Below are 71,543 nucleotides of genomic sequence, written 5' to 3' on the forward strand. Positions count from 1 at the left end.
ATGGTGGGATGGTAAGGCTGCTTCACGCAAGGAGGTAGGTTATGGGTTTGATTCTCAATAACTGCACGTGTGCGTATTTTGCATGAAAAATCGTGTGACTTATGATAGCGCAGCCGCGAGGCTTATCGGGTGCAAATTTTTGCTTTTTTAGGCAAAAAAACATCGATTCGGGGACTGACTACAACATACAGTCTGCTTAAGGAACCATATAGTAATCAATTTGCACAGGCGGCCTGCTTAAGGAATCACCTGTAGTAATCGATTTCCGCAGATGATCCATTTAAGGAACCATTTGTAGTAATCGGTTTCCATATGAGGTCTCTTTGCATCTATGGAAATCGTTCATTTTCATATGCCTTCAACTAGAGGCGGGTGGCTAAACGCCTCTGTAAATGGGTTACTATCCACCTCTGTAAACTGTTTTTGTAGTAGTGTCATGTGCAGGTGTCATCCTGTCATCCTCAGTATTGATGTGGTCAGTGACAAGATCAGGACTAGGTTCAAAGAAGAACTAAGGTTAAGATGGTCAGGAGTTCACGCGGGATGTTCAGACTAGAGAATGGTGCACGTAAAGATATTCACATCATAAGATATGCTTGAGAGATGTACTGGTTATAGTGTGGTGGAGATTAATTGCAATCGGAGTATACGGTGTATGGTACAAAGTGTCACGTGGCGTATGGCGTGGAAGATTTATTTTGTAGGCATAAGTAGATGTGTGCTATGGAATAAAGGGTTAAAAAACTAAATGTGTTTGCATGCATGTTGGTGGTTACATGCGTGTGCACATTGATTAGGTAATAAACAAATGTGGCTGGATGAATGTCTACAGGAGCTATATTGTATGGGCAAATAAAAACGATGCTCATGCATGTGAGGGTCACATGGTGGGCATGTACGACGACTGATGAGCATGAGGGCATCTCTCATCTTCACCTGAGTCAGAAGGACTAGCTTATGTGGGATTGGCACTTAGTATATTAAAGGTGTGTTTCTTATAAGTGTGTCATATTCTATTGTACTTGTTGTACTATTTCACACGACGATCAATTTTGGCTCCTGCTTCGTCCATGCCATTACAAAGCCTTGTCGTCCTATGCCGTCCCTTCTTCTACTTCATCTTCTTGAGATTAGGGATGAACAAACAATCGGGTCTAGAATACTTCGTGAAAGAACCATAAATCCTGAAACCATATGTCTCATGGTTCCAGATGTTAAACAGAGCTTACTTCTTGAAGTAGTCGGAGACGTACCTCCGAGTCCTCATGCATGTCATAGCATATGCAGTAATCACATGTGAGCATGGAATGTGCAGTAGCATTGGCTTTTAGCAGATGCAAACACACCTATCATCGAAGAGGGTGCGCTCTTGGATAACTCTCTCACGCTTGCCTCCCTCCCTGCTTTGTCCTTGCAAAGAACTTTGTATCTGTGATGTTCAGTTTTCATAGTCTTACACTCAATGCATCTTTGCCTTCTCCATCTTGTATTTCCATATACTTAGTCATCTTCGTCTCATAAATCAAACGAGCATCATTTAACGTCAGGTGTGCTAATGCATAATGGTCCCTGAAATACTTGCAAGTTACTCAAAGTATGAACTCTACAATCCTCACCAGCGGCAAGCCCCTCACACCTTTCATCACCCAGTTGTACATCTCAGCTAAATTTGTATTCAAAATGTCATACCTTGCCCCATTTGTGTCATAGAGCATATGCCACTTCTCATTTGGCTTATTCTCAATCCACTCGCTAAATGACCCGGTAGATGACTCGAAAAAACATTATTCCAGCTTCATTGTCTGTTGTCTAGGACCCAAGAGATACTGGTTCATCCTCCAGTCCCTGCACAGGTCTCTATGCATGCTCCTGTGTTTGCTTCTTCATCAACTCATCCAGTGTCTTCCAAAGAACATCAAACTTCTGCTGCTAGTTCTGACTGCACAACCTCTTGAACATGTTCATGAGTTTCTTGTTCTTGAATTGATGGAAGAAGTTTGTAACCGAACGCCTAATGCACCACCTACTCTGCAGACCTGGCCACACATGACCCATCACGTCATCCTCCACTTTTCTACAGATCTTGAATAGCCTTTAGTATCCCTACATGTCAATCATGTATAAGACACATGTCCAGCCTAGCACCTACAATTATCATCTTGACACGGTACATGAATCAATACCAATTGCTGATGTTCTCACTCTCCACAAATGAAAAGCCCAACGGTAGCACTTGGTTGTTCCCATCAACCCCATAGCAGTCAGGATTTGTCCCTTGTACATGCCGGTAAAAAAAATGTCGTTGATGCAGAGGCTAGGTCGACAATGCTCGAAAGCTTTGATACATGCTCCTAATACGAAAAAGCATCGCTTTGGGACATACTTGACAGGTTGGAATAACAATGAGTACTTATCAATATCATAATACATCACTAAGTTCCTTTGAGCAATGTTCTGTAGCAAACGTGGAAGATTGTCTTATGACGCTTTGTAGGTCCCAAAACTCATCTTAATTGTCTTACTCTTTGTCCTGTATGCCTTGTTGTAGCTAATAGTGCACTTATACTTCTCCTCATTTGCCCTGATTATGAACTCTAGTTCGTAGTTCAGGTTGTTGATAATTTGAGCGTACATCACATTGGCAACAAAGGCTGAGGGGATGTTCTTGTGGCTGGACTCAAGTTCGTCTAACATGCAAGTGTGGTCTACCACAATCGACACCTCTTAATACTCAACCCGCCATGAGCAACCCTCCTTCACACACTTGACATCATATTCCTTTTTGCTTGACTTGACAACATAAAACTATCGTCGAAATGATGTCGCCCATTGAGTCACATCATTCTTCATGGTTTGACTGGTACCTAGCCCCCTCGGTCACCTTATTATGTGTATACTCCTATGACACCTGATTTCTCTCATTCACCACAATATTGTTAAAGTTGGGATTATTTCAGTCTGTGGGAATAGAAACATCTTCCTCATTATTAGACACGTCATATTCAGGAGCTTTGTCAGCCTCAAGATCATCCCATTCCATCTATTCAATTAGAGAAGAGATTCGCTCGCCCTCGTCTGTCTCACCAATCGGCTCAGTAAAATCATCTGATGAACATGCAACATTCAAATTGCTATCCTCATTACCCTTCTCCTCATCATACTCTTCTTCATCACCCTCCTTCTCCATGTATCCCCATCCTGGATCTCCCTAACTTCCTCCCTATTCTTCCATTGCACAAGCAATATAGGTGGCCTACCTCATTCCACTACATCCTGCATGTACATCCTCCATAGTTTATTTTCTCTAAGCATGTACACTTCCAAGCATACATCATCTATCATACGGTTATCCACAATATTAATTGTCATCTCTTGAACCTCGGGGTCTATTTTGAAACCCTACATCAACCAATCGTACAAGTATCCGATACTATTCTACATAGGTCTCGAAATATCCCTATCCATTGACTCAAAGACTATCAGTATTACCCCTTCCATACCATATAATATTTACCTATCCCCATAAATAATCCTAAATTGTCACTTATCCAACATACTTGCCAACCATCAACATAAAACTATAACATTATTCTGACATAACATAAAAAATACATAAAACTACATCTACAATAATACAACATTCATTAAAAATATGGCCCAATAATTAATCTATATTGCAATAAAATATCTCCAAGTCGCTATATCAAACACCTATAAATCCTATATATATTTCCTAAGTTATGTCTACACTACGTCTAAATCCTACATCTAATACCAACATATATCTAAATACTATATCTAATTGCTAAAATATGCGTACAAACTACATCTAATTATTAAACTATGTCTAACCCTAATTCTAAACATAGACCTATATTTTAACTTATGTTTAAATACTAGATCTAACTTCTAACCTATATCAAAATCTAGTACTAGTGGCTACCTACTAGATTTATAAAAAAATAAAGTAACTAAAAAAATTACCTTTTCACCCCGGCAAGGCTTTGCCTCCTATTCTTCCTCCCTCCCCTCTCCTTCTCTTCTCCCTTTCTCAGCTCTCTTCCTCTCTCTCAGCACTGCAGGAAGCAAATAGCTACTAACGTCGGCCGAGGCAGTGAGACCACATTATATACCAAAAGGTCTTGCCCGTATATGAGGCGACACTTTTTGAGTGAACCCATGGAGACACGCTGGGAGCAAGACTCTTGCTCCGTCATCGGGCAAGAACAATGTATCGCTTGATGAACGTGCGATACATTGACGTGGGCCCCTAGGTTACCCACATTACCAGTCTGATCATGGGACCTGTTTATGGGCAAGATCTTGCTCTCACTCGATGAACGGACGACGGTAGTCTATTCTTATTAAATTTTAAATCAGACATGTAATTTTAATATATATATATATATATATATATATATATATATATATATATATAATTCGACTGTCCACCCGTGCGATCGTTCTGGAGCCGGACCAGGATTGTTCGCCATCGACGATAAATAGAGGCTGCCGGTTGGTGAACAGGGTGCCCAGAACAGTAGATCGGTTTGAGATAGACCGAGAGAGAACCATCTATTTTGTAGAAAGAAAAATAAATAAAAATTAGTGTTTCACGAGAAAACTTTTGGAATGCTTGGAGACTTGTAACCTATTCATACAATAAAGTGTAAATTTTGTAAGTTTCTCTCCGTGTTTTTTTGCGTTCGTCGTTTTGCGGTGATTTTTTATGGATCCTTTGATCATTGTGATTTGTATTAGTTTCATCTATCCAAAATCATCATAAGACACCAAGGTAACTCCTCGGACTGGCTCCAAAACCCCTTTATGGGCTGACCGTAAAGGTTTTTTCAGTTGTGGGTTTGCCTTCAAATTTGTGCATTTCTATGCCCTCATATTTATACCAAATTTACTCTTTGACCCATAATGTTATGAACACAAATCTATATCAATTTGCTTTTCAAAATACACTTGTGTTCTCTAAATTTGTATTGCATGCCTCTGGAACTGCAAACATGTTTTGCTTTTGAGAATTTGCGATACAATGTTTCCTTCCAAATTTGCATGTATTTTCCTTTAAACCTTTAATGAGGACCAATTTGCTTTTAATGTGTTCTAATTTGCTCACTAAATTATTTGAATTTGCATTTACATCAATGATGATTTGCTTATCATATTGCATATTGGACTTTTCAAGTCTCCCTGAAAGAATGGTTGCAACCCAGATCGGTTGGTTTGTGAGCGAAAGAGCTGATGTGCGCTTGCCCCTTGTGGTCTTACTCACTTCACGAACGTGGAAGCGCGAGTCAAAAATGGAAAGATGGACATGTAGAGTTTTGTCGGTTAGCCATAATAGGGGTGTGCGGGCTAGAAAACTAATGGATGCACCATCGGAATTTAGACGTGTCCGTTTTTTTTTCTATGCCCGTGATTGATTATGACCAAGAATTGGTAACGCATAATGTCCCAATGATTGGGATATGACCAAGAATTGGGCACAATCTAAACATGGCAAGCGCTTACTAGAGTGGGGCAAAATCGGCTATTTTGGAATGGTCCATTTTATCAACATGTTTTTATCTCTTTTTAAAAGGGTGTTTGTCACTTATAGGAATGAGTGATTGCATAGGTTTTTTGTCATGGTGAAAGATGACAATTATATGAAAAGCGAGGGAGTAAGAGGCATTTGGACTAGGAGTGGGGTCCGCCAAGTAGACTCTGGACTTGGACGTGGACCAGCTGTGTCAGTGGCGACACTCGTTTCCGAAGGGGGAAGAAGACAACGAATTTCCTACGGCCTCCCCGCGAGCGAGGTTCCCCTCCGAGATGGCGGCGGCCGACGATGTGTGGTGCCGTGAGACGGTGCCGCGAGTGATGGAGCTGGTGAGCCCGCGGCTGCCGCAGCGGGACGCCTGCGCGCTGCTCGCTGTCAGCCCCTGGTGCTACCGCGTCCTCGTCGCCAACCCCAAGCTCTGGGAGGTGCGCATTGTTTTCAGCTCCTGTGCATCCCGTTCCTGGCTTGCCGCTGCGGATTGTTGCTCTGAACTTTTAGCCCCTCGTTCCGGGCGATAGCTAATGGGACCAAATTTTGTTTTATTTCTATTTTCATTCTTGGGTTGACGCAATTAGGGGATTGTGCTTTTTTTCACCGCCTTGCGTTCTAATTTGTCTGATTGATGTATAATATGAGCATAATTGCTCCCTTTTGTCGGACAATTATGCTTGTAGGTATTTTTCTTTGATGCTATGCGTATGGGTTCTTGATATTGGCCTCTAATTTGTGGGACTAATTTGTTTTTGATCAGGAAATGATGTTATTGTGTTTTGATTCAGTCAGTTTTGTTACCTTTCTCCATATTCGTGCACTTGTTCCCTAAAAGAAGACATATCAAGGAGACCTCTTCATGATTTGTTTGACCGCCTGGAGCCAAAATTCAACTTACATCTTCGCCCAAAAAAAAAAATCAACTTACAGGACCCTTACTAACCACTAACCAGGTTCAGTACTTTTCAATAACAAGTAGTTGCTACTCGCTAGTCATCGAACTGGTTTGATGCATTGCTATGGCCACACGTAATTACTGTCATGCCTGCTGGCTAATATTGATTATGTTCTTTCTATGCATCTAGACGTGTCCTATGTTCTGTTTGGGTCCCTTAGCTTAATGCTTATTTTTGTTGATAATATTAATGCTTTGAGTATATTATCAATATATACCCACCTTGTTAAATGTAGGTACTTGATCTGCGTGAGATGAAGAATCCCGGCGACCGACTTATTTCAGCGCTGTCACTGGTAATTATAATCGTCTTTTTTTTGGCAGAAATCATAATCCTACTTTTTTTTTGGTCTTCTGAACGGTAGTTCATGCTACTTTAACAGTCATACCATGTATCTTTATTTGGTGCAGAAGTCAGCACCAAGTTTTGTTGTACAGACATTATGCTCTCATATATTTGTCCTGTTTGATTAGCTCTGATGATACGCTGTTCTATTCTTATTTAGGTAAGGTATCGCCATCTCAAAGTACTAAACCTTGAGTTTGCGCAAGATATTGAAGACCGACATTTTATTCATCTAAAAGAAATGGTAAGATTTGCTCTTATTTTTGTCCTTTAGGTAACCTTTTTTTTTACATAATTCTGCAGCTTTAACTGTTCATCATGCAATGATTTACAGAGTGGTATCTCACTGGAAGATTTAGAATTCCTGAACCTAAACGCATGTCAGAAAATCTCTGATAAAGGAATTGAAGCTGTTACCAGTCTTTGTCCTAATCTTCGAGGCCTTTCTATCTATTGGATTGTTGGGTATGTCTTTTGCTGATTTTTGCGTTGGTGTACATAACTTGTGTTTCTAATTGTTGGACATTTTTCTGGCTCAGACTGTCAGACTCAAGCATTGGGCACATCACGAAGAATTGCAAGCAGATACTGGACCTGAACTTGAGTGGTTGTAAGGTAATATTATTATCACATGCATTTTTCACTTTATTATATTTCCTTCTTCCACTGTTTTATTATTTTAATAATGAAGCTGGCAGTTGTGGAGATACTGAGTAAGAAATTGATTTTAAATGCACGAAAACATCATTTGCAATCTCCATATCCTAAGAACACTGTATGATAGTTGCCTTCTCTTGTTTAATACTCAATACTATAGACGTTCCATTTGAGACATCTACATACTATATATGTAATTTTTTAAAATTGTTTTATCTTTAAAACATATGAAATAGGAATTTATTTTTACTTGGTTCAGGAGGATATGCAAATTATATTCCTTTTTTATGGTGTGTTATTATTTCGAACTATACAATCTGTCTTGGACCAGTAAGCGCTTATTGTGCTGAAAAAGAATCCTGGTACAGAGCAATAAAGAATACAATTTGTTTGTTATGCACAGGCTTGCATGATTAACTAACTAATTGCAGCTAAGAATAGAATACCATAGCATTGATGCTCTCATATTCATTTAGACAGAACATGGTTATAATGAAACATTAGTTATATATTTCATTCTGTAACTTACATGTCAATCTCTCATTCCAATTTTCATGTCATTTTGCTCCATCAACTGCATATATTTCACTTATTCTTATATCTGTTATGATAGCACAATGAGTCATTATAAGGTTTGTCTTTGCAAATGCAGAATATCTCAGATAAAGGTATGCGGCTAATTGCTAATAATTATCAAGGACTAAAGAAGTTGAACATAACCAGGTACGGTTAGATTTTCGGAATACATCCGTTACTAAATGAATCATTCTTAACATATTCTAAGTGTTTACCCATCTTTTATTCGCATAAATTTGGTGGGTTTGGGTAGAAACAAAAATTGACACCTAAATATCCTGTGATAAAATTTTTAGGTGTGTTAAGTTGACAGACGATGGGTTTCAAGAAGTGCTTCGGAAATGTTCTTCTCTTGAGAGCTTGAACCTTTATGCCCTTTCGAGGTAATATTGAAAAAACAAATATAATAGCAGACTGTCTAGCAGTGAGATAGAGTATCTAATAGCTTACCCCACATCATGCAGTTTTACCGACAAGGTTTACAAGGAGATTGGATCTTTAGCTAATCTTACATTTCTAGACTTATGTGGTTCCCAGGTAATTGTTTTCATATTTGCTTTGAACTATGAAGCCATTTTGTTATAATTTGCTAATATGGTTTTTCCAGAATCTAACCGATGATGGTCTTGCTTGTATATCAAGATGTGGAGGTTTGACATATCTCAATTTGACTTGGTAAATCTAGAGCAAACTTTTCTTTTCCTGTCAGTCAAATGAAATTATGTTGATCTGCAATCACTACCTGACAGGTGTATATGTGTTACTGATGTTGGGGTCGTAGCTATTGCTCAGGGTTGCCGGTCGCTTGAACTGCTAAGGTAACGTGGTAGTATTGTCCTAAAGATAGTGCATTCATTGTGTCTTATTCGTATATGGGTGCTCTGTTTTGTATTTATGCAGTTTATTTGGAATAGTTGGGGTAACTGATGCCTGCCTGGAGGCTTTGTCAAAATCTTGCTCGCACAGTCTCACAACTCTTGATGTAAATGGCTGTATTGGTATTAAGGTGAGGGCTTGAGATCGATCTCTAACACTTTTGGTTTGCAAACATGGATTTGCTACGCCTGTGCATAAGCTACTCCCTCCATGTGTGTGTTTGCTTTAGTAACTTCCGCGGATTCCTTGCAATTTTGTTAATCAACGGATGCATCTTTTAAGTTTGTTTCAGACATTCAATCAAAGGCCCCTTCTTCCCACAATCCCATTCCATGTTTCTGGTTGTAGTTTTAATTCTGATGTTCTTTTTTTTTTTTTGTCATTTCGGTGATTTGATTGTTTATCAGAGGAGGAGCCGGGATGACCTGATTAAGCTGTTCCCGCTGTTGAGTTGCTTCAAAGTGCACAGCTAGCGAGGGCTCAAGAGTTTCTATCCGCACTTTGGCATTGAAAGTGTCACCGAAGGGTCTTGCTCACGAGTCATGCTAAACTTCTTTCTGAACAAAGTTATGTCTGTAATGATCCCATATGTAACACACTATCTTCCATTACTGCCTTATTTGGACAAATAATTGAAGCCAATCATCAGTCATCAGAGTTGCGAGTTGCGTGCTTTATTTAGTGAAGGATAGCTCTTGATAGATGATTATGCAAAGCATGCTTATGTTGGAAAATAACACCGGCCAGTAACAAGGGTGAAAGAAAGAATCAACGTTCCCTTCCAGAAATGCAAAACTACTTGTAGAAATTCCAACACTGAAGAAACAATCACTTACGTCGAGGCCAATAAGATACAAGTTGCTTGCAGTTGCGGGGAAACCCACTGAAGAAAAAATCATAAATATCCCACGAAAATTATACCTTTAGCATTTATATGACCACATCATTGGAGTCATTGGTGGTATTAATGAGTGTTAATTTGTTCCAATGGGTTGGATCTGTCATCTCATCTATTTGTCCACAACGCAGTAGGTGATGTACTGCAGTTGCAGAGTGACCTGCGATCAGGTAAACTCTACCAGCAACGTGCGACCTCATTGATCAAGCATAGTGGAGAAGCCATGAACGCCCTGTCGCAGAGCTCCTTCCGAAACTCAAGGATGCGCGAACCTTCTGGGTGAGATCAGACGAAGCAAAGTTAACTTGAAATACTAGGACGACTTATATTTAGGAAATAGTCGAACAGTGTTTGGCTGATTGAGTGTTCTAACCCACCAATTAGTGCCAAACCAATCTGCTCCATCTTGACAGGCTCCTCAGCAAGCAAGTCAATCTGCTCCAGCTGATCGAGCCAGTCTCCGCTGACAGCCCAAACAAATCACAGATGATCCTTTACCAATCGTGCCACGCCGTCTTAGCAATAGCTTTTCTACCGATCGAGATGTTGTGGATGTGCGGACGACGGGAAGGCTGGGAGCACCTCACATCACTAAACCTCAACTCTTACTTCCCTTCGCGTATGTCTCTGTCTGTTGCTTATTTTTTATTCGATTTCTGTCAGTTGTTTATTTATTTGACATGTCTTTGAGACAGAACAAGCTGGTTGAATTTTCGCATAGTTTTTTTTTTTTTACATTTTTAACTTTGTTTTCCATTTCGGTATAAAAGCTTTTCTCAAAGTAAAATCTCTATCTTAACAATCACTGACATGTTTAAACTTCATTCGCCGTGTTATTATCCTCTCTCTTACCTTGGCGACGAACTATCAAATTAAACTAGGCTTTTTCTCTAGGAAACAATATGTGAAGAAAATAATTGCTGCTGCAGCTGGCTTGTCGTATCTATACCTTCAGCATTAATCTGACCAGACGATATAATTCTCTAATGCTCCATATGTCCACTATTTGTCCAGGAGTCATTAGTGGCACCAATGAGTTTGGTAATTTGTTCCAGTTGGTTAGATCTACTGCCTTATATCTGCTCTCCCAATGGAACGGAACGCAGGAGCAACAAATTCAAGAAGATGGTGTACTTAGAGTACGGACTTGGTGCCTTGGCCGGCCGGCACAGTCTGGCCTCCCTCGGGCCATGCCACGATGGCATGAGGAGCCATTTGTGCCGTGCCAAGCTGGCATGAGTCGCCTCCAGCTAGGCCCGGGCACGGCACGACGAGCCTCATCGTGCCGGGCTGGCACGGGCAGTGTAGGGGGACAGGAGAGCGTATGAGATGATGAAATCGAGGGTGTCTATAGCGGTGACACGAGCTCGTCCTGTATAGCTCATGCAGGTAGCACTTCGCTGGTGGTGACCATGGTAGCGTAGTCGGTAGCAGCAATGGTGGCTTGGTGGTGAGGGGCTCGCGGTGAGGACCATGCTGGCAACGGGTCAACCTTGATTTGCTGCGCGCACATGCATGCATGGTTGGAGTAGAGGCTCACCATGGCGCATCTGGAAGTGGAGAGGCTTGGGATGGGCTAGTCGACAGAGAAGCTCACGGCGATGGCAATGGAGACTAGCGGCTTAGGAAGTTCAAAATCTGGCCCTGTCCACGGTGGATTTACATGGAGGAGAGGTCAAAGAGGTGTGCAAGATACAGAAGGAGTCGCGTCTGCGAGGAATCAACTAGGGCTCACCGGAGGAGGATGAATCGGTGGTCGCGGCTGTACTTGGTGCTTCAGCTAGAGTTTGGAGACAACTGTACGCGAATGGTTGATTCGGTCTGGAACAAGATGGATTTACACGCGAAACTTAGGGGAAATCTCCGCACGACATCCCACAACACAAGTTGAGGCTTGGCTAGGGTGGATCTAGGCTCGGGGGTGTCGGATTCGTGCATGGGTGGTGCTGCAATGGTGGTGTGCTGCTCTTTCGTGCGGGTGAGAGAGAGAGAGAGAGAGAGAGAGAGCTGCGACAGGGAAAGAGGAAGAAACCCAACAGGCCATGGCTACCGTGCCTTGGGCCATTTTCGTGCCGGGCCGGCCCAGGCATGACCCATTTTTTGTGCTGGGCTGGACTGCCCATCGTGCCTCATATCAAGGCCCGGTCGACCCATGAATCATGTTAGGCCAGTCCAACCTGGCTGTGCTCACGCCGTGCTTGGGTTGGGCCGTGTCGTATTGTGCTTGGGTCAGCCCAAAAAAATACGGTCCAAATCCTAGCTCTAGATGTACTGCAGTTGCAAAGTGACCTTCAATGCCACATTCCAAAGCTTTCATTGACTATGGGATACAGAAGAATCGACAGGTAATGTCCGCCCCTCATTCTCCTCTGCTTTCAATCAGATGTAAGATTTGCTACAATTTGATTGGATTCACTTGGATTGTCGCTCATGAGTTCAAAAATACAATGCATGTTTTCTACTAGGGTTTGGTTAAGCGGACAATCCATCAGAGGACGACATGGAGAAGAGGTGGCAATACCAGGTGCTATTTGACTCAAGCTGCTTAACTTCGTCTTCGGCTGATGGCCTCAACATGGTCTTTTACAGGATGTACATGCTCGTCGAGTGGGTGAGGATCTCTGGGCTACATGCTCATTGTCAACTACCTGATGTTCGTTGTGGTGATTGTGCCAACTTTCTCGACAGGCTCCCCAAAGCATGATGAGAGGATTACATATGCATGACACTTTTTATTTGTTGAAGTCTAATGATTTGATGTTATTGTTTGTTTTATCCCTTCATACATATGATTCAGAATGAGATGGCAGAGGGAGATTTAGGATTGGGATTAGTGTCGCCTAAACTGGAACCATGAACTTGTTGTCTGAAGTTCTGCATCTAATTAATGTGTTTATTTCTACTACTAAGATTTATTTGACATCGAATTATCTCTGTTCCTACATGATCATTTATGTTATAAATGGCGTTAGCACTATCATATAATCATATTTGTGCTTGGGCCGGCCCAAAAAAAACATGGCCCAAGTCCTAGCTCTAGATGTACTGTAGTTGCAAAGTGACCTTCAATGCCACCTTCCAAAGCTTTCGTTGACTTCTTTTGCAGTATCATTTAAGGCAGCTTCAATAAAGTGGCTGATATCTATACTACTTAAGAAGTCTCTAATTAGTCCCACGCCTCTGTGAATCCTGCATCCCCATGAATCCCACGTCCACCTCCCCCCTCACCATTTCATCCCATGATTCATCCCCCTCACCTTTTTCATCATACGGTCCTCATCATTCCGAATCCACGCCTCCTCCCCTCGTCCCCGCGTAACCGCATCGTTGCCATCCTACCCCCACACAACTGCACTCCACGCACACCTTCTACCCCTGCTCTGATTCCCCACCCCTACCCCCTCCTGCTGCTCCTCTCCAAGCACCCCAAAATCCCCTTGCCACTGCCTAGACAAGGCCGCCATCTCTCAGTCCCTCCGTCCCCCATGGCCTCATGGCGGCGCACCGCTACAATCCCTGACCCTTCACGTGGCTTCTCTCCAACCTCCCCCCAAATTGACCAAGATCGACAGCAAGCAATGGCACGCCATGACATCCAACGGTGACTCAGTCCAAACCTGGTGGAGATAGACTCTGTCACGTGCCTCAGTGGCCGACACACCTCCATCACACCCTCGTTGTCTAGGAGTGACAGTCGCACAACCCTCCACAAGTGGCCTCCTGCCGTTGGTAACCCGAGGTTCGATGCCACCCTCCCCTACTATTGCCTCTGCTTCTCTTTAGAAGTCATCGCGTTGGAGGTAGGCTAGCGTCGCGATAGGGTGCGGTGCATGTGATAGTGTGCTGACGAACTTGTGGAGCTGTAGGGTGAGGCAGTTGTAGGTACGCTTCTGCCACAGCGAGCCCATGCGGTTGTTGTGCCTCAGCACTAAACTCCGCACCCTGCGCAACGATAGGCACGTTGAGGCCGCGAGCCCCAACAGCCCTACCCCCACTATGATAGCGAGGACAAGACTGGTGCCAATGGGATACGGAAGAATCAACAAGTAATGCCTGCTCCTCATTCTCCTCTGCTTCCGATCAGACGTAAGATTTGCTACAATTTGATTGGATTCATTTGAGTTGTCGCTCAGGAGTTCAAAAATACAATGAATGTTTTCTGCTAGGGTTTGGTTAAGCGGACAATCCATCAGAGGACAACACGGAGGAGAGATGGCAATACCGGGTGCTATTCGACTGCCTGCTCATGCTGCTTAACTTTCTCTTCAGCCGATGGCCTCAACATGGTCGTCTACAGGATGTGCATGCTCATCGAGCGGGTGAGGATCTCTGGGGTACATGCCCGTTTTCAACCACTTGATGATCATTGTGGTGATTGTGCCAACTTTCTCGACAAGCTCCCCAAAGCATGGTGAGAGGATTACATATGGATGCCACTTTTTATTTGTTAAAGTCTGATGATTTGATGTTATTGTTGGTTTTATCCCTTCATACATATGATTCAGAATGAGGTGGCAGGGGAGATTTAGGATTGGGATTAGAGTCGCCCAAACTGGAACCATGAACTTGTTGTCTGAAGTTTTGCATCTAATTAATGTGTTTATTTCTACTACTAAGATTTATTTGACATCAAATTATGTCTGTTCCTACATGATCATTTACATTATAAATGGCGTTAGTGATATCGTATAATCATATTTGTTTGGCCTCATTCAACTACTATGATATTATTTGAGGCATTGCAACAGAGTATGGGGGTTCACTTCGACGAGGCAAGTTATTTTTCTGGTTCAGCCATTTGTATTTTTCTTTACTATTGACCTCAGTGAGCAAATGGATTGTGTTTTAATGATTCTAGGATTGAGAGGCAGTAGTTAAACTTTAGTTATGTTGACAGATATTCAAGGTTATCACATCTTGAATGGTAATGATGATTTAATCCAGCCAAATGTGATATTGGAGTCTAACAAAATTGAGGTCAGTACTAATGCTAACAATGTAACAAATCGTTTTAAGTTCAGTACTTCTTTTTTCTTTCTTTCTTTGGAACAGAGACAATTCAAACCTCAATTTTCTTTCAAGCAAAATAACACAGTTCAACCATAAGGCAATCAGATGTCGCAGTAGGTTATCAAATCTAGGGTGAGATACATCAACAAGTTTGTTATGTGGTCATGCCATGTGATATCAATAGTTTGTTATCTAGTTCCATGTTCTATTATGCATTATACTTAGAGACATATCAATGTTCCCTTTTTATCGTATGGTCCTTGAATTTGTACTATATAATAATGTTTCTCATAACAACAAGTTTGTTATGTGGTCATGCCATGTGATATCAATAGTTTGTTATCTAGTTCCATGTTCTCTTATGCATTATACTTAGAGACGTATCAATGTTCCCTTTTTATCGTATGGTCCTTGAATTTGCACTATATAATAATGTTTCTCGTAACACATGTAGCTATTTTTTAGCTATGTGTTTGATCATATAAATTTTTTGTCTATATATATATATATATATGGGTGGTTATAAAACTTAAGGGAGTAAATAAGATTTGCTATCCACCTTGGCCTCTTCTTTTCTTTTGTTGCACGAATTTGGGACATGATTACTGATCTAATATTTGTCTAGTGCAGTAGTGGTGCTTGTCTAGTCATACAAGAAAACCTAGAAAACTAATACTACGTCATATTGATGTAGTGCATTGAGATGGTTGAGTTATCGATGCCTTTTTGTCCATGGATCATGAGGTGTATTTGGCTATAAGGGTATAGTTTATTTTGAGATCCATTGCAACACACGTGTATTTGGCTATATGGGTATGCATTGCTTCTTGATCCTAATAGGAAATATATTTTACACCATGTCCTAATTCACGATGGCTTACTTTCTTATCAAGTTATTGAATATGTAGTTTTTCGTTTACTTTGTCTTCCTATATATTGAGGTTTTTCAGCTTGTAACTTAAAAATGGCTTATTTGAAGATAACAACATATAGCTTGATGCCATCATTAGTGGAGTTTACCTTTTAACAATATATTGTAGTAACCTAAATAGTATATCTTCATGTTTGTGTCTATTGTTTTTGCCGATTTAAGAGTTATGTTATTCACTCAATTTCTTAAGTCATTGGTTAGTCAAACTATCACTTTGCATTGGTAGCGGTGCAAAAACCTCAAAAAGCAATATATTGGACTTGGATTGACAAGCAATTCAAGTCAAACTCTAACCTCAAGAAGTCAAGTGTCCACCCCAATTAAACTCCAGTACAGAGTTACTACACTCATGTTTAAATACTCTATGAAAATTCATGCAAGCAATCAAACACACCCTTGATCTCCTGTGTCCAAAAGCAAACTGAGCAGATACAGTAACTCTGAAAAAAAAGAGTATTTGGTTGTCTGCATGGGCGGATGCAATGACCCTGTAACTGCAGATGCAATGACCATGAGGATGTTTAGTTGGTTACATGAGCGGATGCCATGACCCTGCACCTGAGACTAACAAGTGAGTCCGTTGCAACATTGTAGCAGATGCAATACATCCAGTGAGTCAGTATATAGAGAGAAGCTTGATTCAGACGTATCTATCAGGTCAAGCTCTAATCATATAATTGCATCCACGGATGCAAGGAGAACAGTGCATGGAGACAACCAAACGATCTTCTCCACGGGAATATATGCACGGGTAGAGCTAGGATGCCCCTGATGTAGGCAAACAAACACAACCCAAGTAGTTCAATTGAGGTGTGATTGGTTATCCACATGTACTATTATCTGCATGAACTGTATATGCAGGCTGAAGGGTAGCAGACTAAGCAGAGTCATATTGGTTGAAAAGAAGAATGTTTAGTTGGTTGTATCTGTTTGGATAGACTGAGCTGAGTTTCTGTTTGGTTTACTGAATCTAAGGTCGTATAAGCGGATATAAGAGCTGAAATTCTAATTGGTTGCTCGTATGAATGTGATTTTGTGACACTGACAAGTGAGCTTGCCTGCATGAGCGAATGTGGCAGTATGTATCCATCGAGCCAAACTACAGAGGAAAGCTTAAATCGATCTTTTCTCCTAGACCAGACTACAGATATATATTTACATCTACTAGATCAGACTAGAACAATATATATAAATAACTAAATACACTTCCTCCTGGTAGCCAATCACCCTCTTATTACATCAGCAAGCAACCAAGTTAGTACTACTCTCGATAATAATGAAGCAACAATAGCAAGTGTTTCCGTTTTGCCAATAGTTGTAATTGGGGGCATTGTAAAGACTATTTTGGTTATGCAACTAGGAACATGTGAAATCTCACTTTGACCTGATAATTTGGACTTGTGTGTCTTAGATGACAACAACTAAAGAGGCCATACAATCATCTTCTGGAAGAGAAGCAACAGCTGATCATTTGGATTCTCTTGATCAACATGCTCTTGCGGATAACGTGAACCAAAAAAGATTCCTTCGTATCCTTAATGACACGTGGGATGATGCATAGAAAGAAAATGGACAGTGCTGAAAGAGGTTCTGTGCACCTTTTACAAATGTACGCCAGGGAAGTACGATGCTGATCACCATTAGATTTTTTTTTTCTGAACCGGGTAGGAGATCTGGCCATTTGTATTGAGAAGAAAAAAAAGGTTACAGGCCCGATTACAAAGAGCGAAACCCGCAGACCGCCTCGCACGAAGCACGAAGACCGGACACCACTAGATCTCGATCATATTGCCTTCATTTTCATTATAAAAAATAGATACGGTGACAGATAATAATCTTTATGGATGATAGGTTCTGTATCTATCACTCCGAATACGTCATTAATGAGTCGTTATAGGTGATGAGTACAGATCCTCACCAATATAGTTATAGATGACGGATCACAACTTGACCTGTCACTGATAAATATTATAGGTGATGGATCGTAACGGTAATCTGTTACTTATAGCTAAGTATAAATGACGAGCCATACAGTCACTTATGACTCATGAATAATTTTTCATTTTTTAGATACGAAAAAATTAAAAAGTATATGTTTTTCATCCGAGAGCCACCTAATACATGGTCCATCGTATATGCCTAATCTACATCGTTTTCAAACATATTTCAGTCTTTGCATTTCGTGGGATTCGAACCCACGTCCAGGATCTCACGCGCGACTCCCTTATCACCTCAGCTATCACGTTGTCGAAGGTCATAGGTGAGTGATCATAACTGTGCTCTGTCACTTATACAAGTCATAGGTTGACTCAGAGTGTTTTTAGTAAAAATGGTATAATTTTTGTATACGGACTTTGATTTTGACGTTTTTTGACTATACGAACATCTATAGAAAAAGTTACATATGTTTCTCTCCTACTTTATTGGATTCAGAGAATATTTTGAGATTAAAAATGACTTGGAAGATTGAGTTCTCACCTTTGAAAGTTTCTGCATTATTTTCGAAATGCTTGTTTATGTCTATAGCCGCTACTCCTTACATCAAACTTGAGCAAAATTATACAATAATTTCTATTCTAGTGCTACTGAGGTGAGAAAAAACAAGAGACAAATAAATTTTTTAGCACCATATACATATATATATTCCCAATGTTGTATATTATATATATACATCCTTGATGAATAGAGGAGATAACATAGAATACATATATATGAGTATATGCCTGTACTACTATATATATATATACACACATGACATAAATCAGAGTACATGCACTTTTGCACCACATAAAATGATAGCTCTATATATCGATCATGTATATCTATAAGAACAACCATAAATATTATGTATATATATCTACATAAACCTAATATATCAATACATAGGAGTATATATACACAATATATGAAATGATAGCTTTATGTATTAATCACATAGGAGTATATATACACAATATATTAAATGATAGCTTTATGTATTGACCAAATCATTTGTGACGAGTCATAATGACTGGCTAAGATGACCCATAGACATTAATGGCAGGTCAAGTTGTGACCTGTCACCAATAATTGGTTAGGATGACCGTCACTTATGAGTTGTAATAGGTAACGGGTCATAACTACGACCCGTCATCTATGACTAACCTAAGATGGCCCGTCACTTATGATAAGTTATAAGTGATGGGTCATAACTATGACCTGTCATTTTTATCATCAGTGACGGGTCGTGCTATGACCCATCACTCATTTCGTGTCTCATTTGTCTGTTTTTCATGTAATATTCATTTCCTTTCTAATTCCTCTCTCCATTCAACAGCTTCTCTTCAAAGAGATTCATGAAGTGAAAGTAGAATCCTATCCTGAAAGGAATGATCTTGTGAATCCCTTCGTAATGAGAACCGTGAAGAAAATCGTTGAAACGCTGAAGGTAAAAAAAATTCCTTCACAAAGGAATTCTTGTCTGTGAAGGGACTCCCTTAAAGATGGTCTAAGATCGCTAATCAAATCTGCACGATAAATCCCTTTCCATTAGAGGGTTTGGAGGATAATGTATTTTGGGATTTCTTCAAGTTCTGTGCATTTGGACTTGATAGCTCAAACAATCATCCCGAGTTGGACTGCATTGGTACAAGAATACTCCCAAAGTTGAGGGGTTCCCTTTTAGACGTCAAAACTCTCGGACGTTTCGATCCTATTTGATAAAACTCTAATTTTCAGCTTCACGTTAGATTTTAAGGTTGTAGATTATAATAAAGTGGTTTAAATTACTATTTTTAGTTTAAAATAGAAATAAGATGACATCCAAATAACTTGAGTATACCAACAGCTCTAACTTCATAAATTTCTGAGCTATAAATATCTAGTTCTAAAATTTCTTGTAGCTAAAACTCTATCAAACAAACCTTTATTACAAATGACCCTTGACACCACACATTGGCCAGTATCATCCGGCTCATACCTCATGATTTTCTTCGTACTTGCAATTGTTCTACGTGCTACTAAAACTTCACATGCTATTATGTGTTATCATTCAGAAAAATTTCAAGCTAGAATTTTAAGATTGTTATTTGCCATTTCCAGAAAAAAGGAACAGAAGCTACATCCAAACCAACAAGGCATCAATCTTGGGCAGCAAAATGGTCCTCACATTCATTTTCTGAACTTGAACAACCTCATGTTCATCTTCACTATACCATTCACATCTATTGCAGCATCAAGGACCTTGGATCTTGGCCATGGTCAGGAAAAAGGTAAAAGCTAGTTTCCTACCTACAATTTGATCCATATTGTACTGCTTCATCAGAACCTTAGATCACCCAAAACATTTACTTTTTAAGAACTATCAAAAGTTGTTTAGAAAACTAAATTACCAAAAAAATCCTCTGTTTCGTCTTAATGATTGCTAACTTGCATATTTCAACGGCGATGTCATTTGCCAAGTGTTATATTATCTTCTAATGTAATCATGGGGTTTGTTTAACGGTCTTGTTTTCTTCTGTGGGGTTCAATGTACATTACTTTTCCTTCCCAACCACAAATTAAGTGCAACAAGAAAAAGCCCGCTTTATTCCCGGATGCAGTTTAACCCCGCTTCTTGCCATGCAAGAAAATGTGCATGGAAGAAATGTCATGCCTCATTCGGCATCCTGATACCTATCACTCCCACAATTATACTTTCGAGAATCATTGTTGTTTTGTTCATGTAATTGCTAGCTATGTAATTTTCTTGACAAAAAAAAAAATTAAAACCATCAAACAGTCCAAGACAGCGCTACTCTATATAGAGATGTCCAAATGGGCGGTCCGGCCCGGCACGGCACGGGCCCAGTCAGGCACGGCTCGTTTTGGGCATGGTCTGTTACAGCCCGTTAGCTAAACGGGCCGTGCCGTGCCGGCCCACGTGCCGTGCTGGCCCAGGTACAACCCATTTAAGATCGGGCCGTGCCGTGCCGGCCCGTGGCACGATAGGCTCAATAATGTTTTCTGACCTATTAGCCCGTTAACACGTGAAAATCGGGTAAAACATCAAAAAACTACCCGATGTTGGGATCAAACTCACAATCTCATACATAGAAAATAACCACTCTACCACTCTATTAAGCATCTCTTTATGTATTAAGGATAAACAAATTATATAAAACATTAAAAAAATAGAAAAACTTAAATGGACCGTGACGTGCCGGCCCGGTGTGCCGCGGCTCTGACCCAGACACGGCCCACCTAACCGTGCCATGCCAACCCAACCCGTTTACTCTCGTGCCACACCGTGCCTAGGCCGGACCATTTTTCCCATGCCGCGGGCTGACCCGTTAGACCCGACCCAGTTGGCCATCCTTAACTGTATATATCGAGATCTCATCTGGCCTCCTTGCACCCCTCTGCCTCTAGATAACAGATGTGGAGGTGCATATAAATGCTAATTTTATAGCAGCAGGAGGCAGCCAACTTTTGCTGAATACTTACTAGGTCAGGCTCGTAAGCAGAGCCACGAGGAGTAAAGTCCTTTGCTTCATGCTCCAACACTACAGTGTAATTAGTTGCCCCAACACTATAGATATGATTGGTTTCTTGTATGGGTTCTGTATAGATTATATGTGTAGGTAGAGGAAAAGCAAATTGAGCGGAGTCATATTCGTTGAAAAGAAAAGCGTTTGGTTGATTGTATATGTCTGGATATGCTAAGCTGAGTTTATGTTTAGTTGACTTAATTCGAAGCTGTATGAACAGATGCAAGATTTGATATTGTGATTAATTACTCGTATGAAGATGATTTTATGATACTGATAAATGAAATCAGTTGTATGAGCGGATGAAGGAGCCTGCATCTGTCGGGCTAGATTGCGAACGTACATTTGCATCTGCCAGACCAGACTGGGATCTCTAAGATTATATGCATTCGCCAGACTAGATTGCTTTTTATACGGATAACCAATCAGACCTATACCTCCTGTCACATGCAAATATTGTAAAATAAAATTAAGCTTGGTTCATGCTTTTCTTAATGCTATCCTAGGTACCTGAAGATGACTCGATCAATTGATGATGGTTTAGATTTGTAGTTGTCAGAGTTATACCTGCAAGTTAGCACCCCTAACTCAGGTCTTAATGGGGCATACTAAACGCATAGGCTCAACCAGAGCTATAATTAAGGTCCTAGACTAACTCAACTCAAAAGAATAGTCTAATAGGTGAGTGATCTTCCATATTTTATGTTGTACTTTTCTATCATTAATTTTTGATGTGAAAATAAATCTAACAATCCTCCTATCATACACAACATGTGTGAACCTGTAGATGTTCCGAATTTACCAACTTTGGGTTCTGGTACCACATGTTAGAGTGTGCAACAGCCTGACCTACCTCGCTATACTCACGAGCCTCCACCCTCAGCCCAGTGTCAATGTGCTTGCTAAATGTAAAGGCTCAACTGGAGCTACGATTAAGGTCTTAGGTTAACTTAACATAAAAGACTGACTGATAGGTGAGGAACTCCTCATCTTTTAAATTGTCCTTCTATATCATTAATTTTTTATGTAGGACTAAATTCAACATCAGTTTTGTTTTTATGTATTTTATGCACTATACATCATTTAAGACTTTTAGAAAACCAGAGACCAATGCGATGCGTAGATAAATCCTACCCATCATTGCGAAAAGGTTTTAAACAATAAGATCATCAGATTAGGTGCATTTTTGAAGGAAGGCATATTTAATCCAAGAATTGAAGAAGGAGAATGCGTAACTGAAACTGCATGTTCCAATGGGGCTCTGTATCTAATTTATCTCATGATATGTAATGGCTTCGTCAGATTCTTATGTTAAGAAATTCCATCTGAAATATAAAGAGAGGTAGATAGCAAATTCAAAAGAGTCTAAGATAGCCATTATTTTAAGTTCTGTTGTATACTTTGCTTCTACTTGTATGCGGAACAAGCAGTTTTGGGCAGGGGCCATGTAAAAGAGATTATATTCTTGGCTCAACAAATAACTATATATTAAAGTGGGTGGTCAACAGGACTGCAACAATCCAAGCGGTGTGCTCACGTCTGTACGTAGCCGAAGACGGAGCACAAAATGGGTCATGGCTTAATGCTGGGTATCTCTTTTTTGTGCGAAGGTAAAAAGCTCCATTTTCTCTCTGATGTGTAAATTGTTGTTGTTGGATGTAGAGAATCCAAATATACTGATCGTTTGAAGTCATGCATGAAAGTGGTCGTGCATGGTAAGTAGTAAATATCCCCGTGAATATCATGTGATCATTAAATTGATGAATTCTCTTAAGCATATTGTAGCAGGCGCTCACTGCATAGAACACCCAATCTAATCAACGCGTGAGAAGCAGAAGGTACAGCACAGGCTCGACACGGCCGCTCGGGATGGCAGGAGCTGGACAGTGACCGAATCAGCCCAAGATTTATACCCCTCTGTTAAGAAATTATATATGTATTTTTTTAAAGTCAAATTTTATATATTTTAATTAATATTTAATTAAATTATAAGAATTTTTAGTGTATAAAAATTATATAACTAGGTTCATAATTCAAATTACACTATATAGGTTTTGTAGCTATAAATGATATATTTGTGAGAAAATCTTAATTAAAATTCAATTTCAAAGACCGAGCCTAAAACAAATACATCTACTATTTTAGAAGAAAGAAATAATTGCTTTGTCATGTCTGTTTAATAGAGATACTCATACAAATAGTATTAGCTTGCTTTCCCACATCTCTTCAACGGAAATTGAAAATAGTTTGGAAGATGCATGGGAGAGCAAAGGCTGCTTATGGTCAAATCAGCTGACCTTATGTCTTTAGTCAAATCAGATCTGACGTGCATTTTAATACTTCTAATCCATTACGTGCAAAATATGCAATTAGATGAGATAAATGATTATGAAAGCCAGATTCAAATTTTAATTTATCCTAAACAAAAATACAATTTAATCTCGTAATTAGTTCAGGACAAACTAATATTATGTCATAAAAATGTATAAAAAGATCCGTCAGTATGATTGTCCTCAAAGTTAAACAGTAGAAACTAGGTAACTATACGAAACTAATCCAATATGAATCAAGTTAGTAGGATTTCTGATCAATAGTTATAACCTTTGCAGACAGATTGTAACCGATGGTGATAAAAAAAGATTAAATCATAATTTTGTGATTATGAAAGAATTAAAAAAATTAACCAACCAAAAATTTCAAAATCTTACGAAGATCTTTTAGGTTAATTTTAGATGGATCAAGCCAAAACAAATTGTAATGACCAAAGGATTCACCAAAACTCAACATTGAACGACAGAACAAAGAACGCATATAAAGAATAAAATTATCAACTCATCGACTTATAAAATTTGATCTTTCTTACACGGATGAGTTTATAAGATGTATCTGCACGTCATCCAAAAATATCAAAAAAACTAAACCCTAGATTAGTTATTTTCTCCGTAAAAAAGAAAACCCTCTTCTTCTTTTTTTGCCTTTCGGTTCCTATGTTTTGTTCTTTTAGACCAGACAGGACTCAAGCGCCGCGTCAGCAGCCTGGCTGATGCATGCACCCAACTGCGTTTGTTTATTCTCACATGCAACATGCAATACCATCTGCCGCGTCAGATTCTCCACGACTCCACCAAGCAAATCAAGTCCCTCGGACTCCACCTGTAATATTTATTTGGAGCCCTCACGTGCATGCATAAACCACCAGACACAAGCTCTCCTATGACTCTGCAACTAAGCCCGTAGCTGCGCTCGACCGCCGCGCCACATTCCACCGTGACGCTGCTCTTCCTTGCCTACGTCCTCTGTTCTCACGAGGCATATTACACACATGTATGCGTACATTTTTTTTCTAGCTCCACCGTCTCGCGTGAACTTCTAACTACTTTGACCTTAGTTTTTTCTAAATATAGTCTAATTTTCTATCACCAACCACGTTTTTTTCCTCGTAACACATATGCGCATGAACAAATAAACAACCAATATTTTGAGCATAAATTCCTCACAACTTAACTCAATGTCAGTCCATACAATACAACTCATACTAGTATATTACATATATCAAAATCACAAATATTACTATGCTATTACGAGCATATCCAAACAATATATTGTTATGAAGTTATTACAAATATTAGTTTCAGGATTTATGTGTCGTGTGTACTGATATAGAGAGATTTGTTATTCGTCTTAGGGTTCTTTATCTGAGAACACAAATGAGATTGCCTTTGCTCCGTGAAAGTGGAAGAAATTTTCTTTCAAACAACAGTTCATGAATTTGGTGAAACCATATTCTTCTCTTTACCGTTGTGATATGAGCTTGGGATTTCAGAAAGATGATCATCTACGCACAGCCGGAGTTCATCAGTGGCCTCACACCACCGCGGGGTTAATCAGTGGAGTTTTGTATTGTATACGATGTCCACTGCTCTGCTGAATGGCCAAATGAAAAATAAACAGTGGTAGCGTTGTCTATTACCTCTTTCTGGTTCCTACTGATTTGGACAGGGTAGTAGTAGCTTTTATCTGCCGCCACTGTCCAGTTTGGGAAGGATTCAAATATTTTTTGCTTTACTGCATCAGTATTTGTTCTGTTGTGTATGATCAAAGCTTGGGCCAACTCCCTTGCAGAGCACACAGGATAGCTTTTGTTTGCAGTCATTTTCCAGTTTACCAAGTGAGGAAAATAATAAAGAATTATTCTTTTTTTTCTTGCTTCACTGCTGTAATGCTTATATTGTTATTATCATGAAAGTTGGCCAGCTCAGGCCCCTTGCAGGCTTGGCACACAAAGGTATCTTTTATCGGCAGTCATCTTCGAGTTGAGCCAAGGATGTGAAATATTGAAAAAAATTCTTTTTTTCGTGATTTATTGCTTGGATGATAATAGGATGTGATAACACAGTTACATTATAAAGAAGAAAATAATTTTTTTATTTAACTTCTGACGACTAAAACTTGGTCTCTCTTGTTCACACCAACGAATCAGTTTCTTTAATTTTTCCCTAAACACGTGGCCTTTATTTGATAATATATGATCCATCATGTATAATGTTTGAATGTGTCCTTTTCTGACTGGCGTAAAAAAGGTTTATCTAAGCAAGGATGGCATGCACGCAATGGCTCTTGAATTCCTACATCAGGGTGCCGCCAGCCTGCGCTATGGTAGTAGCTAGAATAAAATAGATCAATGATGTGTCTAAGAAGGATCAACTAATTAGTAATTTGTTATATCATTTTAAAAAAATTCTTTATGAAATTGCAGGGCATTTTGGTTAACGAACTTAATATTTTCTCCCAATGAATTTGATAGCCATCGGCATCACATCTTTTGATTGATTTGTTCTTGCTGTGGAAACTAAGATTTGAGAACTGTTGCAGGATATTGGTGCCATTAACAATATATGTTCTGGGGCTACTCTCCATTAGCGCCATTAACAATATGTTGAATTGGGGGATGCATGGAAATGTGAGACTCCATCTTGTTCATCCTATCAGTGAGATTAACAATGACACAGTAGTACATAGAGCATCATCCATAAGATGAAGTTGGGTCTCATGACTTTGAAGCATTTGTTCCATCTCATCCGACTTTTCAGTTTGAGCTTTCTTGCTCTCAACCAATTCATCCATCTTCTATCCTTGAGTTTTCATGAACTCATCCAGTTTCTTCTCGAAAGTCCTTCCTAACATTGTTGATAACAAACAAGAGACAACAAAAATTTTATCCCTATCAACTAAAAGGTGGTGTAAGTAGAATCACACATTCTCAAACATCTTATCACGCTCTTACAAGTGTTCTCACCATTGCAACAAGCAGCACAATTGGTTGCTAGTTCATGATACCGTGACGAGTGCGAGTGAGATGGTTGTGAGGGTAGATCTGATCTAATAAAGATATAGGATAGATCAGATATGCAATATTTAGTAGCAACGATTATGTCACATCCCAAATCCGTAAACATGACATTAAGCATAATCATGTATCATGAGCATGATGTTTATTGGCTAAGCATTTTATGAGTGTGTGTTAATTCTAATGGTGATTTAATAATTGCTATATGTTTTGAAAATATCTGATGTTAGAGTTTTCGTTAGTTTTTATTCTGCATAGGCATTGTGGGTGAATCCAATTTGAATGTGGGTTCATCTCATTTTGTAATCGCAGCCCATGATTCCTAGAATTATTGGAGCACTAGAGCGCCTTGTGTTGGATTTTAAAATTGAGAGAGAAGGAAATGTTTTGCAGCTATTTTAGCTTGTCTCTCTAGCATGTGGGACCCACTAGCTGGCCCCACCACCTCAGTCCTCCCTCTCACTCAGATGCACTCCACCAGCAGCTCCCTCTCCCTCACTCCACCTCATTCACTCTCCTCTCTCCCCAACTAGACAACACAAGGGGCAAGAACAGCTCTCACCCCCTCCCTCAAGCTCTCTCCATTCTCAACCCAAATCCCACTTCTAGAAGCAAAAGAAAGGCATGCATGTGTTGTCATGATGTTCTCCACCTCTCTAGCTCTTCATCCATCCAAGATTTTCGTGCATGCATGAAAATTTGGAGGATTTGCAAATCATTTTGTCACCCCTCTTTTCTCTGAAATTTGCAGCACCTTGACCTCTCTACCACAAGCCTTTTTCTCGTTAATTTCTCCTTCGCCGACAGTCACCAACCTTGGCACAGAACCTTGAGTAAGTCCCTAGGGTTTCCATGGTAGGAATGCACGTTCTTAGTTCGGTTTTGGATGGATTTGTGGGCTTCCATCGAGGAATGGTGAAGCATCTTCGTGTTCTTGAGGCAATAGAGCTAGGAGGAATGTTGGATGAGTATAGAAAGTGATCCGTGGTTGTGGAGTGAGTAAATTAGGTTCAGAACCTACGCTTTAGTGCGTATACATGCTTATGTGGGTTGGGTCGAGACATGCAAATTGAATCGGCCTTGGTTCCTTTGCAAAGTTAGGCGATCTGGAAGGATCGGAAGTTCCAATTTTTGTATCAGAACTTTTGGTTAAACTCGAGTTAACCCAACCAAGAGCCTCATTTTTGTATAAGTCTAGAGTATCTGACCAACATCGAAGTTCTGACCCTAATACCGGAACTTCCGATTTAAGTAGAATTTGCCAACCCAAGAACCCGTGTCCATAAGGAAACCCGAAGAAGCCAACCAAATTGGAAGTTCTAATATTTTATATCAGAACTTCTGATTAAATAAAAATTGCTAACCAAGAGCCCATATTTTCAAAGACTTAGAAGGTCCTATCGATCCGAAGTTCTGATTTAAGTCAAAAGTTCTGATTTTACCCACATCGTAAACTTCTTTCTTCTTTTGCGTGTTATTGTACTCTTAGCTTATTGTACTACATCATCATTCTTTACGCATCATGTGGCATACCTCATTGCACCTTATTAATGCTCATTGCATTGCATGCGCTTTTCTTTAGAGAACGAAGGACCGGAGCGTGATATGGGCGTGATCGAGGGTAATCCGGAGTTGTGATTGTTGATTGTGAAGCTGAGCACCAAGGCAAGCATTTAAGCATACTTCACCCCAAAATGGCGATGGCTCCCTTGGGACCAGGGATCTTGATTGCCTGGTATGCATACTGGGCGATGGTTATGAATTGGACCAACGCTGGTCGCTCTAGGATCGTGTTGTAAGTGGTCTCGAAGTCCGCTACATTGAACATGAACCTCTCGGTCCTAAAGTTGTTCGACAAACCAAAAGTGATGGGCAACTCGATCTTCCCCAATAGCTTGGCCGAGGAGCTGGGGGTGATCCCGAAGAAAGGAGGACATGATTTCAACGCACTCCTCACGATTCGTAGGGCATCTAGCACATTGGCGAAGAGGAGGTTGATGGAGCTCCCTCCATCGACCAGCATGCTAAAATGTGGATATTGTGCATTATAGGCTCAACCATGACGGGGTAACGTCCGGGGCTATTGACGTATGCAATGTGGTCCGCCTGGCTGAAGGTGAGGGGTACCTTTGACCACTTTAGTCATGGACTTGGACCCGGCATGGTCGTGCATACCTCATAGACCACCAATTTGTATTCCCTATATGAGGAATATGTCACGGTACCCCCAAAGATATGGTGGACCACATGCTCAACCTGCTGGAAACTTAGAGCCGACTGGTCGGGGTTGGCCCCGTCTTCACCATCGTCATTGCGCCCGGGTTTGTGGCCCCGAAGCTCTTTATCGATGATGCCTCAAATGACCTTTCATTTGGCTAGGTCGTGTGCATTGGTGCGGTGGATCGGGTAGTAGCCTCTACCCTTCTTGTCGTCCTTCTTCTCGAAGCGTCAGCATGGTTGGCCAGTCTGCTCGATCACCATGACATCGAGTGGCCTAGCTTTGCACTTGTTCTTCTTTTTCTCTTTCCAACTGATCCCTTTGGAAGAGGCAGGCTGCCCAGGGGCCAACTACTGCTTCACACTGGTCTGACACTCTTAGGCCTCAACAGCCTACGAGCACTTGTCTGTGAGCTAGCCCAGATCTTGGTAGTGCTCCAAACCTCCTATGTAGCCAGCCTTTTGACCATCTTCTAGTCTCTGACCCCCTCCAGAATGCGATGCCTACTTAGTCTCTGTGATCTTTGGAATGGCATTCCAACATTCGATGGAACACTGGATGTAATCTCACAGTGACTCACCCAATCGCTGCCTGACCTGGTACATGTCATCCTTGACCCCTGGTCGGGCGTAGGTTCCCTAGAAGCTAGCAATGAACTGGTCGCAAATCTTCCCAGGAATGAACTAAACTACGGGGGAGGTTGATGAGCCATGACCGAGGAGAACCGGTCAGGGTGGTCAGGAAATAGTTTGCCATGACCTTCCTGTTGCCTCCCGCGGCCTGCACCATTGTTGTGTAGATATGTTGAAACTCCTCTGGGTTGGTCGAACCATTATACTTTTCAGTTAGGACCGATTGAAACTTGTCCACCAGCGCACCTCTTGTAGCCGAGCAGAAAAAGCTTGACACCCTGTCCCATAATGGGGAGCTGCTCACCGATGGGCAGCTTCACGTGACTGGGGAGAGAGTCATCGGTCTCACGGACCTGGTGAGGGGACGGAGGAGTCTGACGTCTCTCTACGAGGGGAAGGCGAGTGATAGGGTCGCTTGACCTTTTTCTGCTCTCACTGGGCACGGTCCTCCTGTTTCTGGGTGGCCCTCTGGCCCCAGATTACATCGTGGAGGTCACGGTGGGGAAGCAAGTCACGCAGGTCAGTGGGTGGATTGTCCCGACATGGTGGGGGTCTCCTCATACTCTCTATTATTTAGAGATCAAGGGTTCCCTCATGTCGTCGAGCCCACTGCAAACCCTGCCGACCACCACCTCGTCCACTCCTTATGGTGGATGGGGTGGCAGCCGCCACGGTCTGGCGTCGGGTGGTCTCTACTAAGAGGGTGAGATTGCACAACCATGACGCTACTTGTGAACTCTTCGGTACTGCTACCGATGGGTGGATAAGAAATACTTGCACAATCTGCAGGTTCTACGCGGGGGTCACTGCCTCGTAGTTGAGCCACTGACAACAGAGCGGTGAGACATCGTGAGGGGGGAGCCCTCGGCACTCATATGTTGCGTGCAGCGCAACGGCCTTGAAGATGCCACCGCCAAGGTCTCAACCTCCGGCGGGTGCTCCTCCGGGTGGTGTTGCAGTTACTGAGGCAATATAGGACCACTTCTATGCCTAGCACTGGGCTAGTTTCCCTCTTGGCCTATGGTCTGGGGCTCACCTCCAGTTCTCAGGACATGAGCATCGCTGTTTCCCCTCGTTGCATGGGCCAGCCACCACACAAACTTCACGTTTTGTCTCAGAATCCTTGGACTCCAGCTCGGTGTCCCATGCTTGGATCACACCGGTCTGGGTCATACCCCATGATGAAAACCACATGAGGCCAGGGTCCTCAAAACAAGACTCCATAGCTGTCATGGATTTGGATGTGGGTAGCCCAACTATAGTCTCCAATCTAAAGAAAACGCAAAAAAACACGCCCCTACCTGGCACGCCAACTGCCGGAGGATGATCCCTGATAATAAATCCAGGGTGTACCAAATGATGGGCACGGTTATCTAGGTTTCTAGGGGTTGGAACTAATGGATTCAAGAACACGAGGATTTTATTCAAGCTCAGGTCTCCCGTGGGATAATAGACCTACATCCTGTATATTTTCTTATGGATTGGATGAATTTGTTACAGAATATCTTCCTTGTCTTTAAAAACTGGGTCCTCCCTCCCTTTATATACAAGGGGAAAAGAAGTACATACAAACATACCGTGCCAAATTCTATGGTAGACCTATACCTAACGAAGCCAACTACCCCTAACCCATCATAGTGACAGATAGTCACGCCTATCCCGCTCTGGTCATCCGGCATGCCCTGTCTCATCCAGTGAACACTGTAACACTTGTCTGTGAGGTCATCCCAATGTTGCAGGATAGGTCACTGCATAACGTGCATGCCCATGGCCTTTCTTGCCTAAAGGGAGTACATGGGAAAGGAAAACACTCGAGTGGATGACATTAAATGTGATTTGACTGGTTAGGTGAGTACTTGCTCTGAGTGACCAAAGAACTAATCGCAAGAGTCTCATCCTGGTCGCAAGGTGAGGCCATAGTCTTGAGGGTGTTCGCCCGCTAGTTGTCATGTGACAGCGTGGGGCTTGCCAGGTGAGGCACCCCCTATCTATTACACCGATAATAACAAAATATCATAAGATTTATTTAGTAGCATCCCATCTCATAAATGTGAATATGAATAGAGAGAAATGAGTTCACCTCATGATTTAATCGACGTGCACAAGCTTATGTCATAGGATCTTGCAATGGTGTAGGTGTTGTAGCAACTGGAGGATTACTTATCGTGCTTTATCCGTAGGAGTGATGTCCTCAATGGCTTATTTGCCAAGCTATTTTTTGGATCTTCTAATCCAGTGTATCACAAAATGAAGTTCAAAATCTTAGAGCAAAGAATCTCGGATACCATGGCACATGCAAACTTGAAATTTCAGTGAGGAGTACAAGTGTATATAGCCCATGTTCATCACAAAGTATACTGATAGTAGTATCTTGCTCACTTTAAATCATGTTGCCCCACTTAATGATCACTTCGAGAAACTATCATCATAAGAGGCATCATTAAACAACGCTAGTATATATTTCTTCCGAACACTTGATCGCTTGATTCTGCTAAAGTGTTTCAATCATTTAGTGATTTGTGAGTTGTTTTTGAGCATCATTCTGTTTTATCTTCAGAGCTCACCGGGGAACTAAATAGATAACATAATACACGATTACCTTCTAATTCAAGTTAGCATGTTCTACTTTGCTACCATAATTGTCCAGCAACATTCTCGCAATTGGTCACCTCAAATCTTCAAACTGGAACATGCTTAGTTTATATTATTGTGGTGTTTAATGATACATATCTCCTCCTTGGTCTACCATATGTAGTACTGCGTGAGAAAGCCCCCTTTTATGTCCAAGGATGTGGCTCAACCTCGCTTCCTGCTATGTTGTACCCCTTGATATGGGATGATGACCAGTGCAGGCAAGGATAGTGAGTCCCGTTTGGCGTCCCGAAACCTACCATTCCCACGCATCCTCTTGAAAATTATTGCTTTCTTGATCATCTGGTTACTTATACTTGTAGCCTATCCCCACTACGCATGCTTCTAGATAAGAGATGTCGACACGCAAGAATTTTGCACAGGTTATTTCACTTTACACCTTCTGAAGAAGCGCCCCTGCGTCGCCCACACCCAAGTAGGCTGCTGGAAGCCTGCGCGGCCACAATGACAACGGCAGCGGGGCTCCTTGAAAGTGCATCTAGACCCCCAAGTGGGTTTTGGCTTATTGATAACAAACGATTAAGAGACTAATGGTTTGCTGAGTTTATGAACGGGTTTTAAGTCCTATTGGTTAAGATAAGAGTTGATGTGTCCCTCAAAAAGAAAAGAGAAGCGACATAGTTACTCAATAGGTTTAAATTTATTTTATTTTTGAATTTGAGTTAAGGATAGTTGTACTATCAAGAGGGATGCATGTTGATAGTCTTGAAGATGTCTCAGTGCTCAAAATATTCTTTTAGGACAAAAGATGAGAGACACAATCACTCACGGACACCGGAAAATAGTTTTTGTTGTCTGAGTTTGGAGTCTTTGGGTCGGCCCGGATACTCTGAACTCTGTCCAGTTGGCCAGAGTCTTCGAGTGAGACTCCGCCAGAGAGTCTCGGTGTGAGTCCAAGAAACACAACCCGGAGTCTCCGGGTTGGCCCGGATACTCCGGCGTTCTGTTAGTGGCTGGAGCCTCCGAGTGAGACTCCGCCAGTGAGTCTCAGGTAAAGCCGTGTGTGTTTAACCCGGAGTCTCCGGGTTAGCTCGGATACTCCAGTATTCTGGTTGCTGCCGGAGTCTCCGAGTGAGACTCCGCCAGCGAGTCTCGGGTAAAGCCTTGTGTGCTTAACCCGGAGTCTCCGAGGTAGCCCGGATACTCTGGTGTTCTATTCATGGCCGGAGTCTCTGAGTGAGACTCCGCCAGAGAGTCTCGGTTGGACCTTAAGTGTGTTACCCAGAGTCTCCGGGTTGGCCCAGATACTCCAGGTCCTGATGTCTCCAGACCATTCGAGAGACTCTAGATAGTGTTTTCTACCTAAGTCTTCATGTGTTACCCGGAGTCTCTGGGTCAGTTCAAAATAGACTGTAACGGCTAGTTTTTTGAAGTGAGCTATATATAGCCCTCACCCCTTTTGTTGGGGTGTTGCTGAATGAACTTGTACACACATACTTCCAAAGCCATCCAATAGCCTCCCCAAATCCTCTAGAGCTCAAATTTGTGCAAGATTTGGAGATTAGGGTTTGGGAAGTGAGATTGAGTGCTAGAAACCAAAAATTCTATTTTTGAGCACTTGAAGTCATCAATGAGCTTTTGATTTGCAATCTTTTCTCTTGGAGCTATGAGCTCCTAGACGGCAAGGCTTCACCCAGAGAGTACCCCAATTTGTGGAGTGCTGCAGGAAGTTTGTGTTACCCTCGTTGAATTGAATAAGAACCCTTGCTTGATCTTTGTGGTCGCTTGGGAGAGAAAAGAGTTGGAAAAGACCTGGCTCTTTGTGAGCTCCTCAACGGAGACGTAGGCACCTCTTTGTGAAGTGGCCGAACTCCGAGAACAAATTCTTGTCCATTTCATTTTGTTGCACACTAAATTGCTTTAGTTAATATTTGGGGATTTTTCCCGATCTACTCGTTAGTGTGCTTGTGACTGCAGGGTATTGATGATAAGGTACTTAGACCTCCTCTAGAACCTGAGGTAACCCTTGGAATCACTTAGTTTTTCTCTACAGTTATTCAGTTTCGATTTCCTGTATAATCCGGAGTATCCTGGTTCTGTATAACCCGAAGTCTCCAGATTAACCTGGAGTATTTGGATCCAGTTATCTGCTGTCAAGTTTTTTAAATTGCAGGAATCGTCTATTCACCCTCCTCTAGGCAACATCTAGTTCATTCCAATTGGTATTAAAGCTTAACCTCCTAGAAGGCTTCACCGCTTGGAGGATTTGAAGATATCGGCATCCGGAGAGAAAAGCCCGAGGAGTCCGAAAGGTGAGACTGCGGGTGGTGGCTCAAGAAGGCCAATGGATTCGGGTGATGCTTCAATAGCTAGTGGCTCCAAAGATAGAAGGGAGGTCGAATTTAACTTTGATTATAGTAAATTGAATTCTCCATCTAACAACTTCATATCCGTGCCTTCCGGGTGTGCACCGTTCTTTGATGGCACATATTATGCCACTTGGAGGCACAAGATGAAGATGCATTTAATCTCGCTCTATCCGAGCATTTGAAAAATCATGTGTGTAGGTCTCGACTTTCTGGCGGAATACATTGAACTCACACCCGAACAAGAGCAAGCAATCCATCAAAATGCTCAAGCAACAAGCATTCTCCTTAGTGCCTTAAGCCTCGAGAAATTCAACAAGGTGGATGGGCTTAAGGAGGCTAAAGCAATTTGGGGTACACTTCAAGTCTCCCATGAAGGCACCACTAGTGTGAGAGAGTCAAAGATAGAATTGCTTGAAGGAAAGTTGGGAAGATTCGTTATGGAGGACGATAAAACCCTCCAAGCCATGTATGACCGAATGATGGTGTTAGTAAATAAGATTAGAGGACTTGGAAGTGAAGAGCTCGATGATCACAAGGTGGTGAGGAGATTTCTTAGAGCATTTGCACCAAGAAATCCCACCTTGGTCACACTAATTTGAGAAAGAAGGGACTACAAGAGGCTCACTCCAAGTGACATACTTGGAAGGATTCTTGCTCATGAGATTATGGAGGAAGAAGCCAATGAAATAAGAAATCTTGCAAAGCAAAGCTCAACCTCCAGGAACAAAGAAGTAGCATTCAAAGCAAAGTAGAGTAAGCAAATCGAACAATCAAGTTCAAGTGAGGATGAAGACTCGGATGATGAAGAAATAGCATTCTTCGTAAGAAAATTTAAAAAATCTATGAAGAAGGGCGGCTATAGCAAATACGAGAAAGACATGACCAAGAAAACAACATCCAAGAGGGCATGCTATGAGTGTGGTGAAGTTGGTTACTTCATCGCCAAGTGTCCTAAGAAGAAGAACAAGGACAAGAAAGAAAAGAAGAACAAGACTTTTAAGAAGGACAAATACAAGACCTACAAGAATAAATACTCGGGTCAAGCTCACATTGGAGAGGAGTGGGATTCCAACTCTGACTTCGACTCCGATGATGAAGGAGTCGCCACCATCCCCATTCGTGCCCCTACATTGACAAAGTCACTTTTTGGTGACATGAGTGACAACGACACGCTCAAGTGTCTAATGGCAAAAGGGCGCAAGGTAAAATCACAATCTAAGCTTCTAGATAGTGATAGTGATAGTGGTAGTGAAAGCATGTTTAAAGGTCTTAGCAAAAATACCATGTCTAAATTAAAAGAACTCATGGTAACAATAGAGAGTCAAGAGGAAATCCTCGAGAAGCAAGAGGACTTGCTCATCCTTGAAAAGGAGAGAAACCTTGAATTTGAGGAATCCTTGCTAAAGAGAAGGAGAAGATTGAGAAATTGACCAAATGTCTTGATTTGGACAATGTCTCTATTAATAGTCTTGAGAGTAAAAACTCTACACTTCAAGAGAAACTATCATATTTAGATGAAACTCATAAGACTCTTGAAATGCAAATTGATACTCTTAAGAATAGCACATCCATCTCTAATGATGCAAACTTACTCTCTAGTGCCTCCACTAGTAATGGTTGCTCTCAGTGCTATAATGTTGATTTAAATGCTTGTATTACTAATATCGAATCTTTGCAAGCATTACAAAAGGAAAACGAGAGACTAAATACTTTGGTTAAGTATGGATGCATCAAAACTTACAAATCCAAAGATGCATTATACAAGACCATTGAGACTAAGGACAACAAGCAAAAGAGAGGCCATGGATTTGACACGCATACAAGCAAGATAAATGAGCATGTAGTGATCAATGGCAAGGAGTGCCCTAAATTCATCAAGGGAGACAAGCAAGTTGATCATATCTCTCAAGCGAAGCAACCGAAGACTCATACTCCACAATCTACTTTCTATGCTTCTTATATGCTCAAGAGGAACCACCGTGGTAAAGTGATTGCTCTATATGTTGGTGCCCGCACAAAAGATAGAGTTGTGAAAAGAAGTGTGTGGATACCAAAAGTACTTGTCACTAACATGAAAGGATCCAAACAAATTTAGGTACCTAAAGCAAGAGCTTAAAATTGTTTTGTAAGCATACTCCTCCGGTAGATCAAGTTGGGTGCTTGATAGCGGTTGCACAAATCATATGACCGGAGAAAAGAGTATGTTCTCATCATTTAAAGAAGATGAAGGACCACATGAAAATATCATATTTGGTGATGATGGAAAAGGAAAGATAATTGGTTTAGATAAAATTGCCATCTCAAATGATCATTCTATTTCAAATGTCTTGCTAGTTAAATCTCTTAGTTACAATTTACTGTCTGTTTTACAACTTTGTGAAATGGGATATAATTGTCTTTTTACCAATGAGAGTGTGACCGTCTCTAGAAGGGATGACGCCTCAATAGCTTTCACCGGTAGGTTGAAAGATAAACTTTATCTTGTTGAATTTTCAACGGATGAAGTAAGGCCTAAAACTTGCTTGATTGCTAAGTTTAGCATGGGTTGGCTTTGGGATCGCTGACTAGCCCATGTTGGTATGAGGAATTTATCTAAACTTCTAAAGGGGAGCACGTCCTAGGACTAACAAATATTTCTTTTGAGAAAGATAGAATTTGTAGCCCTTGTCAAGCGGGAATGTAAATTGGAGCTCATCTCCCCGCCAAGAATGTAATGACTACCACAAGGGCATTGGAACTTCTACACATGGATTTATTTGGACCAATCGCCTACATAAGTATTGGTGGTAACAAATATGGCTTAATTATTGTTGATGATTATTCTCGTTTCACTTGGGTATTCTTTTTTCATGATAAGAGTGAAACACAAGCTATATTCAAGAAATTCGTGAGAAGGGCTCAAAACGAGTTTGACGTGAAGATAAAAAGAGTGAGAAGCAACAACAGAAGTGAATTCAAGAACACACAAATTGACGAATTTCTTGATGAAGAAGGGATCAAGCATGAGTTCTCGGCACCCTACTCCCCTCGATAAAATGGGGTTGTTGAGAGGAAGAATAGGACTCTCATAGAGTCAGTGAGGACAATGATTGATGAATACAAGATCTCGGATCAATTTTGGGCGGAGGCTGTCAACACAGCATGCCATGATATCAACTGTTTATACCTTCACAAGATTTTGAAGAAGACCGCTTACGAGCTTCTAACCGGTAACAAACCAAATGTATCTTACTTTAGAGTCTTCGGTAGCAAATGCTTTATTCTAAATAAAAAGGCTAAAAGTTCTAAATTTGCTCCTAAAGTAGATGAAAGTTTTATGCTTGGTTATGGATAACTGCCTACGCCTACCGTGTCTTCAACAAAACCTCCGATTGTGTTGAAATCACGCGTGACGTGATATTTGATGAATCTAATGGCTCCCAAGTGGAGCAAGTTGATACTAATATTTTAGGTGATGAAGAAATTCCAAGCGAAGCAATTAAGAAGATGACAATAAGTGAAATCAAGCCTCAAGAACACAAAGAGCAACAAATGGATCACAATGATCAAGCTCAACCATCTTCATCAACTCGAGTAGAGCCATCAACATCTATTCAAGATCAAGATCAAATTGATGATGACTTAACAAGTTCCTTGATGATGATGAAGTGGAAGCAATTCAACCGCAATCCCAAGTCCCACATCCAAGAGTTCATCAAAGCATCCAAAGAGATCATCTGGTGGATAATATCCTTGGTGATATACAAAATGGGATAACTACTCATTATAGAATTGTAAATTTTTATGAATACTACTCTTTTGTTTCCTCTTTGGAACCATTGAAGGTGGAGGAAGCACTTGGTGATCCAGACGGATTGGGTGATGGCCATGCAAGAAGAACTTAACAACTTCAAAAGAAATGAAGTATGGTCATTAGTGGAAAGACCCAATAAAAATGTGATTGGAACCAAATGGGTCTTTCGCCATAAGCAAGATGAGAATGGGATTGTAATAAGAAAAAAGGCAAGGTTGGTTGCTCACAGCTTCACACAAATAGAAGGTTTGGATCTATTCGAATATTACTTGCCTATGCTACTCACCATGATTTCAAGTTGTATCAAATGGATGTGAAGAGTGTCTTTCTTAATGGACCAATCTCCGAATCGGTGTATGTAGAGCAACCACCCGGGTTTGAAGATCCCTCACATCCTCATCATGTATTTAAACTCCATAAGGCGCTCTACGGGCTTAAGCAAGCACCCAGAGCATGGTATAAATGCTTTAGGGATTTTCTTGTCAAAAAGGGTATTGAAATAGGTAAAGCCGATTCTACTATCTTTACTAAAAACGTAGATAATGATTTACTTGTTTGCCAAATATATGTCGATGACATTACATTTGGTTCTACTAATAAAAGTTTTTATGAAGAATTTAGTAGGATTATGACAAAGAGATTTGAGATGTCAATGATGGGAGAGTTGAAGTTCTTCCTAGGATTTCAAATTAAACAACTTAAGGAAGAAACCTTCATATGTCAAACAAAGTACATCAAAGACATGCTCAAGAAGTTTGACATGGAGAATGTCAAACCCGTCAAGGCTCCTATGAAAGCAAATGGGCATCTTGATTTAAATGAAGATGGGAAGGCCATGGATTAAAAGTTATATCCCTCCATGATTGGTTCTTTACTTTACCTTTGTGCATCTAGGCCTGATATTATGCTTAGTGTGTGCATGTGTGCAAGATTTCAAACCGCTCTAAAAGAATGCCATTTAGTGGTCGTTAAGAGTATTATTAGATATTTGGTTCATACCCCTTACCTTGCCTTGTGGCATCCTAAAGGTTCATCCTTTGACCTTTACGGCTATTCGGATTCCGATTATGCCGGTTGCAAGGTGGATAGGAAGAGCACCTTAGGGACTTGCTAATTCTTGGGTAGGTCCTTGGTGTCTTGGTCTTCAAAGAAACAAAATTCTATAGCCCTATCCACCGCCAAAGACAAATATGTTGCCGCGGGTGCTTGGTGTGCTAAACTCCTTTGGATGAGACAAACATTGAAAGATTATGGTTACAACATGTCTCAAGTCCTACTTTTGTGTGACAATGAGAGTGCCATCAAAATAGTCAATAATCTCGTGTAACACTCAAGAACCAGACACATAGATATCCATCACCGCTTCCTACAAGATCACTCAACAAAAGGAAATATTCATATTCGCCATGTGAGAACCGAAAAAAAAAACTAGCCGATATCCTCACAAAGCCACTTGATGAGCAAATGTTTTGCAAGTTGAGAAATGAGCTAAATATCCTCGATTCTCGTAATGTGGCTTGATATGTTGCATGCAATTGACTGTTCTAGCTTTATAGTTTTGGTAGCTAGACTTCTGCAAAAATCTCCTTGTTTGCTATTTTCAGAAAATCATTTGATTCTTGATCTTTTGATCATAGCTTGCTACTTGTGATCATTGTTATGTACTGTTGTTTGCTGGCTGATCACAAGTGGTAAGAAGTTCTTATATGTCCAACAATCCTTCTCTCAAAATTCTCCATCAAATCTCAGCTCAAAAATTCAATCTTGTCAAGTTCCAGAACCCAGAGTATCCGAATAGATCCGAAGTGTCCGGATTCTAGGCGACTAATTCTTTTTCTGTTGAGTTGACAGAACCCAGAGTCTCCAAGTTCACCCGGATACTTCGGGTCCTGTCACTCAACCCAGAGGGTCCGGTTCACCCTCCGGGAAGGAGTCTCTGTCTCGTGCCTAACTCCAACCCGAAGTTTCCAGGTCAGGCTGGATACTCCGGGTCATCTAGGCTTTTTAGCCATCCCTGAGAAGCACACCTCCTATTCAACCCCAAAAACACCTCTTTCATCTCTTTCTTCGTGAAAAGCCTCCTCTGGCGATTTCAACCATACTTCAAGGATTTTGCAAGTCTTTCTTCAAATCAACCTCAACTCTAGGCCAGATTCTCCGGGGTTCCCTCCGGATCGATTGCTGGTGGTATTTTTGCCCTAAAAAGGTACTTCAAGAACTCTTTCACCCGATCTCTCAAATCCTCGATCTAGAGTTTGATTCTTGTGGTAGATTTACTTCTTTTACATCATAGTATCACATACTCAAAGGATATCGCAATGCACTACTCCAATCTCTCAAACTCTAAATTCCTGCTTTAGAGTCGGGTTGCCCGGAGTATCTGGGTTCACCCAGATACTCCGGGTCAGTGAATTTTTCTGCAAAAGCCTATTTCATCTATTCCTTCGTAAGCAATCTTTCTGGTATCTTAATATGTTCATCCTCTGGTGTGTCTTAGGATTTGTAAAGATGGTACTAGACTAGGGAAACGCTTATCAAAGAAGAACTAAAACAAAGTTTCATCCTCTTACCCAATCTTCTCCACATCAAGCAGAATGAAGTGAGAGTAGCAATGGCAGTGTCCATGGAGGCGGTCTTAGTCGATCTCGATCAATTGTTCGGAAAGTACCTCACTCCTCTACAAGGATTCATATTAATGAGCCTGTTCCCACAACAACTTCAACTCACGGGAGATCAAAGATACGAAATATGAGAGGTAGAGGAAGAGGTGTAGTGGAAGATAGAGGAAAAGGGAAAGCTGCTGTTTCTAACTCTTGGAGTCGACATCATGAAGAAATTGAAGAAGAAGAAGCTCCAATGTTGAGTCCTTTGAAGCTTCATCGACCCATTCAACTTCACACAACCAATGACATTCCAAAGCAAGTGGTTAATTACATGAAGAGGGCAAGTAGAGTCAAGAAAGAGAGATATGAGGAACCTTTTTAGTATGTGAAGAATGTATCTGATCATCATTTCTGGAGTGACTTTCAAGTAGATTTTTATGAAACGGTGATTCTTATAGAAGCCAATCACTCCTATGAAATTGATTGATTGGAACTACATGACCAACAAAAATGATCCAACTTTTAATGAGGTGATTTCAGCTTATGATCACAAAAGAATCAAGTCCATCATGGGTTTGAGATATGACTGGAGTGAAGTAATTTCTCAATTCTATGCTACACTCTGGAATGACCAGGAAGAAAACCAATCCATGTTTTGGGCTATAGAAGGTGAAAAGTATGAAATCTGAGCCTTCGCTCATGTTTTTGGCTTTGACATCTGTGACACTCAGAAAACTAAGATCCATATTGAAAATCAGCTCTCAGCAGAAGACATGGATTTCATGTATTCGGATCACAGAAGAGTAGTTCATGGCATGGTCACCGGCTTGAGGCCTTTCTATAAATGCATGAACTCATTGTTTAGGGTCACTTTGGCTCCAAAAAGTGGAGATGCCACCGCTGTACAAGGGATTTCAAGAAATCTTCTTGCCAGGATGTCTAATGAGGGAGATCCCTTTAGTGTGATTGATTTCATTTAAGAAGAAATTCACACAGCATCTCACACTCCCAACAGAAGCTGCCCATATGCTCCTTACATCATGTTCATGATTGAGAGAATCTCCCAGAAAAGCTTCTTCAAGGAAGTGAAGCACGAGCCTTACAGAATGAGGTTGGTGAGCAATAGATCAGCCACACCTCCTCCTTCACCTCCTCCTATAGCTCCAAGCGCTCACAGGCAAACTTCACAACATATGTCTTCCTCGCATAGCTCTCCATCTTTCATAAAAAGAGCTCTCAAGGCAATTTTTAAAGTGTGCACTCACAACGCCGTCAGGATCAAAGAGCACAAGGACAAAACAAATCTGAGATTGAGGAAGATAGAAGAGAGGCAAAAAGCTATTTATGCCCACTTGAGGATTGAGCCTCCTTGCTCTCCACTTGCCTCAGAAGAAGAAGTGAGTGAACCAGCAGCATTTGAAAACCCTTGGGCCGGAGCCTTCGAGTGAGACTCCGCCAGCAAGTCTCTGGATAAAGCCGTGTGTGCTCAACCCGGAGTCTCCGGGTTGGCCCGGATACTCCGGTATTCTGGTTGCTGCTGGAGTCTCCGAGTGAAACTCCGCCAGCAAGTCTCAGGTAAAGCCTTGTGTGCTTAACCTGGAGTCTCCAGGTTAGCCCGAATATTCCGATGTTCTGATCGTGGCTAGAGTCTCCGAGTAAGACTCCACTAGAAAGTCTCGGGTAGACCTTAAGTGTGTTACTCGGAGTCTCCGGGTTGGCCCGGATATTCCGAGTCCTGATGTCTCCGTACCCTCCGGATAGACTCCAGACAGTGTTTTCTGCCTAAGTCTTCGTGTGTTACCCGGAGTCTCCGGGTGAACCCGGATACTCTGGGTCAGTTCAAAATAGACTGTAACGGCTAGTTTTTTTAAATGAGCTATGTATACCCCTCACACCCTTTGTTGGGGTGCTGCTGAATGAACTCGTACACACATACTTCCAAAGCCATCCAATAGCCTCCCCAACTCCTCTAGAGCTCAAATTTGTGCAAGATTTGGAAATTAGGGTTTGGAAAGTGAGATTGAGTGCTAGAAAGTAAAAATTCCATTTTTGAACACTTGAAGTCATCAACGAGCTTTTGATTCGCAATCTTTTCTCTTGGAGCTGTGAGCTCCTAGACGGCAAGACGTCACTCGGAGAGCACCCAATTTTGTGAAGTGCTGCGGGAAGTTTGTGTAACCCTCATTGAATTGAGTAAGAACCCTCTCTTGATCTTTGTGGTCACTTGGGAGAGGAAAGGGTTGGAAAAGACCCGGCTCTTTACGAGCTCCTCAACGGAGATGTAGGCACCTCTTTGTGAAGTGGCCGAACTCCAGGAACAAATTCTTATCCATTTCATTTTGTTGCACATTAACTTGCTTTAGTTAATATTTGGGGATTTTTCCCGATCTAGTCGTTAGTGTGCTTGTGACTACAGGGTATTGGTGATAAGGTACTTGACCTCCTCTAGAACCTATGGTAACCCTTGGAATCACTTAGTTTTTCTCTACAGTTATTCAGTTTTGATTTTCTATATAATCCGGAGTATCCGGATAAGGCCGGAGTATCCGGGTTTTGTATAACTTGGAGTCTCCGGATTAACCCAGAGTATCCGAATCCAGTTATCCGCTGTCATATTTTTTAAATTGCAGGAATCACCTATTCAACCCCCCCCCCCTTTAGGCGACATCAAGTTTATTTCACTGCTCTCAACTCGTTCTCCGGATCGCCGTGGCCACGGGGGCCTGCTCCGGTGGCGTCCAGCCGTGTTGGCCCTCCAGTGGCATTGGATCCGGTGCCTTCATGGCTAGATCAAGTGCCCCCCAGACTAGATCCCGTGGCCTCACACTAGGATGATGTGGTGTTGATGGCATTGGCGACGGGCAATGGCGGCTTCCCGCGGGTGACGGCGGGGGCCTTTTGGCGTCAAGGTGGCCTGATGGCGGCAACCTGGTCATGGGGTTCAGGGGGCTCGCGCGCGGGTGGGCTTCGGCATTCTGCACGTCGGACCGGGTCGCATTGGTGGCGACGCGATGGCGACGTGCGATGATGGTGCTCTCTGATGCACGCTCCTTTGCACTTTTAGGCTGCCGAGCTGCTCGAGCCACCATTGAACCCGCTGATGCTCGTGTGCTTTGCTGCTCGGTCGTGTGAGGCATTCCGTGGTGCTCGCCATCAGTCGGGGGTTGTGCTGCTGACTTTGTGCATGCTTTTGCAGGCAGTCCTTGGCAGGTGCGTCCTTCACCCTTCGTGCGTGTGCCGCGTCGCCAGTGACAACTCCGTGTGCACGCCCTGTCGCTGCAATTGGGCTGCTAGTGGTCACCGCGACTGTTGTTGGGCTACCATCGCAGCTGCTGTTCTACTTCGACAGATGTTGCCTCTTGCTCCAATGTGCTTCCGCGAGCCTGTGGCTCTGGCGTGTGCCTTGCTCGTGCCGTGTTCCGCTTCCACCACTCCCGACCTGATGTTGTTTGCCCAGAACAGCCTCTGCTTTCGCTATGCTCCTCCCCTTTGCCGATCTATCTTCTTCCCCCAGATCTGGCTTGTGGGGGTGCTTAGTAGATGGTGGTGACATTGTGGTCGGCGTTTGAGTGTGGTGTCAGCGGCTTGGCTTGTTTCCGCGATGGGTGAGAAGGGGAGATACAGGTGAAAGCCTAGCCCAGCTTTCTGCCGGTGTCATGCACTCCTTGGAGACGTCATCTTGGAGTTCCTTCCGCATGCTTAGCCACCTCGATGCTGCTTCATGCTTCGCATTGGTCATCTGCTTTGGGTGAGAAGAGTTTTCTGTTTGAAGTCGGACCTGCTACATCGCAGTGACGTAGCTCAGCAACGATGACAAGCGGCATGATCCTTCTCGTGTGTGTCTAGGTGATCGTTGTGTCTAGGTGTGTGGTGGTGATTTGCCTTAGGCGGTCGTCCTGGCCACTTTCGTTCGTCGTCAGGGTTTTGCCGGGTTTTTTTTCTAATAAATTGTGCGGTGGTATGGTTTTTGGACCCGGTTTCCCTCATAAACTAGGTCAACTCTATTTTTCTTAAGTGAATTGCAGGAACTCCCTGTCCTTTTTGAAGGTTCTTTAAAAAAAAGATGTCAAAATGCACATATTGGCTATTTTTATATATAGTTGGAGGATGAACCCAACGTATATATGCTGAATAATGGCTCAGGATGATATGAGGAGTGAATTGAAGTCTGCATGTTCTGCTGATTGCTGCTCCTACATTGTATTTCCTTGTGTCTTGCAAATCAATTACTCTAAAATAAAAAGGTTGCCTTGGTTAATGCTTGCTTTTCCTATCCTAGGGTACTTGAAGGCTATTCAGTTGATGCACGCTGATTTAGATGTTTATTTTTGTTTCTGTCTATTTCACACACACTACCACTAAAATGGTCATCCTTTCCCCCCTTTCACTATCGGTTCAACAATAACCGGCGCTAATAATATATCACTGCTGGTTCGTAAGCTCCAAGCGCACATAAAAAGGCCAGCTAACAAGAACCAGTAGTACTATTTAAATTATCATTGTCGGTTCTTCGCTAGAACTGGTAGTGATACATCACTTTATCAAAAGACGTGCCTTTAATAGCCGATAGTGATAATCGCTATCACTACCGGTTGTATTTTTAAACTTGCAGTGATATCTAAAAATTCGTACGTCTTCACGCGCCCGTCTTCAAGATCGCAAGACGGAGGGCGCACGTCATCATCAGAGCACTTGCTTCAAGTGGAAGCAAGTGACGGCTAGTCACGCTTTGAGAAGCGTGCTACGGTTTCACGGTTTGGCCTCAAAACCGTACGAGGACTAGAGGAGTATATGGCACCATCATGAAGCTTGCATCGAAGCGAAGCTAAGTCATAAAGGTGATGCCACCGATGAATGTAAATGGACTAAAATACCCTCAATAGTATGTAGAAGTGTACTACGAGAGAGGGGTATTTGGGGAAAAATCTAGGAAACTTCGTGTAACACCCTGATTTTCAGAATTTACAACATTTAAAATTTTCCAAGATTATTGAATAGCTTCACTAATAGAATAGTTTTAAAACCTATTTTCTTAATCAATCAATTAATATAGGTTATTATTTTCTGTGCATTGTATGCTAAGTTTTGCTAGGAGCCAGGTAAATGCATTAGAGTTCTTTTTCTTTTCTTTCTCTTTGGTGTTTTGAGTGAAAAAGATTTTGAAAAGGTTTTTATAAAACTCAGTAGTGAATAAGTTAAGGATCTTAATGGTTGGAATTCAAAGTCTTTGAATTCATCATCTATTCAATCCTTGATCGTACCTGATCCTTCTCCAGGTCAATTCAAATCTTATCCAAATCCTTGTTTAAAGTCAATCTCTCCTCTTTCTCAAATTCTACCTAAATCCAAATTCAAATTCCTTATCTACTCCTATTCTTGTTCAACCTCATTTTTCGTTTCTCCTAAATTCACTCCGAACACAATTCAAATTCAAATCCTATTCAAATTTCTCTACAAAAGTTTTTTTCTAAACCCTAGATATACCTAAAGTGTCTTTGGGCTCAATCTTGCTCAAGTCCAAACCCTTAGCCAAGCATTCTAGATGGCCCAACAAAGGATCCACAAAATTTGCAAATTTTCACGAAGTCCTGGACAGCCTCATCTTATCATGAAGTTTTGGAGTTCAAAATGGCCTCAAATGCAAATCTTGAGAATACCAAAGTTGTAGGTCGCGTCAAGAGCTTCGATTTGAACCTATGGAAGTCACCTTTTGGATAATGAAGTTGGTAGTTATGGCCCCCGAAATCAGTGCTGTGCAGAGAAGTCCGAGTTCAAACAGTTTATCTTGTGGCGCATTTTTGGAAATCAACATGACGTTTTCAGAAGTTCCAATGACTACCAAAGTTGTAGATCTTTTCGATTACTATAATTTAGAATCAAGAAAATGTCCAATTTGGAGTCCGGACGATGGAGATATCATCCTCGGAATACAAAGTTGCGAAAAAGGAAACTGTAACCGACTCGAACTCGAATCCGATTCGTGTTCGGTTTGGACTCCACCTCATCCAGCCGCCCCTAGCCCTATATATATGAGTTGCACGCCCTCTCCTACCTCTATTCCACGCCCCCAAGCCCTAGAAGTCATTGCTGCCATGTCGCTGGAGCGTCGCCGTTCGCCAGAGCCACCGCCGCCGCCGCACGTGATGCGCTACGTCGTCTTCTCCGCGAATCCTTCTTCCTTGACCACCAAAGCAAGGTGAGGACCCCTTCTTCTCCTCCCTTACTACTGTTTTAGCATCATACTAAGTCCCTAGCCAAGCCCTAGCCCCGGCCAAAGCCCGATCTACGCCGCCAGGGTCGTTCTTGTCGCGGACAGCCGCGGGACAGCCATGCTGTAGCTGATTGGCATCGACGTTCCCGGCCAACTAGTGCACCGTTTGCCATGCCCTTTCACCGGTGCATGTCCCATGATGTTCCCCACGTCCTAACCAACCGGTTCGGCCAGTAGAGCAGCCCAACCATCGCAATCAAGGCCAAACCATCCGAAAGCCGTATGGATGCACCAACAGCGTCACGGCGTGTCCCATGGAGTCTTCTATGTTACCCTAGGAGCCCATCCCCGTTTGTGCAGCGACATGACCAGGACGCCATTGCCAACCACAACACATCGCAACCATCACCCGTCTCATTTATGCTGATCATCCTTCCTCTCAGTGGATGATCTACCCAAAACTATGTCATAGCATTGTGTTCCCGAGATATATGAACATCATTGTTCAAACGATTCCTCAAATTTGATAGTCAATCTCCTAGAACGTGAGTGTCTTCATTCCTGCATTTGTTCGTGGTCACCACCAAACCTAGAAGCAGTTATCGCTGTTTTGCCGCTACCTCGGATGAACCCTTCCAAAACCAATCATACTGTTGAGTTAGTCTTTCCACGTTCTACGCCATGCTTCCCTCGTTTCACTGAAACGCCACTGAAGCCGACATCGATGTTTGTGGCCACGTGCCCGATCGCCATCTCTGACGAAACCTGAACCGCCATCACTACATACAGTGACCAGTAGTATCCTTAACTTAGAAGCGCAACCTTCAGCCTTTTTGATCCATCATAGGTGTTCAATACTAGATCTCCATGTATCTATTCTTTAATCCAAGATGTTCTTGCATAGCATGCCAAGTCAGCGCCACATCATTCTCCTTAGCCTAGTCAGTGAAGTCTAGTCTGCCTTACATTTCTTGAATCTTGTGCAATGATGTTGTCAAACCTGATGCAGTGATTGTGCAATAAAGCCTTTCCCATAGGAAGATAGTTTCGGAAAATTAGCATTTCCTTTTCAGCCTAATCCATCTCCCGAAGGCTGTTCTGTTTTCATCTTAACTCCGATTTAGGCTATTCTTGCATCTAAATATTTCTAAAATCATTCCTATCCAACTATAGTGTTTTTAAAGTGTTTTAATGATGTTTGGTATGTTGTTCTTAGTGTTTGCTTTGTGTTATTTGTCGGTAGTTTTCGCGATTAGTCGACAATGTTCCGGAGCAGTTCGAGGGACTTCAAGATCATGATTTCAACAACACTTAGCAGCATTGGGGAAAAAAGCAAGTGTCCTTGTTCATATTGAACCTATATTTTTAAATGTTTTGATTTACAAAATTGCATGCAGTGTCAATATGATGGGTAGTCACCTATGCTAGGATTGTTCCCTAGATTTTCCCTTATCATCCCTTGGAACCTAGATGGTTTATGGTTAGGTGTCTTTTATAGGTAGATTTCTTAGCCATGCTTTTGGGATGTTGAGAAGTGTCATAATCTTGACTAATGAACATATGCAATAATGATGGTTAATGTGTTAATGGTCTAGCAACTTGGAACCTTAGGCCTTGAGCAAAGTGGTGTTGATGGTTGTCATGGTTATGATATTGGTTTAGTGTTTGCTCAAGTAATCTAAGTAAGGACCGGTTCGTGGAGCGATAACCCAAGAAGTAACGTACCAACCACGAGGCTGATATGGGTAAGGCATGACATACTGATTAGAGTCTGTCCAGTGTGCGTTGGGTCAGCACAAAAGGGGGCTTCTGGGTAGGAGCTTTGCTTGCGTAAAGCCTGGCGGTGAAACCTAGTGGGCAGACACATACTGGATTAGTCTCTAGTTAGTGAAAAGTGTCATACAGTGATTCTTGGCGGCACACCACTGGCGTGTGTTAAGTGTTTCGCGAATACGGCAACATGGAATTCACTGACTCGTGGGAAAAGCTGGACAACCTCTGCAGAGTGTAAAACTGTTATAACAGTCGTGCTCACGGATATGAGAGACTTGGATCCTCACATGATTAGTGGGTTGTGGTTATGAGTTTGGTTGTGGTTATGGTTCAGGTACAGGGAGTACTAGATGGTTGTGGTTATGGTTCTGGTACAGGGAGTACTAGATGATTGTGGTTATGGTTCTGGTACAGGGAGTACTAGATGGTTTTGGTTATAGTACAGGGAGTACTAGAAGGTTATGGTGTGCAAGGTGGGGAGCCTTGTATGCTGGATGCTGAATTATTTAGGTTACATTCACTTAATAATTGTTTAATGCTTTTGAGTCCAAATATGTTTTTATTACTCGCATTTACGTAAATATACCATGTGTTAGCCTATTCTTGATATAAGCCTGCATATCATTATTTTTCCCACACTTGCTGAGCGCGTCATGTGCTCACACTTGCTATTTTTCCTGCACCATACGACATGTATGTTGCTGATCAGTGAGTGAAGATGTTGAAGACTATCAAGACGAGGTTGTGACGTTCTAGATGTGTGTCTCCCGGTCAGTTTCCTGCGGTGTTGTTGGGCACCAGTGCTTCTGTTCCGCTGCAGATATCTTCATTGAAGACAATATATGTCAATTGCTGTAAGAGTTTAATGTTATTTAATAAAAGTATTGTTTTTGTTACTTCACCTGTGACGTCCTTATGTGTGTTGAACATCCTGAGCACACATAAGCCGCATCTGGTTTTGGCCATTAAAACCGGGTGTGATACTTTGGGGTCAAATTTTTTAGGCCTATAAATAAAGGGGTAGGGCTATAAGAGAGGTTGAACCATCTATTTGAGCCCATTGTGTTATCCATCTGAGAGCATTGTGCTAGGGTTTTAGTGGAGAACATGAGTACTTAGCCTATGTAATAGGTGAGAGTTTTGAGTGAAAAATCTTTGTAATCCGTCTAAAATAGGGCTGACCTCTTTGAGTAATGAAGTTTATTTTGTTTCATATGCTTGAATTCCGCTCTTCCTAGTTATCCTCTCTTGGTTCTCGTGCCTTGTGTGTAATTTTTTTCTTTCCAGTTTTGATTTTTGTTTTGTTTTTGGGATAAACTTTCAGCACATTGTGAGGTTATTGTTCTAGTTGCTAGAGGCATAAAATTCGCATACATACGCTTATGTGATAGAGTCTTAAATTCTCTTACCTATAGACAATCAACTTGGAGAGTTTTGTTACTCGGTGTTCATTTTTTTCTCGTTTATTTACTGGTTGTGATCTTTTGAGTGCTAAGACACATGGATTGATCTTAAATGGAACATATGGTTCATATATCATCTGTGGTGTCGTGTTGCCTCGATTTTTTCTTGTTAAAACTTATTTGGATTTTTGCTTCTGCTTGAGTTTTGAGGTGCGTTGGGTGATCCAAATAGGAGAAGGCCATCGATTTCGCAAGAAATTTGTTGAGATGTTTATTCACCCCCTCTAGTCGTCAATCTCGTTCCTAAAATTGGTATCTGAGCCGGTTTAATAACTTATTGACCTTAACCGGCTATGATCCGTAGACAGCATGAAGAGAAGTGGGAAGATTCCACTGTTTAATGGCCATAATTTTTCCTACTAGAAGGTGCACACGAAGGCTTATCTTCTAAGCCAAGGAAGTGCAATGTGGGAAGTAGTTGATTCCAACTATGAGATCTCTGTTGCTCATACGACTCAGGTTCAAATCGAACAGTATGAGGCCAAAAATATTTTGTTCATTAGTCTGAGTTGGAATGAGTTTGATAGGGTCCAGCACCTTCGTACTACCCAGGAGATCTGGAATACTCCGAGTGTCTTTCATGAAGGCACTAATCAGATTAAGGTCAGACGCCAAAGCATATACAACCAAGAATACCAAATGTTTGTGCAAGGCCCCAGAGAGTCTTTGAATGCGATGTTTGCTCACTTTGATGAGATTGTTAGCAATCTTCGATCAACTGGTGTTTTGCTCTATTTTGACCATGAGAGAGCGATCAAGCTTCTCTATACTCTTGATCGTAGCATATGGGAAGTGAAGATCTCGAGTATTAAAGAGTCTCCAAGTTACGACATGTTGACTTGTGATGAGCTCTTCAGCAAGTTCAAATCCATAGAGATAGCCAAGGTGGCTTGGATCAGTCTCGAAAATCTCCTGTCTTAGAACATACCGTTGGTTTCTAGACCTAGTGGTGGCAATCAGTCTGCAGCTGGATTTTCTTTTGCTAACACTTCATCGAGTGGATTTGCTTTGTCTTCCTTGGTTTCTATCACAGAGGAGCAGGTGAATGCGCTGGATGATGAGGATCTTGCGCTGATCGTGAAGAAGTTCACCCGTTTCTACAACAATCACCGAGACTGAAGGAGGGGTGGTTCTCGTGCCTGCTTTGAGTGCGGTGACACTACCCACTTCAAGGCAGACTACCCCAAGCTCAAGAAGAGGGAGGATGACGACCATGACTATAACAAGCACAAGAAGAAGAACAAGAAACCCTCTTTTAAGAAGAACCACGACAAGATGGCTAAGGTGGCGGCCAAGGCGGTTTCTAGGGTGTTCGTGGTGGCTCTCAGCGACATCGACACTTCTTCCAGTGATGAGAAGAGCTTGGAGGAGGATAAACCACAAGCAAAGAATAAGAAGAAGGCTAAGGACTTCTCTGGCCTCTGCTTCATAGCGGATGACAACAACGACGACAGCGACCCTGAGCTGGATCCTTCCGAGATATTGCCTTCCTACAACTAGCTTTCCATCCAAGTTGACACCTTGAATGATGCTCTTGTTAGTCAGGATAGGTTACTTAAGAAAGTTATGCATAAATTAAAGGATCTTAGGCCTAAGTATGAGTCTATCTCTACTGAATTTGCATTGCTTAGATATAGGCCTGATGTTGAGGAGTGTGAGAGTTGTCTGATTGTCATGGCTGAACTTGCTGAGCTTCGTAATGTGCATGCTCAAATCACTCTTTGGCTTGAGAGTGCTGAGAAGAAGCTCCTTGAGGAGGAGTCTAGGTCTACTCTTTTAAATACTTGTAAAAATTGCCCTTTACTTGCAAAGGATGTTGAACTGAAAGACAAGCGCCTAAAGGAGCTAGAGTCTAGATTGGATAGTGCTGTGAGTTCTTAGGATGTGCAGCCAAATTGTTCCACCTACACCATCTTTCAGGACAAACTCAGCTGGGTTAGAGAGCGACTTCAAAAGCTTTTGACCAAGAATGAGTACCTCCTTTCTCTAATGGAGAAGTGCTTAGAGAGCAAAGGAAAAATGAATTTGATCTTGGCCAAGACCAAGATGTGTACTGATAAGGCAGGTTTAGCTCTTGAGTTGGGTTTTGAGAGGGTGAATTACAGTGGCAAGAGTAAGATTGTGTTCACCACACCTACTACCCTAGAAGCTGAGAAGTCCAAAATCAATCCCACAACATCACCCATTAAGAAACCCATTCCTCAACTCACAAAGAAGAAACCTACACCACAACCCAAGAGAGCTCCACAACCTAAGATGAGAGAGCCCCGAGTGATCAGCAGTCGAGCTCTCGAGAGACACTACCACTGCACCTACTGCCAGAGAGAGAGTCATTTGGTTGGATTTTACTTTTGCTGTAGGAGAGATGAGCGGCGTGAGTGGGAGTGGAGCACTCGGGACATGTACTGCCCCTCTATTGGTGTACATGTGCATTTTCCTCTCTTTCACTCACGAATTCCTAACGCTTTTCAGTCTCTTTCTAGAGGTGTTGCCCGGTGTGAATTTTTCCATTACTCATATAGTTTTGGTCCACATGTAAGAGGTTTTGAGTCTTAACGCTTTGGCAGACCATGTTTTCCTCATTGTGGTATTCGCTCTTAGTGTACTAGACATGTTTTATCTGCACCTGCTTTTACCACTTTAGGGTGGATGACCCAGAACTGGGTTCCCAAGATATTTTTTACTAACCCCGTACTGAGTTATCCACCTATTATTCTTCTCATATGTAGGTGGCAGGCGGAGGCCTGGAGAACAAGTGACTCATTGACTCCGATTGTTCGTGCCACATGACCGGAGATTCATCATGATTCTCTAGTCACCCCCTTGAAGCGACACGAGTATATCATATTCAAGAATGATCCGAAAGGAAGGGTGAAAGCCAAAGGTATGATAAGGGTGAAGGAGGGTTTCACTCTCAAGGATGTAGCTTTGGTGGAGCATCTGGGATACAACCTTCTTTTTGCATCTCAGTTGTTGGATGAGGACTTGGAAGTGCATTTCAAAAGCGATACTTCTCGAGTTCTCGATTCGTCTGGCGCTTTGATTCACAAGATTTCTCGAGTTGGGAGAGTTTTGGAGCTGATTTTTCTGAGTCTCTTTGGTCTTCTTGTTGCTTGATTGCTGAACCTTCTTCTGAGCTTTGGATGTGGAATAGGAGACTAGGGCACATGAACTTTGATTTACTTACTCGTTTGAGTGCCCTAGGCTTGATCCGAGGATTTTCCAAGCTCAAGTTTGAGAAGACTATTATTTGTGCTCCTTGTCGGCATGGCAAGATGATTGTTGCCTCCCACCCACCAGTCAATCTAGTGATGACTGAATGACCGAGAGAACTTCTACATATGGACACTGTTTGTCCTTCTCGAGTTTGTTCGGCGGGTAGGAAGTGGTATGTTCTTGTCATTATTGATGATTTCTCTCGCTACTCTTGGGTTTTTTTTCTTGTGAGTAAGGATGAAGTGTTCTCACACTTTCAGAGCTTAGGTTCGAGATTGTTCAAGAAACTCCTTGGTGCATTAAAATCAATTCACAGTGATAATAGCACCGAGTTTAAGAACTATCTCTTTGATACTTTCTGTCTTGAGCATGGCATTGAGCATCAGTTTTTTGCCCTACATGTTCCTCAACAGAATGACGTGGTTGAGAGAAAGAACAGGACTTTGGTTGAGATGGCTACGACAATGCTCGATGAGCATACAACTCCTAGAAAGTTATGGGCTGAGGCCATTAGCACAACATGCTACATCTCAAATCAGATTTTCTTGTGCTCGGTCTTGAATTTGACTTCTTATGAATTGCGCTTTGGGAGGAAAGAAAAGGTTTCGTATTTGAGAGTTTTTGGGTATTGATGCTTCATCCTAAAACGTGGCAATCTTGACAAGTTTGAATCACGATCTTTTGATGGCATTTTCTTGTGGTATTTTCTTCATAGTTATGCTTACAGGGTTTACAATCTTGACACTAACACCATCATGAAATCCTGTGATGTGACTTTTGATGAGTCAAGCCTCTGTGCTACTTCTGTTTTTGAGTGTGCAGGTGATCGGGAGATGAGCGAGACCATCTTTGTAGATGGCGACCTTCCAGCTCTTGGTGATGATAAGGATGATCCACTACTTCCCTCTACCATACCTGCTCCAGAGCTGGCTCCTATTTTTTCTACTCCATAGAGGGTCCTGCAGTCTCTACTTCTACTTCAGCTGCTTTTGAGCTTACACCAATAGTGTTTGAGGGGGAGGTACACTCACAGCATGAGGCCTCTCAACACATTCAGCGGCGACATCCTCCGCATACGATGATCGATGACATCAATGAGAGGGTAACGAGGTCCAAATCTGCTTCTCGTGCTCTTTTTATTGATTCTGCAGTCGTTGCTTTTTTTATCTCCATGATGCTGGATATGCTTTATCTGATTCGAGTTGGGTCAATGCCATGTACGAAGAGCTTGACAATTTTGAGAGAAACCAAGTTTAGGTCCTTGTAGAGCCATACCCTAATGTTCACGCATGGCATAAAATGGTTTTTCAAAAAAAAAAACAGGGGGAGGATGGGTCTGTAGTGAGAAACAAGGATAGACTAGTGGTTCAGGGTTTCACTCGGGTAGAGGGGATAGACTTTAGAGAGACCTTTACACCGGTAGTTAGACTAGAAGCTATTATGATCCTTCATCGCGCGACACTTTACTTGGATAAGAGACATCTTGAGGATAAAATGATATTCAAATAAATATGCCTAACTATTTAATTTTTTTTAATTACTTGATCAATCTAAGTCTTGATTTCATATGTGAGCGTTTGCGAAGCCTATTATCATGAACGTTTGTTTGCCTAGTTTGAGATTGAAGTTGGCTAGTTCTTAATGCTTGTATTAACTCGGCATGAGTAAATGCTTATGTGGTGATCACTTTTAACATAATTTGACTATGTGAACTTCAATGCGTCAACTAATTCTTCGGGTTTAGCGTGTAAAGCTTCATGTTCTTGTGTCACTGTCTCTTTTTAGCCTTTATGCGATTGAGAGCTCTACTTTCTACTTTCCGGTGCCCTTTGACATTTTTAACTTTTGCAAATGCTTTATGGTATACTTGTGAAAGCTCATTAGGTTTGCATATTCATGCATTGCATAATATTTTATTCTTGATGTTTGCACTACCAAAGGGGGAGAGCATATGCAGAAAAGTGAGAATATGTACAAATATGCTACAAAGGAGGAGAAATGAGAAAATTTGCAACAAACCTCAACAAAAAATGAAAAATGTGCATTTATTAAGGAGGAGCATTTTTTTTTAAGTTTTTGAGATTTTATTGCTTTTTTTAGGTTTTAGCTTGTCTTTGCCTATCTTCGGTCTTTTGCAATCTGTCTTATGCCAAGTAAGTGATTTATGTTTACTCTTTTTCAAGTTTTTAGTTCTTGAATGTGCTTCACTTCTTCTATCCTAAATATTTATACTTTGAGGGTTATCAATACACTCATCAATGGGGAATGAGAAACCAAATTCGCATACATATACTTATGTGATGGAGTCTTAAATTTTCTAGCCTCTAGACAATCAACTTGGAGAGTTCCGTTGCTCAATGTTTATCTTTTCTTGTTTCTTTACTAGTTACGATCTTTCGAGTACTAAAACACATAGATTGATCTTAAATAGATCTATGGTTCATATATTATCCGTGGTATCGTGTTGCCTCGATTTTCTGTTGTTAAAATTTCTCTTGATTTTTGTTTTCGCTTGAATATTGAGATGTGTTGGGTGATCTAAATAGAAGAAGACTATCGATTTCTTAAAAAAATTATCGAGATATCTATTCATCCCTTCTAATCTTTAATCTCGTTCTTACAGTAGCCAGAGAGAGGAAGCCTTAAATGAGTCATGGCTTCGTGTTGGGTTGCAATGCCTACGACTGTCCCTTCATCCCTTGGATTCCTTTTCTTAATGAGACTTCACGGTACAAGATGAAACAAACAACCTCCTTGTAGAGTTAGATTATGATAACGAAGCTATCTTTCCTACTTAAAATTCCATAAGCTGATCTGGACCTAATTTTTTTTGGAATTATGAGAGATGATGTTTTGAGGTTGTCATTAGGGGAAAACATGTATTATACAAGTCATGCAAGTAAAAATCCAATCCCAGAACGAGCTTTTGGAGAATAGCTATTTCAAAGCTACGATCTAGAATCAGCTTTGTTAAAAGCCAAAGCTCAAACAAACATGTCCTAAAGATTCTTTTTATAAACTTTTATATTAAACACAGATCATAAAGTTTAGGATATGTTTGTTTTAGCTTCTAGCTTTAGCTTTTAGCATTGAACCAGTTTATAGCATCGGCTTTTAGCATTGAACCCAAATGCCAAAATAAGATATGCTTTTCAAAGGCAACTTTTCTTAAAAAAAAAAAGATTGTCTTCTAGATATAAAACCAAAAAAGCTAAAATAACCACTTGCTTTTCAAAGTAAGCTTTTGTAAAAGCCACCACTTTCTTGTACTTAAAATAAAAAGTTACTTTTGACTAACTTCTATAGTTTTTAGAATTTTGAATTTCTCAAGCACCTAAGATTTTGCTAGTATTACCCACCACTACTATCGGTTAAATACCCTTAATCTTTTTCTTAATCTACCCATCCACTTTTTCAGTTGGATATTCGGGAGAAGTAATTTAATATCCAGATCACCTTCGTCGGAACAGATCGTTTTTGTGACAGTAGCGCCTGGGGTACAACAATGTAATAATGTATATTCCACTTGTGGAGTGAAATAAAAGAGATACTTTAGGTTTCACAAATGTTGGGTAATAAATTATTGCAAGAGGGAATCGCTGTAATTCAAATGTTTCTTATGAAATTCATGTGCTCTAACGAAAGACCCTATAATTAACTCCTCGGATCCAGTGCAAAAGCTGTCGTCCATAGCTCGTAGAAAGCTGCGCTCAGGTTCTCCCCCGCAATTCGAACGGCCAAACGTGCACCGCCACGAATCCGAATAATCCAAAATATATATGCCAAAAAAAGGAAATAGAAATGAAGTAGCGACGGCTGGAGGATCTTCCTCAGCTCTTCACTGTCCTCCTACCATCTCCCAAATTCACCCTCCGAAACCCTCGAATCCGCCGCTGACCTTGCGATTCCGGCCTCCCTGCACCTCACCAGCCGCCGGCGCTCTGTCCGCCTGACCGTGCCACAGTTCCCCGGGGGGCGCCACCGCCAGGCCCCCCACGACTGGTGCTGGGCCGCCGGGGTGGAGTGGAGTGGAGATCCGTCCGGAGTTGAATTGTGGGCAAGATGATGGAGTTGCGCGTCGCTTTGCTGATTCTAGTGATATCTTTGCCGTGCTTCTCTGCATCCGATCGCCAAGGTACCACCACCCTCCCCTTCCATTCCTGCAAGGTCACGCCCTCGACCACTCTCCAAGCTTCCGCAGGAATGCGTTGTAGTACCTGGTAGCTTAACAGTTGGGGATTTACTTGTATCCGTAATCTGTCGCTGAGTTATACTCAGTTCGAAAAACGCTGGGCGGGAGGGGGCCGCCTAGCATGAAGAAGCCGCCTAGACGGGCCAGGTGGTCGAGTTTTGAAAGAGTGATTATACTATTCCAGCATCGGTGTCACAACTGATATCAGCGAAACATAAATTAGCTCACCCTTAGTTACATGATGATGATAATAGCACACCTTTCTGCAACTGCAAGTAACAAGCTCAACACGATATTTACTGTAAATGTAAATATAGATGTAGCGCTATTTTGAAAGAAGCGTGCCACCATGGTTATTAATGTTGCTTGGACTGACTAGGGTATTCATGCGCCAATGTAAAGTCATGTAACTGCGTATATGGAAAATTTTGCAAACTTTGATATGTTAAGGTTAAGCAAAATATAGAAAGTTATCAATATTTACACACTAGTATATGGCATGCTGAATATTCTATCTTCGGATTTCAGTCCGTGAGAAACCTTGAGGGTGGATATAAGCATTGAGGGAACACTCCCACTAGAGCATGCAGCATGCATTCTTAACCAGAAACTGTATTCCTCAATGGTTAAGATTTCGTTGGATCTGTTTGGATGATTTAGGCAGATAAGTTTGTTGTAGAACATGGAGGGACTAAGTTAGTTGGATTCTTCTTGGATAATTTAGGCATTTAAGAAGAAACTGTATTCCTGAATGGTTAAACTTTGATTGGATCTCTGATTTTCAAAAGTCATATACCATTTCTCAAATCTGAATAACTGGCTTTGTTTAACAGGGGATGCTTTATATGATATGAAACAAAAACTGAATGTTACTGGTGGTCAGCTTTCCGATTGGAACCAAAATCAAGTTAACCCTTGCACATGGAATTCTGTGATTTGTGACAATAACAACAATGTTGTTCAAGTGTAAGTTGGAGCCCCTGTACCTTCTGTTCTTTGTTTGATTTCATTATTTCTGATGCTGTTGAAGCGCTTATGTATCCCTGTGCACTGATCCTGTTTGTTTTCTGTTTCGTGTTGACACTCTCGGAGAGCATTGGCTGCACGAGGATTCACTGGCGTTTTGTCACCAAGAATCGGAGAACTCAAATATTTGAGTGTCCTGTGAGTACAATCTCGTAATCTCTAGGTTAAATAATACATTTGGCGGAATTACTTTTATAAACACAGAAAGGGAGCACAACTACTTTTATTAAATTAGTAGAAATAGGAAATTCTTTTTCCAGAGAACTACTATATGTTGTTTCAAATCAGAAATTTATAGCATGAGTACATGCAATAAGATTACATTGACTCCAAAAACTCCGGCTAGTCTAAGAATCAATTCCTGTATTGAGTCTTATTGTTCTGAGTTGCCTCTGTGGATAGACATGTCTAGCTTTTCTTCTTGTCTTTAGTTGAACTTATTTATTAGTGAAACAAGATCAAAGTGGGCTGGCCATCTATGCAAGTAAACTAGGATGAACACATTGTAGCAATGTCACAAACACTAACATTTTGAATTTCAGATGAATTGGTACAAGTGCTGTCTATTAACTGTAGATGTGTGTCGTAAATGAACTAATGTTAAAATTTGGTACAATATAATTTCCTAATACTTCTCTCCAACTACTATGGAACTATGTTGCATATAATCTTGCAGGTCATTGGCTGGTAACAGTATTACTGGTAGCATACCAGAGCAGTTTGGTAATCTTTCTAGTTTGACAAGCTTAGATTTAGAAGATAACCTTTTGGTTGGAGAAATACCAGCTTCTCTTGGCAAGCTTTCTAAGCTACAGCTGTTGTAAGTAATTTAAAATCGTTGTTCCCTACTTGTTATGGATAGAGTTATAATGATTTGAGCTTTTCATGTTTTCTTCATTTCTCTCTCATAACCAGGATGCTGAGTCAAAATAATTTTAGTGGGCCAATTCCTGATAGCATAGCAAACATTTCGAGCTTGACAGACATGTAAGAGTATCCTTTCTTGCTAAGTATGATCTCCTTTTATGTTTCTGCTAACTTGAGTTCATTTAAATGTGCTTGTCATGTGTTGACAAAACTTTCTTTTGATGACAGCCGCCTGGCATATAATAATTTGTCCGGTCAGATACCTGTTCCGCTGTTTCAAGTAGCACGTTACAAGTATGTCAATATTGTTCCAAATGTTTTGACAATCTATTTTTTTAATCCTAAATGGGGGATAATATTTCATTTTTCCGTGAGCAGCTTTTCTGGTAACCACTTAAATTGCGGATCCAACTTCCCCCACTCTTGTGCATCCAGCGTGTCCTATCAGAGTAAGTTGTATTCTGACTTCTGTATTTATAAATTTACCAATGCATAGTCGTTTGTCTGTTAGAATAGATGGTTGCATTATATATTACGAGTGTCCTAATTATGCTATAATTATCATCTTCCAGGTGGATCCCATAGCTCAAAAATTGGCTTAATACTTGGAACAGTTGGAGGAGTAATAGGGCTTCTTATCGTAATAGCTCTGTTTCTAATCTGTAATGCAAGGAGGAAAAGCCATCTGAAGGAGGTTTTCGTGGATGTAGCAGGTTCCATGCCCTTGTAGTTGATGTGTTGTTTTTAGTATTCTACATTAGTTAACACAACTCTTATAGGCCTTAAAAAATTCTATAATTTTAGACCTGCCAAAAAATAAGCAAGCAAACCTAGCCCATGATACTTGATTATTAATACACATCAGCGCATGTATTTGAGTTATTAAAAAAATGATTTTATAATAAGAACACGTGAAGCTGCCTTCCTCAATGGGGCATTGAGTTAATAATTAGAGTTTCAAGTTAGCATGGGAATTGTATGCATTGACCTACCTAACGTAACAATTTATGATCCGCAGACGAGAATGATCGACGAATTGCATTTGGCCAGATCAAAAGATTTGCATGGCGAGAGCTAAAGACTGCGACTAATGATTTCAATGAAAGAAATGTTCTTGGACAGGGAGGTTTTGGGAAAGTGTACAAGGGAGTTCTTCCAGATGGCACTAAGATTGCTGTAAAACGATTGACTGATTGTGAGAGTCCTGGTGGGGAGGCTGCTTTCTTGCGTGAGGTAGAGCTTATTAGTGTTGCAGTTCACCGCAATCTCCTGAGGTTGATTGGCTTCTGCACGACACAAACAGAGCGCCTGCTGGTCTATCCATTTATGCAGAATTTGAGTCTTGCTTATCGCTTAAGAGGTACTATTTTTCGTACTTGTCCATCCACCAATGTCCTACTTATGTATGTAGTTTTCTCAGATATTCTACTATTATTACATATAAGGAATTTTCTCTACTATTTGCTTTTCTGTTTGGGCAGAATTTCACCATTTGCCAATTGGCATCTGGTGGACACTGAACTTCTCAGTTAACATTTTAGCTAAGCCTCTAGTTTATGGCTTGATTTGTTACATCAATAGATTTATAAACTTTCCACCGGTGAAAAAAATGTCAACTTGTTTAGTGTCTTTCTTTGTTCAGTATTTGATGTCGGTCTCATGTCATTTGTGTCCAATGTGCTGAATGTTATCCAGATTTTAAGCCTGGAGAACCCATCTTAGACTGGCCTACAAGGAAATGGGTGGCTATGGGTACAGCGCGTGGACTGGAGTATCTGCATGAACACTGCAACCCCAAGATCATACACCGTGATGTCAAAGCTGCAAATGTATTTCTTGACGAGAATTTTGAGCCTGTTGTTGGTGATTTTGGCCTCGCTAAGCTAGTAGATGTGCAGAAGACATCTGTGACAACACAAGTTCGTGGAACTATGGGTCATATAGCACCTGAGTACCTGTCTACAGGGAAGTCGTCCGACAGGACTGATGTTTTTGGCTACGGGATCATGCTTCTTGAGCTTGTGACTGGCCAGCGCGCCATTAACTTCTCACGCTTAGAGGAAGAAGACGACGTGCTATTGCTCGATCATGTAAGCCTTCTTTCTTTCTTTTTTCCAAATTTTGATAGCTTTGATCTTTTTTCCTCTATCCTTACTAAATATTTGAAGCTAACTTTATCCATGATGCAACATGACTCCTTCATGTATTACGATGTATAAATTTAGGTAAAGAAGCTACAGAGAGAAGGGCAGCTGGGCTCCATTGTTGACTGCAACCTGAATCAGAATTACATCGGTGAGGATGTTGAGATGATGATACACATAGCATTGTTGTGCACGCAGGCGACTCCTGAGGACCGGCCATCCATGTCAGACGTGGTTCGAATGCTGGAAGGCGAGGTCTTGGGAGAGAGGTGGGAGGAGTGGCAGCAGATGGAGGTGACAAGGAGGCACAAGAACGAGAGGATGCAGCAGAGGTTCGACTGGGGCGAGGACTCCTTCCACAACCCAGAAGCAATAGAGCTGTCTGCTGGTAGATGAAAATTGGCGACAATAGATGGGCATGAATGCAGTGCAACCTGTGTCTGAACTGTATGTAATCGTTGTTATTTTTGTCTGTAGAGTAGATATTAGATAGATATGTTGATAAGATGATTCAAACAAACTTGTTGGGCAATAACATGAATGTGGATGAAATTGGATGGATAAATAGATTGTTGTAACTGTATTCCTTGTGTTGGTCATAGCTGAGCCTAGGCAGTGTTTGTGCAGCATGAACGTGCTGAACATTCATATCAAGTTGTCAATTGTAGATAAGTCAGTATATACTATTACTTTGCTCCCTTCGAATTGTTATACTCCCTAGCAGTTGCAACAATCTGTTGTATTTAGTGTCCTGGAGACATCGAGCATGCTTCCATTAACTGGCTAACTGCTCCATTAATCTGTAGTAGAACCAAGATAAAGATAGCTTCTCAATGATTTATACAGCTCATGTTCTTGGTAATCTCTAATATCCTTACGAACACTATGAAACCTTGGGCGCTTGATTTGTTTTCATCACAAATCATGCATGAGACAATGCAAATGATTACCTGGATCTGCTGGCATGCCAACATAGCAAGTAGGATAAGCATCAGGTTTACTTGGTCCCTGAAAGGCCATTCATTTGTGAGGAGAAAGCGTTGTACTTTCCATACGTGAGCTCATGATAGAGCTCGTTGGTTTGTTTGGTGACAAAGCCAGGTCGGGTGTTTGAGTGAATGATGCCATCCTGATACCTACAATTCCTATGCACGTACACGTATTATCGATTCTATCTTGTGAAAAATGACTGAAATCCATCAAAATGCACAAGGTAATCCCTACCAACGTATGTCAACACCTAGCCTCTCCTTTGCTATGTAAGAGATGAATGATGATAGGATTGCTCTCTCTATATAGATGACGGATGCAGTTTGTCTGCATCAACATTTCAACAAATTAATGAGATGGCATGCTAGTTTTTGAGTCAGAATTTACGAATAACCTAACATGTTTGGGAATGAAACATAAGACAGTGAGCGGAAGGAACAACCGAGACATTAAACACACAAATGTCAGTCGCACAGATAACATAATTTTATCTTGATCAAGTATTCAGTTCATGCACAAATAGCGCATTCTCACAAAAACAAAAAACTTATGAATGAGCACTTCTTTTTTCCTTCTAAAAACTGCTGCCGATCAGTTTTCATCGGTTTTGGTTGCAGTCAGTCAATACGTTGGAAATTGCAGGCGCACCTTGAGACTATCCATTAATTTGTTTTTTCTTTCTTTGCACGCAACATTTTTTGAGTATGGTATAAAGCAAAGAGGTTGCCGGAAGAGGAATCATCGCAGCAAACATGATCTAAGATTTGAGACCTGCTAGGTCTAAAATAAAGCTAAAAATAATTGTAGATTCTATTTCCTTCCGATTTTTTTGCTTCATTGCAGGGCTTAAATGCTCTATGTTTGGGTGAAATTTTCAAAACAAAAATGGTTCCAACGAAAAATAGTAAGCATGCTGGTAGCAGCCAGAGCTCTTCAGTTCCTTGTCTTCGATCTCTGATCGGCACTAAACCTAGCACAAACTATGTTTTTATCATCCTGGTACCGACAATTCTCCTATCGGTCGTCACTTTTCATTCTTGTGGCTACTTGGAAGAAGGAATTCAATACCACCAAAAAAAATACAAGCTAGCAACTATTACATATGTCCAATATCTCTTCACTTCTTTCATTTTGCTTGCCTCCTTGTTAAGTAGAAGATGTTAAGTAGAGTGAAGAGGAGTTACGTCGCCTACCAACGGTCTGGTCCTTCTTGTACTATTTCATTCATCTTTGTAGAATCTACTCAATGCTAAGGTGATGTTTTATTGCCCTATTAGTTACAACTGAGAGGATATGTGCCATCTTAAGAGGTGTAAGGTGAATTAGAACACTTACAAAACTAACCAAATTAGCTGCAAAAATTTTACAAGATAAATCTATCTTAATTTCTATCTAAATATACTCTAGGTTTATCTAGTATATCTACTCTACCACTCAAAAGATATTACAACCTATCTAAGAAGGTAAATTACAAAAATGTAAATATGGAAGCGTAAATAAGGTAGAGAGAGCAAACTTAGTACAAGGGATTTTTATCCTATAGTATCGATGAAATGAATATCACTCCTAGTCCACGTTGGAGCTTCACCAAGTATATGCTCCTGATCGACACCCAGTCATGACTTATGAGCCACCAAGCCACTAAAACAAGACCTTAAGCCGGATAAGCCGCCAAGCCACTAAGGCAAGGCCTCACCATTAGCCTCTCTTACGGTCGCTTGCTACCGTGATCACTTCAAAGCTTGAGTCATAAAAGCAAGGGTCTCCACGTCCCCGTACAGTGTCTTGCCGCCGCTCCACACCAAGTCGAAGGGGTCAACAAGTTTGAGCAACTCCAGCTCAAGTTGTCGGCGAGTCACCAAGACTCCAAGGAGCCGATGTACCACTTAGTACAAGCTAGAATCACTCCTTGATCCCTTCTTTAAGCTGCAACACCTAGTTACTACTCACTCTAGACCTATAAGCACTAAATACTCTCTAATCTAGTGCTTGATTACCTTAGATTATCACTTTAAACACTTTGGTGGCTTAGATATCTTCTCAAGTATGTATGAACTTTCTCTGGACCCCAACAGCATGCCACACCTTCAAAAGATTGATTGAAGGGGTATTTATAGCCTTAAACTCGCGCACTAGCCATTAACCCAACGGTTCAGAAAAGCTGTTAACACATGATGATCCGGTGAGAACAGTAGTACTAACACCGGATCATCTGGTGAGTATATCTTCAAAAACTAGATGTTGGACTTCCACTCAAAGCCTCTGTGAACACTAGACACTCTGGTGTATACATCATCTCTATTACCGGACTATCCGGTGAGTACATTTGAGACATCCAAGCCTCTGCAGTCTCTCTGTGTAAATTGCTCTGGTGTAAACCTCTGACATACACAACACCTATCACCGGACCATCCGGTGAGGTATTCTTCAATCTTTAACTCTTAGAAACTCTTCTGCAGGAAATACTCCGGTGTGAGGCATCTGGTGTGTACAACACAGGCACCAGACCTTCTGGTGAGTTGATCTTCGTTCTTCTGTGCTTGGATTCTTTTCTACAAGAATTAGTCCAGCATGATCCTCCGGTGATCACCGGACCATCCGGTGAGTCCATCTGTATTCTCCCCTTTGTTAACAATGCTCCGCTGCTTCTGCCCATTTGACATTGGACCATCCAGTGAGTACATTTTTCTCAGGACTTCTCCAAATCAACCAAACTTTGTACCGGCTGTGATAGCTTCTTTATGTATTGCATCTATGAGACCTACTAAAACATATACTTGACAAACATGTTAGTCACATTGACTATATTGTCACTAATCATCAAAATCACAATCGTGACATAATAGGACCATTTTCGCTACAACAATACGTTATATGTAGGACCGAGAACGACGACTAGACGGGGGTAAATAAGCGTCTTATAAATTTCTTGCGGAATAGATGGCCTATTCCTTGTTCACCCAACGCTCCTCAAAAATGCACAAACGGAAGCATAAACTTTAGAGAGACAAAGCAAGAAACAAAGTTCCAAGACAACATGACTTCATGGATGGAATATGAACCATATGCTCTATTCAAGACCATTCCATATGTCTTTGAACCCAAAAGCTTGAAACTTGAACAAAGAACAAAGCAAAAAGATAGTCATCGAAAAAGCAACTCTCGAAGTTGATTGTCTAGAGACAAAGGGATTCAAGACCATCTCAAATACATTAGTATATGAATGTTTATGCCTCTAGCAACAAGAACAACAACTTTCCAAGGTTAAAAAATCGTAGCTCAAATGCAAAAACGAAAATCAACAAAAAAAATCATAATTAAAAAAGAAAAACTTGCAAACTTGCAAGGGAACTAACAGAAAGAGACTAGAAAGAGAGAAATTCAAGCATATGCAAAAGTATAAACTTCATTACTCAAGGAGATCAGCCCTATTTTAGACAGATTACAAGTATTTTTCTCTCAAAAACTCTCATCTATTACATAGACTAAGCACTCATCTTCCTTTCCTTTAAAACCCTAACACTAGGCTCTCAAATGGGTAGCACAAGGGCCTCAAGTGGCTGATTCAAACTCTCTCATAGCCTTACCCCTCTATTTATAGGCCTAAGAAACTTGACCCCCTAAATTTCCTAGCTTGTTATCAAAATACCCCTCTTGTAGTACACTCATACCTACCATCGAGGGTATTTTATCCATTTCTTGCTCCGTTCATTGAATGATCGTGGCACCTTCACGACTTAGCTTCACCTCGATGCAAGCTTCACGATGGTGCCATATACTCCTCCAATCCTCCCACGATTTTGAAGTCCAATCATGAAACCCTTTGTACACTTCTAAAAGCGTGACTCGCCACTTGATTACACCTTAAGTAAGATCTATGATGTCAACACATGTACTCCGTCTTGCGATCCTGACCACCGGCAAGTCTCTCCCACTCCTGATCCCTTGAGCCGCCTTGTCACTTGCACCAACATCCATTTCGCTTGACTTTGTCAACACACCGTTTTCATCCTCTGTTTCATGCTTTGCTTGACATCCACGTGTACAGCTAGAATCACCCTTGACTTCATCCAGCCTCCTTGATTGTCTGGCACTAAGCACCCTCATAGCCCTGATCATCTGTCATCGACCGTCAAGTTGCATCCGTCACCTATACACCATAAAACATGCAAACATATTTCTCCAACTCCAACCAAGCTCAAGCAATCCAAAACTCGACAAACCAAATCAATAACCTTGTCAATCACTCATCACATATAAACCATAGCAGCATTGATAACACCTCAAAGCACAAAGATTTTAGTTTGAAGTAGATAGGCTTATCCAAATGAACAAAAACTCAAGAAAGAGCAATGACATATCACTTGACATAAGGAAGGTTACATAAGGCCTAAGAGAGGTAAAGATAACCCAAAAACCTCAAAGGAGAAATAACAACTCAAAAACACAAAATCAAGTGCTCTCCCTTGATGAATGCACATTTTTCATTTATGCCAGATTTTTCTTTGATTTGGTGCAAATTTTTATTTCTCCCCTTTTTCATTCATTTCTTCCCCTTTGGCAATGCAAACATCAAGGATAAAATATTATGCAATGCATGAACATGCAATCCTAATGAGCTTTCACAAGTATACCATGAAGAATTTGCAAAAGCTAGAAACATCAAAGGGCTATGAAAAGTAGAAGATGGAGCTCACAAATGCACAAAGGCTTAAAAAGAAACAGTGACACAAGAACATGAAGTTGTACAAGCTAAACCCGAAGAATTAGTTAGCGTATTTAATTTCACATAGCTGAATCATATTCAAAACAATCATCACATAAGTATCCACTTGTGCTGAGACAATGCAAGCATTAATAACTAGCCAACTTCATTCTCAAACTAGGCAAACAATCATTCATGACAGTAGACTTTGCAAACGCTCATATATGAAATCAAGACTTAGTTAGATCAGGTGATTTAAAACAAAATTGAGCAATTAGGCATATTTCTTTCAGTTTTATCCTCAAGTTGCCTCTTATCCAAGCAAAGTGTCGTGCGACTGGGTACTACAAACACCTTAAAGATTAAATATAACCATATTGGATCATATTTTAGCACAAGATACTTGATTCATAAGATTATTCAGATTTTCACAAGGAATCAAGTTTTCACATGATCAAGTCAAATAGTATCTTTGTGACACATGGAACACATATTGCCCTAAGATTCTATCATGAGCTAAACATTTGACAAAGACAGAAAACATAGTGTAATTTTTTCCAATCTACTAACTTGAACCAAGAAGCCTAGAGCAAGATATTCATCAAACTAGCCTTAACGCAAGCATTAACTAAGCCAAAACAATAACAAACATGGTGATCAAGAATGTAGCATTTCATAGTCTACGTGATTCATAAAATTACCAAATTTCATCTTAAGGAAAACTAGCTTGCTTGAAATATTTCATGTTAAAGCATCAAGAGAAGCCTAAGATTAAAAGATTGCTCTGCACAACTACTCAACTTAGTCCAAATTCAAGTCTAGCAATAAAAATTGTTAAAGACATACAAACCAAAGCTCAACTACTATGATTATTTTACATGATGCGATGCACAATGCAACTGCAACAAAAGTAAAATAGAATATATACAAAGGTAACTCCCCCTCACACAATGCCATAGGGATAGCACACACCAAGCTCTCCCCTCAAATAGGTAAATCTAGTAGCATCTAGAGGCTTGGTGAAGATGTCGGCTAGCTGGTATTCGGTATCTATACATTTTAAGTCTATATCCCCTTTCTCATTGTGGTCTCTCAGAAAGTAGAATTTCACATCTATGTGTTTGATTCTGAAATGTTGAACTGGATTATTAGCTAAGCTTATGGCACTGGTGTTGTCATAAAAAAGTGACACACTCCTGAAATCTAACCCAAAGTCCCTCAAGGTAGCAATCATACACAAAATTTGTGAGCAACAGCTAGCGACAGCTACATATTCAGCTTCAGCATTAGACTGCGCAACACTAGACTACTTGTGATAAGACCAACGCATAAAAGAAATACCCAAAAAATAACACATACCAAAAGTACTCTTCCTGTTAATTCCACACCTAGCAAAATCCGCATCGAAAAACCTCAAAGAGAAAGTAAAGAGGAAGCAGAAAACCAGAGTCCATACTAGAGAGTGTGCTTGAGGTAGATCAGAATGAGTTTCACCGCTTGGCGGTGAGATATCCTCAGTGAAGCTTGGAAGCACGCGCTGAGGTAGACGACAAAATGGATATCCGGTCTTGTTGCCGTCAAGTACAAGAGGGAGCCAATCATGCTCCTGAACTCCCACTGGTCCACTGTTTTGCCATCTTCATCCAAATCAAGCATAGCCGAGGTAGCCATCTGTGTCGCCAAGAGCTTCGCGTCGCTCATGTCAAACTTCTTTAGCAGCTCCTTAGTGTACTTCATCCTATGGACAAATGTACCCTACTTGCATTACTTGATTTGAAGTCCAAGGAAGAAATTGAGCTCGCCCATCATCGACATCTCGATCTCCCTGCTCATAGTTTCTGTAAACTTGACCATAAAAAATGATAGCATCTATGTAAATCTGAACAAGTAGGAAATTTTTGCCATGTCTGAGAGTGAATAAAGTTTTATAAACCGACCCTATGACATACCCATGCTCTAACAAGAAAGACATAAGCCTATCATATCAAGTTATAGGTGCTTGCTTAAGCTCATACAAAACTTTCTAAAGCTTGTATACTCTATATGGGTATTTGGTGTGCTCAAAGCCTGAGGGTTACTTGACATAGACCTCTTGCTGTATGAAACAATTTAGGAACGTACTCTTGACATCCATTTGATACAGCTTAAAACTCTGAGATACCGCAAAAGCAAGAAGAATTCTAATGGCTTCTAGCCTAGCTACCGGTGCAAAGGTCTCTCCAAAGTCTATCCCCTCTATTTTAGTGAAACTCCAAAGTCTAGCCTTGTTTCTCACTACAGACCTATTAAGGGTCGTCACTAAGGACCCCTAACGCCCCTCTCACTACAGACCTATTAAGGGTCATCATTAAGGACCCCAACGCCCCCTGGCCCAACCAGCTGATGCCTATGGACCTCGAGTCCCCAAATGCCTTTCGGATGGCGGGGCTTTGAAGGAGCCCCTATCTCCCGAAGATCCAACATCCCATAGCCTGGGTAGGCTCTACGAGGCTCGAAGAGTGAGTCATCAAGATTGGAGAAAGATCAGTCAGAAGGGGCCTACCAGCCATCCTCCGCCTGCAAGGAAGTGACCGGCATTTAATGCTGGTGTAAGTAGAAGCCATCCTGACATTCCAGGGCAAGTAGGAGCCAGCCTGACACCTTGGTAGTGCGGCACCGCAATAGGCGACTGCTGAGCACCATGCCTTTCGGGCCACTTGCACCTTTGTATTTGCAAAAGCATATAGTATCTTCTGATTAGGGGTAAATGCATCCTACCTAGACCCATGCCGTGTGATTCGACCGGTCCTGGGTCCATGTGGGATAGCGATGGTTTGTATTTCTATCTCTGTAAGGGTATACTTGTATATTTACACCTTGAATAACACTATAAATACCGACCCTTGGCCATCACACCAAGGGACGAATCCTTGAACGATCAATACATATTGTTTTCCTTCTTCTTCACTTCTTCTCCAAGCTTGAACCATTCGTGTGAGTGTACTCTCATCGTACTTGTTTGCAGAATACATTTTCTTCCGCCAACAGTGGCACCGTCCGTGGGGAGTCGAGCACAGAAGTACTAAGAGAGGTAGGATGCCACCCAAAAAGAAGACCAGCAGGGCCATAGCACCGGTGGCCAACCCCTAGCCACGCTTGTGCAAAGGTCCTCACGACCAAGCACAGGCCACATCGGTGATAGCCCCTTAACCGGAGGGAGCGAGGGCCTTGCGACCACCATCGGCTCAACCTTGACCCTAGCTGGGGTTGACACTGGGCCCCCCTGTCACAGAGTCTTGGTAGCAGCGGCATGGCAAGGGCTCCATAGCGTCCCTAGGGGGTATAACCAGCATCGCCATTGTGAACGCCACCCCGGTCGAACAGTAATTGCGCTTGGTAGCTCTCCAGACTTAGCTGGAGGAGCTACAGACGGCCCTGCGGATCGAGCAGCAAACTGCTCACGTGACCACCACCCTCCCTTGACGGTCGGTGTGGTCCTGCCCCGAGCTTTGTGGGCCAGTGAGGGCTTTGACGACACAACCCGTCACCACAAGGTGCCCCACTACGGCTGTCATGCGGGCTTCAGAGCCTCGGGCCCATCGTCGCCAAGCCATGTTACAAGACCATGGCTCCCCCCTGCAGAGGGACCTGAAGGCCATGCCTTTCCCTAAGGGATTTTGGACCCCGAAGCTACCTAAATTCAGGGATGACTCAGACCCTGACGAATTCGTCCGTTCTTATGCCCTCGCTATAGAGGCTAGTGGAGGCGGACCGACCGCCATGGCTAAGTGCTTCCCCCTCGTCTTGGAGGGGGTAGCCATCCGATGGTTTTGGGCACTTGAGCCTGGAACTATTTACACCTTGGCCTAGCTCCGAGACTCTTCTGCAACAATTTCCAAGGCACCTTCATCGAGCTGGTGACCTCCTGAAGCCTGTTCACCATCAGGCAGCAGCCAGATGAAACCCTCCAGGATTACTTCAGGAGGTTTTTCCAAACCAAGGTCCAAATTAGAGTCATATCGGATTCATCGGTCATTGATGCCGCAACCCAGGGTCTGGCCGAAGGGCCCCTATATGATCAATTGAATCAGCCCCATATGCTCGGTGCAGGCCCTCATGTTT

At 41.6% G+C, this 71,543-nt stretch overlaps 3 protein-coding genes across 4 annotated transcripts; 2 read left to right on the top strand and 1 right to left on the bottom strand.

The window, feature by feature from the left end:
* Nucleotides 1–5,745: 5,745 nt before the first annotated feature.
* Nucleotides 5,746–9,610, top strand: LOC133918795 (F-box protein At3g58530). The gene is made up of 12 exons (XM_062362867.1): nt 5,746–5,979; nt 6,737–6,796; nt 7,007–7,090; nt 7,181–7,311; nt 7,386–7,461; nt 8,156–8,226; nt 8,376–8,462; nt 8,544–8,616; nt 8,687–8,754; nt 8,829–8,897; nt 8,980–9,085; nt 9,363–9,610. The coding sequence occupies exons 1-12, from the start codon at nt 5,827–5,829 to the stop codon at nt 9,426–9,428; spliced, it is 1,044 nt and encodes a 347-aa protein (XP_062218851.1). The 5' UTR covers nt 5,746–5,826; the 3' UTR covers nt 9,429–9,610.
* Nucleotides 9,611–43,542: 33,932 nt separating this feature from the next.
* Nucleotides 43,543–43,944, bottom strand: LOC133917824 (uncharacterized). The gene has a single exon (XM_062361663.1). The coding sequence runs from the start codon at nt 43,942–43,944 to the stop codon at nt 43,543–43,545; it is 402 nt and encodes a 133-aa protein (XP_062217647.1).
* A 13,317-nt stretch (nt 43,945–57,261) lies between these two features.
* Nucleotides 57,262–62,330, top strand: LOC133918796 (LRR receptor kinase SERK2-like). 2 transcript variants are annotated; one of them, XM_062362869.1, is made up of 11 exons: nt 57,262–57,653; nt 58,544–58,676; nt 58,803–58,874; nt 59,413–59,556; nt 59,652–59,723; nt 59,832–59,897; nt 59,982–60,052; nt 60,176–60,316; nt 60,622–60,963; nt 61,299–61,693; nt 61,946–62,330. In XM_062362869.1, exons 1-11 carry the CDS (start codon nt 57,581–57,583, stop codon nt 62,141–62,143), a joined length of 1,707 nt encoding a protein of 568 aa, XP_062218853.1. In that variant the 5' UTR covers nt 57,262–57,580; the 3' UTR covers nt 62,144–62,330. The 2 variants fall into 2 exon arrangements, with proteins under 2 accessions (XP_062218853.1, XP_062218852.1); XM_062362868.1 differs by having other exon boundaries at nt 57,265–57,653; nt 61,829–62,330.
* Nucleotides 62,331–71,543: the final 9,213 nt, after the last annotated feature.

The sequence above is a fragment of the Phragmites australis genome, chromosome 5 (genome assembly GCF_958298935.1).
Source record: "Phragmites australis chromosome 5, lpPhrAust1.1, whole genome shotgun sequence".
Lineage (NCBI taxonomy): Eukaryota > Viridiplantae > Streptophyta > Magnoliopsida > Poales > Poaceae > Phragmites > Phragmites australis.

Coding starts and splice junctions, on each gene's coding strand:
- LOC133918795 (XM_062362867.1), top strand. CDS start 5,827: ATGGCGGCGGCCGACGATGTGTGGTGCCGTGAGACGGTGCCGCGAGTG. Junction 7,091..7,180: donor TTATTCATCTAAAAGAAATG/GTAAGATTTGCT, acceptor AATGATTTACAG/AGTGGTATCTCACTGGAAGA. Junction 8,755..8,828: donor ACATATCTCAATTTGACTTG/GTAAATCTAGAG, acceptor ACTACCTGACAG/GTGTATATGTGTTACTGATG.
- LOC133917824 (XM_062361663.1), bottom strand. CDS start 43,944: ATGGTGGCTCGAGCAGCTCGGCAGCCTAAAAGTGCAAAGGAGCGTGCA.
- LOC133918796 (XM_062362868.1), top strand. CDS start 57,581: ATGATGGAGTTGCGCGTCGCTTTGCTGATTCTAGTGATATCTTTGCCG. Junction 59,557..59,651: donor CTTTCTAAGCTACAGCTGTT/GTAAGTAATTTA, acceptor TCTCATAACCAG/GATGCTGAGTCAAAATAATT. Junction 59,898..59,981: donor TTTCAAGTAGCACGTTACAA/GTATGTCAATAT, acceptor TTCCGTGAGCAG/CTTTTCTGGTAACCACTTAA.